Source organism: Mesoplodon bidens, assembly GCF_964165515.1.
Source record: "Mesoplodon bidens genome assembly, chromosome: 20".
NCBI classification, from domain to species: domain Eukaryota; kingdom Metazoa; phylum Chordata; class Mammalia; order Artiodactyla; family Ziphiidae; genus Mesoplodon; species Mesoplodon bidens.
This window is the reverse complement of record NC_138181.1, coordinates 27,436,599-27,508,687: the sequence shown is the minus strand read 5'-3', so window position 1 is coordinate 27,508,687 and position 72,089 is coordinate 27,436,599. Positions and strand designations below refer to the sequence as shown.

The 72,089-nt window shown below is 40.2% G+C and overlaps 1 protein-coding gene across 3 annotated transcripts; it reads left to right on the top strand.

The window, feature by feature from the left end:
• The first annotated feature begins 43,076 nt into the window (after positions 1-43,076).
• Positions 43,077-68,498, top strand: TLR3 (toll like receptor 3). 3 transcript variants are annotated; one of them, XM_081220846.1, is made up of 7 exons: positions 57,136-57,158; positions 58,377-58,468; positions 59,214-59,665; positions 61,171-61,362; positions 63,790-65,642; positions 65,879-66,047; positions 67,825-68,498. In XM_081220846.1, the coding sequence occupies exons 3-7, from the start codon at positions 59,222-59,224 to the stop codon at positions 67,837-67,839; spliced, it is 2,673 nt and encodes an 890-aa protein (XP_081076972.1). In that variant the 5' UTR covers positions 57,136-57,158; positions 58,377-58,468; positions 59,214-59,221; the 3' UTR covers positions 67,840-68,498. The 3 variants fall into 3 exon arrangements, with proteins under 3 accessions (XP_081076973.1, XP_081076972.1, XP_081076971.1); XM_081220847.1 differs by lacking the exons at positions 58,377-58,468; positions 67,825-68,498 and adding an exon at positions 43,077-43,159 and having other exon boundaries at positions 57,067-57,148; positions 65,879-67,003; XM_081220845.1 differs by lacking the exons at positions 57,136-57,158; positions 67,825-68,498 and having other exon boundaries at positions 65,879-67,003.
• Positions 68,499-72,089: the final 3,591 nt, after the last annotated feature.

Sequence of the window (72,089 nt, the reverse complement as noted above, 5' to 3'; positions counted from 1 at the left end):
AGACTCGAAAGATTGGTTAAGGCAACTGGGTATGATAAATTGGCAAATATTTTATATAGATAAAAGTGTTCGTGATGAAAAGGATGAAGATGTTTGAGAGGAAAATAATTTACATTAAAGGCTCTTGGAAATATTTCATGACACTAAAAGCACAAAGGATAAATGGTTGGAAGCTAACACAAACTTAGAAAAGAGTATGACAATTCACCAAGACGTGGAAAAAAATGCCCATTTAGTGTTGTAAGTTACACCATGAGAAGGAGGCAAGCACTGTTTTCAGAAAGAAAACACTTTGATGTTTAATCTTTTTAATGTTTTAAATTACAGTATACTAAGTAAATATTAGTTTTATCATTTTTAATTTTCTATACATTTAAAACTGTTAGCATGAGTTTTAATATTCTGAAAATATTGTTCCAGTTCACAGAACCATTGTTATTTTCCCCATAGATTATTAAGATGGCTTTGCATGGTTTCTGCCTGAATGCTCATGCTCATTTTTACAATTCTGTACTACCACGCAAAATGAAGACTGACTTTATTTTACCTGAGATCCAAGAACAGGCGGTTACAAGAAAGAAATACATGGAACATAAAAAAAGCTCTTGGGGGGGCTTCCCTGGTGGCGCAGTGGTTGAGAGTCTGCCTGCCGATGCAGGGGACACGGGTTCATGCCCTGGTCCGGGAGGATCCCACATGCCGTGGAGCAGCTGGGCCCGTGAGCCATGGATGCTGAGCCTGCGCGTCCGGAGCCTGTGCTCCACAACGGGAGAGGCCACAACAGTGAGAGGCCCGCATATCGCAAAAAAAAAAAGCTCTTGGGAAATCTCAAGAAAAAATATTGGAAGATAAAGTTGAAGAAATATTCTTGAAAGTTGAGTAAAAAGGTAAAAAAAAGGAAAATCATGAGAAAAAAGGTAAGAAAACTAGAGGTTATAGTTTAGGAATCCAACATCTGGAAAACAAAAGATCTAGCAAGAGAGAGTAAGGCAAACAAAAGGAAGAAAACCATCAAAAAATAATTCAAGAGAAATTCCCATGAGTTTCCAGATTGGAATTACACCATTAAAGCACATGATTGCCTCATGATTGTGGAATGTCAGAAAACTGAGGACAAAGAAGATCCTATAGACTTTTGAAAAGAAAACCATGCATTTCATGTAAAGGATCAAGAATTAGGATGGTATTATTCTCCTCATTAGCAACACTAGAAGCTGGAAGGCAATGGAAAAATGTCTTTAAAAGTCGGAGGGAAAATCATTTCCAACCTAGAATTCCATATCCAGCCGAATTATCTCTAAGAGTTCAAACAGAATAAGACATAATTTTTTGATATCTAAGGTCTTTAAAATTTCCATCTCAAAAATTTTTTTCTCAGGAGTTTAAGAGGATATGCCCCAGCAAACTAAGAGAATAAAACGAAAAAGAGGAGATGCAGAATCAAAAGAACTGGGATCTAACATGATAAAAAAGTCAAGGAGCCAGCCACCCATCCCCCAAGATGGTATAGGAGTAAGATTTTAAAATAAATGCTATGTAGCCAATCCAGGGAGCCCCCAGCCCAAATTGGAGCAGGCCAGAAATTTCCAGGAGAGATGCTGCTGGAAGATAAATCTGATAGGATGTATAACTGATATTTTCAGAAAGATGCACAAGAAAATAATCTGTTGATGATGGTTGCCTCTGGAGAGCCAAACTGGAGGGTCCAAAGTGGGGAGGGGAAAACATTTTTTCCTATACATTTTCTATACTGTTAAGTTTTCATCATAAAATTTTTAATGAAATTAAGTAATTTTCAAATGCTGTAACTTTTATCCAAGAAGAAAAAAAGTGCACTTTTGCCATTTAAGTGCTTGCACTTCTATAGTAACTTACTAATTTGATCTTCATCTTGAACTTGTTTTCTAGTTTACAAAAAATAGGACTTTGATCAATATAAAAATTAGAGTAATGTACCAGGCTAAATAAGCATGTATAGTGTTTGTTACACATCTCACAAACATAATGTATTTCAATAATAGACATAAATTACTCCTTAAGATTTCCTTGAACAGTGAATACTATATTTGTAAGATATTCCTTGAAAACCCTCCAAGGCACTTACTATGGGTAGAACTCCTTGGGGGAGGGGAGGTGATGTGGCTGTCAGTCTCTGGAGGTGGAACTAGAGATAAAGAATTCAGAGATGGCTGCCAGCGAGATGGCTAACATCCTCTCACTAAATCAGTAACATTACTAAATTTATGTAGTACTTCCTAGGAATAGAATTTTCATGAAGGGATTGAAGAGGTTGCGCTTCTGGTCATTATTATGGGACGAATAGAAGCAGGTCATATTGATACAGAATCTCGGAGGCAGAGAAAAGAAGTTACAGGGACTGAGAGAAATTGTGTGGAATGCTTTTGATGGTAATTGCAGCGGAATTGTAGTTATGGTCAGGGCTGTTCAGGGTCTTCGTTGCTGCGCGCGGGCTTTCTCTAGTTGTGGTGAGCGGGGGCTACTCTTCATTGCGGTGCGCGGGCTTATTGCGGTGGCTTCTCTTGTTGCTGAGCATGGGCTCTAGGCACACGGGCTTCAGTAGTTGTGGCACACGGGCTTAGTTGCTCCGCAGCATGTGGGATATTCCCGGACCAGGGCTCGAACCCATGTCCCCTGCATTGGCAGGCGGATTTTTAACCATTGCGCCACCAGGGAAGCCCAGAAAATACTTTTCAAATCAACCTTTTTGGTTAGAAAATAAAATAAGCATTCCTTTAGCATGTACCTTTACCTTCAGAATATAATCTGTAAAACTAACTTCTTATAAAAGATGGCTTTTCACAGCTGACATTTCTATCCAATCATATATTCATTTAGTTATTCATCAAACATCGTATACCTCCTTCATGTTGGTACCCGGATTTGTGTGGAACTGGATTTCAAGGTATAGAAAGGAAGACTGGAGGGAAGAGTATTAGAAAGAAGAGACTGATCCATCCTATAGTGTAATCCATCCGGTCCATCCTGTGCCCTCTGCTTCATATGATATACCCAAGGATATTACATACTCGGAGGTGCCCTTTAAGTTTGCCTCTTCCTATGCCTATGTAATCTATACAAGCAGATGCTAAGTGATCATGGACTTTTCCTTAAATCTTGGCTTTTAGAAAGTAATTGAAAAATAAAGTAACTTCTGCTGTTATGGAAGTGAAATAGCTAACTTAAAATGGCAGACTGCCGATTTAACTAATTGAATTTATACATTTCTAACAGAAACTTTAAAGTAAGGGGATCACTAAAGTTTTGAAATATACATGTTAAATGAAAGTTCCAAATCCAAAGACAAGGATACAGATGATTTTGATAATCAACCAATGGTATGAAAAGGCAGCCCCTTTCCTTCCTCAGCACACTCTGTTTACAGCAGTTGAGTTCTTTTGAGTCTGTCACTGCTTTTGTCTTCTCACTTCAAAGCCATATTCAGCTGCAGATCTCAAACACAATGCAGAAGGCTGGTGTCTGCTTACTAGAGCTGAAATGCTTTGTTTCAGAATTACCTTAACATCTAAACTTATTGGTCTAGATTTACCACCTTGACCTACTTCATTCATTTATTTTCATGAAAATTGAGACTTCTGGTGCTGATTCATTCACATGAAAGGCATCCTTTAGACCAGTGTGCAGATAAAACTAATTATTATTCTGGTAAATTGCTCCATTCATGTTAGCTCTTCTGGTCAATAACCAGAGGAAATAAAATACTTATATCTCTATAAGCTATTCTGGGGAGCACTGAGGTTTCTACTTTAAAACTTGTTTTAAAGCACCAATATAATCCCTGATAAAAAAAATAAATCATCCCTCAGCTAAACTTCCTATTGTCTCCATCTCCTTCAGATACATTTAAATCATAACCACCTGATGTTGACACTTGCCCCTACCCCCCCCCCAATAAAGCAAAGGAAGATAGGGAAACAGGTGGAAATTGAACTGAATGCATTTTATTCAAAGCATCTTCCTTTTTCTTCCTTCTACTCTGGCTCAAGAATAAGAGGGTAGAGAGAAGTTTAAGGAAGGCCAACTCAGATACTGAGAATCAGAGGAGAAATAACGAAAATTCATGGTATGTACTTTCTAGGAGAAAGCTGGTAAAGATCAAAACACAACAAAACTGCTATTGAGGGTCAACGCTTCCTTAATACCCAGAGAGGTCCCTTTTATGGTGTTATGGTTATGGTGTTATGATGAAAGCATTCAATATCATTGGTATTCAATACCAAATGAGTTGCATCTATTAGATAAAAATTCATTTGTCTTTAATAGATCAAATATAAATATAACTAACCAGTAAAGCATAAATCAGCATGAGGTAAATGGAAACACTTTGGTTAGTTGATATGATTCCAGTCAAAAGCTAGAACTTTGAAAATTTTATGTCAGCTTTTGCTGCTTGGTCACAGGAAAATGACGATATCCATTATATTTTTAACATATTGAACACTTTTGTAGATTCCCATTCTTAATTTATCAGATTAGAATCCCAGAATGGAAATCAATCCCTGATGTAAACAAAGGATCTGGTTATGACCTTTAGGTCAGTACTTGACAAACTAACTTTTTGCCAAAACTATTCAACTAGAATAGCTATGGTCGTATCTGTTTCATGAACAGGGGTTCCTGGTAAGATTTCATTTGAAGAAAGGAGTCTATTGCTAAAAAGAGGGTTGAAAATCACAACTCTAAAGTGGTAGCGTTGGAATCTAAGTGGCAAAGTACCAATATGATGTCAAGCATTATCTTTTCTTCCCTCTCAATGTACTCTTGTAGTTACCATATTTATCTATAAAATCAATTCATTTATACACTGTGCCACTCCAAAAAACATTTTGAGGCAGCTTACTTATTTCTACTTTGTAATTTAGTTGATGTGTATGCACCTTCTCCACTAAGTTATGAGCACATTAACAGTAGATACCTCCCATGCTGAATAAGTCAATGGAATGTAATCTCTGGAAGCCCAGTGAATAATTTCAGATTCACAGACTCAGATTTTAGACTTGGAAGCTTAGATCTGAGATCATTATACACAGTTTGATAGTACAACCTCATTTTTATTAAAAATAGTATGTTGATGCATGGAAATCTCTCTAAAGACATTTGAGTATATCCTTTTTTTAAACCTTAAGAATTTGAATGGTATTAGGTGGGTGTTCACTCATCTGTTGCCCAGTAGACAGTGAAAGTCTTCTGCTTTAAGGGTTCTTGTGTTCTCCTTGACCCTTTGCATGTTCCAATACATTCTTTATTATTTTACTTTTTAGAATACTTTTTTGAGATATATTTTATATACAGTAAAATGCTCAGCTCTCTGTACAATTTGACTAGTTTTGAAAAATATATACACCCTGTAACCAATCACCAGAATCAAGGTACTGAACATTTCCATCACCTGTCAAGCACTTTCATTCCTCTTTTCATTAAACTCTCCTTACCCCAAAGCAATCACTGTTCTATTTATATCACTAAGAACTAAAACTCATATAAATGGAACTGTATAGCATGCAGCTCGCGTAGGGTTTCTTTTACTCAACATAATATTTTGGAGGTTCATCCATGTCGTTGCATGTATCAGTAATCCATACCTTCTTTATTTCCATACAGAAATCCATACCTTCTTTATTTCCATTAAGAAATATCAAAACCGATGATCTATTTTCCTACTGATGTACATTTGCGTTGATTCCTGTTTGGGGAAATTATAAATAAAGCTGATAAGAACATTTTTGGTTAAGTCTTTTTATGACATATGTTTTCATTGCTCTTGGATTAATATCTAGGAGTGGAATTGTTAGGTCATAGGATGAGTGTATATTTAATAGGGATGTTTAGTTCTTCTCTTTTTTTTACTGATTTTTTGCCTACTCCTTGTAAGAATTTTTGATAGGTGGAAATTAAAATTTCCCACTATGGTTGTACGTTTTTCTATTTCTCCATTTCATTCTGTCAATTTTTGCTTACTGTATTTTGAAGTTCTACTTTTAGTTACAAATATATCTATAATTTTTATGTGGTAAATAGACTCTTTTATAATTATGAAATGTGCCTCTTTTTCTTTTTTAACATCCCTCATCGTGAGGTCTATTTTGTCTGATAGTATAGCCACACTAATGTCTTTGTGATGAATGTTTGCATGGCATATTCTTTTTCATTCTTTTATTTTCAACCTATCTGTGTCTTTATAGTTGAAGTATCTCCCTTGTAATTGGATCTTGTATTCAGTCTTGAGTAGAGCCTCAGCTTAATCCTAAAGGGAGTTCTGCATCTTGAATAGCATCACAGAGTTGTCCCACCTTGAGGCAAAGGTGCTGAGGTTCTTAGTCCCAGAGCAGCCCGTCACCTTTGGATGTGGGCTACCCTTAAGAGGGGAGGCATAACCTGTCAGACATTTCCCAGTGAGGTGTTTCCTGTCATCCAAGGACAATGGTCCAGAGGAGGTACATCTGGGAGCCCTCAAGAGCCGACAGTCACAATTAGAGGAGGAGTGCACTGCCAGCAAAGGCTGGTCTTCAAGAGCATCCACTGTAGAGGCGTGGGCAAGTCATGGAAGATGAAACAAGCAGAAACAAAGATATGGGAATTTATGGACGAGAAGTCATAACACAAGGTGGATAAAAGGAGACTATCCAGCTTATACCTAGTGGAAGTTCTAGAAATAAATAGGTTAGCCAGAATGAGGGTCTACAATAAGTAAACATATATGGTTATTCTAACAAATGATGAACTGGGCTGATGTGGATACCTATTATAAAATATAATAAGTGCTGGAAAGAGAGGATTTTTTAGAACTAGAGGAAGACATGATTATTTATATAGAAGGCACACTGAATTCTGAGCAGGATGAATATATCCATACCTACACTCATATTAAAACTACATAAAGTCAAAAATAAAGATAAAAGATAGGGAGAAAAGACAGTTTACCTATGCAGGCGAAATAATTGAGTAAACAGCACACTGCTCATTAGAAAAAGAAATGTGGAAAGATTATAGAACAACATCTTCAAACTGATGAGAGAGGAAAAAAAAACACCTCTCAACTTAAAATTATAAATACAGCTAAAATGTTAATTAAAATAGAGGAGAGTGAGCAGAAATGAGGATAAACCCCAAAAAAGACATCCAGAGCTCAAAGCAGAAATTCATAGCCATGGTGCTAATTGTTGAACACTTAGCAAATTCTATGATCTGTATCATGAAAGGCAGTTAAGCCTTTGAGAAGCTTTTAATTTAACAGTCTTTTAATTTATCTGTATGGCTCTATGTCCAGAAATAGCCTTTGAAAAATGTAGTATACTAATTATACTTCATGCTCATACCAACTATTTGTTATTTTAAGTACAATTTTATTGTAAAACCCTATAACGGAAGAGACCAGGGCTGTCTCATTGAGTCGCACAAACTCAGTAGTTGTGGCATGTGGGCTTAGTTGCCCCACGGCATGTGGGATCTTAGTTCCCTGACGAGGGATCAAACCCAGGTCCCCTGCATGGGAAGGCAGATTCTTTACCACTGTACCACTAGGGAAGTCCCTGAAAAAATATTTATATGGAGAATTCCAAACTAAATAAGCAGCTCTTGTCCATATTATTAGAAATCTTACCCTATTAAGAAGATGGGCAAAGTCTCAACTAAAGAATTAGCAACCAAATCAGCATTAAATTTTACTTGAAACATTTTATATAAGCAATCTGGTTCTCAATTCTGCAGAAAATGAAAACAAACATGTTTTGGAGGTTGTTTTGAATTGAACAGAATGGTGCTCACGCCTATATTTTCCGATCCTTGCCAAGCTGTGGAAACCACTCTAGTTAACGTGATTGAAACCCTCAGTGGTGGAGTTTCTTTTGCTTCAGTTTCACTAGAGCTTTACAGGCAGAAAATATTTCCAAATGGATGGAAATTTCAATTACCAGTGACTACTTTTGGCCCTGCATTCCTGGAAAAATCCATATCAAATTGTCTAAGGCATTTCTGGCACTATTATCAGGCAAACTGTGAGCAAGTCACTTATGCTCCCAAAATGAACTTTTAAGGTGAAGCTGGGCTGAAAGTAAATGAAAGGAACCAGAGACAATTTTAAAAAAATGAAAAACACACAAAGTTCAAATCATTTTAGAAATTCAGTTGCACAGATATAGCAATTGTTGCCATTTATTCTTGAAAAGACTAGAAGATAATTCTTCATTAATTGCTTTCAACTGGACAGGTCAATCGCTCCCTTGACTCATTTTTAAAAAAACACTGACAAAACATTTTTGCAATTCATTCCTGCTGGTCTGCTAAGGCATGCTGCTTTGCCACTTATGTCATTCTCTGAGCTCTTATAAGGTGGTGGAATGAAGTCAGGTCTAAAGCTTATTAGGGCCTTGGAAAGGGGAGTGAATGTTTAGGGCACCAAGAGAAAGAATCATTTCTTTCCACACTAATACAGTCCTCAGAGAAGGTTTGTTATGTTTAATCGAGTTGAATTGCGATGAATTGAATCAAATTGAATTCAATCTAAATGAACCAATTGTAGGTCATACTGTTGATTTTTAGAGTAAAATTATTTCTTTCTGAAAGAGTCCTTGAAGCCTGTCTTTCAACAAGGGCTAAGAACGTCTGTCTGTAATGTCTTCCTGGGAACAGTTAACAGATTTAATTTAGGAATGGTTCCTCAATATCTTTATTATGCAATATTAGTTATCTTTCATATCCATTTCTTTTTTTCAGTTTGAACCACGAACAAAATAATGTTTCTTGCTTTGCTTCTTGTTAGCATCTGACTCTACAACTCAACTATTAAGATCTGGGAAGACAGGGACTATTATCTGTTTTATTCACCCCTCTGTCCCAGGACTGGCCTAGTGCCTGGCATACAATAGCTGCTTAATAACTACTTAATAGTGGATTAATTAATGAATGAAAGTAACCAGAAAAATAAGCTATTCATAATTATGTAATTATCATGGCACCTGAAAAAAAATCTTAAAGGAAAATGTTAGTTTTTACATTTATTCTTAACAAAGTTGTGGTAGAAGTTGTTTCTCTCAATATTATCCTCTAGTTTTAGGTATGTAGAAGTAGTTGATGTCTTTGAAGTTCACTAGCCATTGTTGACATTGATATTTACAACAGGAACAAACTGGTTTGAGAATTTGCCAAGGAGTTAGGGCATCCAATATATATACTGGAAAAAATGGAATAGAATTGAATTGACTTAGCCTTGACAGTGGACATATCCATCTTATGGGTGAAGAAACTAAAGCCCAGAGATGTTAAGAATCTTGTCCAAGGTTAATGGCAAGGCTGACGCATCTGTTCAACACTTTGGCCAGCAACTGTTCTGCCCATATGCCATTGCTGTCATTGAGTTCTGGATGTTACCCTGATCATCAATAGAGTACAAACAAAACTAGGACTCCAAATGCCCTGTTCTTTCCAATATTCTCTTTTGCCTCCCACCATATTTTGAATTAGGAAACCTGAATATAATCCAAGATCTCCTGTATATTAGCCATATATTCCCTAAGGCATTTCTCTCCTCTAAGCTTCAGTTTCTTTATAAGTAAAAATGGAAACAACAAGTACTTACTTTATCAGATTATTGTGAGAGTTAAGCAAAAACTCTCTGCGAAAGGTGACACAATGCCTGGCTCTCAGGGGACATCATTCAAATCCAAGCCTGTTGTGAATTCCATATATTCGTTGTTTGATCCATATTTTCCAAACATCACCCTGAAATACATTGTCTAACCCTTTCTTCAACATCAAAACAGTTGGGATCTATTAAGTCAGTTTTACCTTATTCACTGTCTCCCGAAGTGCCCATGGGATTGAGCCTCAGTTGCCCACAGTGGTAACGGCTGGACGGCATCCACTTTATTGGCTTTTGACCCTTGCAATTCCCATTTCCCCACCTTCCTAGGCTGCGTCCCCAGATTCACCACATAAACTACTTGTATTTAAACTGCTTGTCTGGTTATGGTTAAGGGGAACCCAATTCAAACAGGGCATGTTGGGCTTCCCTGGTGGCGCAGTGGTTGAGAGTCCGCCTGCCGATGCAGGGGACACGGGTTCATGCCCCGGTCCGGGAAGATCCCACATGCCGCAGAGCGGCTGGGCCCGTGAGCCATGGCCGCTGAGCCTACGCATCCGGAGCCTGTGCTCCACAACAGTGAGAGGCCTGCGTACTGCAAAAAAAAAAATAAAAATAAAATAAGCATCTATAAATAGAAAGATAAGCAATTCTAGAATCAGATGGTTCTGGATTCCATTTCCAGTTCTACCATTATATATCTGTGTGATTTTCAGGCACTGGTATAGATGGGGAGACTGCAGGCTTGTCAAGAAGTCATGGATGCAGGGGAGGCCTCAGTGGTACTGTATCAGTGACTGGCTTGTGGTCCAGGCAAGTGGGTCTAGGAGTCAGCTGGGCATCGACACCTAATAGGTGGTCACTGCACACTGCTTTACCTGACAGACGGACCAACCTTTAAGTTTATTTCTCTTTCATATAACAGCACTTAGTGAACAGTGCAGCCCAGTGAGGAACAAGCTCTCTCCCATGTTGTCTTTAGCATCCTCTCTCCACGACCGGGGCTGAGGTTAGGTCACCCGCGGGCATCAGCGTGAGTGAAAGGAGAGAGAGAAGCACATGCTCCATGTTTTAAAGCCTGATCCAGAGGCAGATGTCACTTCCCCTCAAAGTCCACGGGGGAACTTAGTCACGAGGCCACCACTATCTGCGAGGGAGGCTCAGAAATGTCATCCGTATAAAGGGCAGCCACGAGCCAAGATGTTGCATAGTTTCTAAAGAAAATGTGGAATAAATCTTGGTGTATAACTAGCTGTGTCCCCCTCAGACTCTTCCAAGCATCACCCAAATATTTGGGTGTGCTTTTTCCATCCACAAGACACATCCCTCTGCTCTCCAAGGGGACTCCTAGAGTCCCACCTGTCCTGGACCCAGCTCGAGGTCTGGTTTCAGATCTAGGTCAGGGGCAGTCTTTTTGATATGGTCCAGAGGTTGTCCAATGACCTATAAACTAAAAGGCCAGTTCTCTGTGTCCCCTTCACATACACATGCCCACACAGGGGTGGGGCAGGAATAGCATTCCCACAATGAAGACTTCAGTTTGGAAAAGGGAGGAACAAAATGCGGATTCACTGATGGTCCTTAACTGGGCAGGAATTGCGTAGATTCTCTGCCCTGACCATCGACTGTGTCCTTGGCTAGTTCATCCTGTCACAGTGGGTTCTTCTCTCAGAGTAACTCTAGATCGTCATCTTCCTTAGCCCCTGGCTGTGCCATTTGAGGAGGGTCTTCTGGTCTTCCTTGTTCATTGTTTCCATGTTGAATCTGAAGTAGGTATGGAGTGGATGCTTGCTTGGAGTTTAAATAGTCACAGGCATTTTTGTAAGCCAGGTTTGTGATTTCAAAAATTCAGCAGGCTTCTAAGTCGTTTTATTTCTTCCCATCAGCCCCAGGTTCCAGTCACCATACACAAAGCCCTTTTCTGCACATAATTCTCAGGCCAGCCTTATTTCCTGGCTTTTGGACATTCGTCTCTTCCTTATTTTAGAGGGACCTATTTTGATGACATTTGAAACAGCAAGTTTATGTGTAAAGGCAACACTCCTAATCTGATCTTTTTTTGCTTTTGCTTAACAGTAAGTCTTTGAGAAAGGTTCTGAGAAACAACAGCTATGAATCTACTGTTGTTTGAAGTATAGACGCAGGAGGTATTTCCAACCCCATCTGTTCTATTTCATCTCTGCTTTTAAACTTGCCAATTCTTGCCTGTGTTTATTTCTTTCTTGTAATACCTTGCTAAATGCAGCAAGGACTAACCAACACAGATTAACATTCTAGCACTCTGGCTACAGATTTGATAGGTACACGTGGTCTGTCTTTCAAGTTATCACAAGGGTGTAATTTTACAAATATTTTACCAGAGTATATCCAGTCTCCTAACCTGGTATATACCTGCCCTCACCTCCCACCACGTGACTGCTAATCACACCTATTTTAGGTCCTGTTATGTTAGCATCCAATTCCAAGTGCCAATTTCTATATTGGTTGTAGAGAAGCTGGGCTACTAATATAAAGAAGTAGCATGAAACATTGAACTAAAACAGGGTTACCATGTAATTTATTTTGATACAGTGAAAGAGAACGCCATTTATAATTATGCCAAGGCAACAGGCATAAGACAGGACTGTCCTAAGCAAATTGGGACTATATTCACGCTATTTAAGGTTTAAATGTTTAAAGTTGGAAAGTTTGTTTCCCCCTCTTATGAGAGGATTGAGGTGCGTGGTCTGGATTGGTGGTGACTCCTCTCTAAAGCTCTAAGCAGGCCTTCAGGGAGCCAGGTTCCTTCCATTTTCTTTTACCTCCATTCCGTAGAATGCTTTCCTCATTAGTTCAGTGATTCCTCAGTGATTTAGCTCAAGAGAAGAAGTATGGAAGTGTCCTTGCCCAATATTTTAAGACAAAGATCAAGTGGCAAGCAAGATCACTTCATCCATATTGTATTGATGAGAACTGAGCTCCACGGTCACACCTATATGCCAGGAATACTTGGAAATGCGCTGATTGGGCAGTTATGGGTCCAGCAACAACTCTAGTGCTATGGAAAAATAGAGGAGAGACTTTGTGCTATGGAATAATGGGAGAGAGATTTTGGTGGATTTTTAGCGGGCTCTACCAAAACAGCAATCTTCTTTATAAGGAATTATTTCCTCATTTGCAATTTAAAGGTAAAATTCCCAGTGTTCCTAGGCTTTCATGAGTTCTCTCTGATGAAATCTACCTGTCTTTATAACCTCCAGTTCATTTACTAAATATCCTGATTTGAAAGCTCAGGGGCAGAAGACCTAAATAGACATTTCTCCAAAGAAGACATACAGATTGCCAACAAACACATGAAGGATGCTCAACATCACTAATCATTAGAGAAACGCAACTCAAAACTACAATGAGATATCCCCTCACACCAGTCAGAATGGCCATCATCAAAAAATCTACAAACAATAAATGCTGGAGAGGGTGTGGAGAAAAGGGAACCCTCTTGCACTGTTGGTGGGAATGTAAATTGATACAGCCACTATGGAGAACAGTATTGAGGTTCCTCAAAAAACTAAAAATAAAACTACCATACGACCCAGCAATCCCACTACTGGGCATATACCCTGAGAAAACCATAATTCAAAAACAGTCATGTACCACAATGTTCATTGCAGCTCTATTTACAATAGCCAGGACATGGAATCAACCTAAGTGTCCATTGACAGATGAATGGATAAAGAAGATGTGGCACATATATACAATGGAATATTACTCAGCCATAAAAAGAAACGAAATTGAGTTATTTGTAGTGAGGTGGATGGACCTAGAGACTGTCATACAGAGTGAAGTAAGTCAGAAAGAGAAAGACAAATACCGTATGCTAACACATATATATGGAATCTAAAAAAAAAAAAAAAAGTTCTGAAGAACCTAGGGGCAGGACAGGAATAAAGATGCAGACATAGAGAATGGACTTGAGGACACAGGGAGCGATAAGGGTAAGCTGGGACGAAGTGAGAGAGTGGCACGGACATATATACACTACCAAATGTAAAACAGATAGCTAGTGGGAAGCAGCCGCATAGCACAGGGAGATCAGCTCGGTGCTGTGTGACCACCTAGAGGGGTGGGATAGGGAGGGTGGGAGGGAGACGCAAGAGGGAGGAGATATGGGGATGTATGTATACGTATAACTGATTCACTTTGTTATACAGCAGCAACTAACACACCATTGTAAAGCAATTATACTCCAATAAAGATGTAAAAAAAAAAAAAAGAAAGCATCTCAGGGTGAAGCTTTAACCAAACTTATTGACATATGTGGTCTTCCACCATTATTTTTCATACTTATACTTAGTTTTGTGATAGTTTCATAGTGTACTATCTATCTTTTCTAGGTTATCTATCTTTGATAGGATATCTATCTTTGATCTCTTTTCTGGGGGAGTTGACATTACTTTCAATTATTAAATACCAAAATCTTCATTGTTACATTAGTAAAAGAATCCTGGCTTTTCCTACGGAAGGAAAATCATTTTTTTATCCTTCTCTTTTCCCTAATACCTTAAACATATTTTATATTTTTCCTTGTAGTGCATAAAAGTTGAGAGACTATTTTAAGAGGAATAAACATCCAGTGTCCTTTGCTGGCTTTTATTGCTTTCAAAAAGTTACTGAAACTTATCTAAGAGTAATAATCATTAAATGATCTTTATTCCATCTTAGTAGGAGCACAGACATTTCTTTCTGTGGTGGATTCTAATCCCTCTATGCACCCAGTAGGGCTAATGGCTGATCTGATTCTTCCTGTTCCCAGGAATGAGGACTTTCCAGCATTTTTCATTACCCTCATAATTAACTTTGGGGCTTAGGGATTTACTAATTGGAATCTTGACAATCTCCTACTGGTAGAGAGACTTGTTTTGGCAAAACCACTTAGAGGCAGTTTTCTCGGGATTGGGACGACTTAAAGATTTCACTGTATTCTGAGGGTGCTGAGACTCCGTTCTTAGGACTTGTTAATCCTTCAACATTCCCTATTTCACTTCTACTGTTAGGAACAAAAGAAGCTCCAACTGCCTCCTAAAATCTCCATGTCAGTGGAATAATAAGTGCAAAGTAATCAAGTACAGCAAGGTGCTTTTTCTCCTTTAGCTTCTCTGGGGCACATTATCCATTCTAGAACTCAGTTAACTCTTCAAGTGAGCCAGCCAGTGTAGCATTCAGACTAGGTTACTGCTGCAATAGCCTGAAAGAGCTGGTATACTTTGCAGAAGTTAGGACGTTTAGAAGTAGAAACAGCTGAGGGAGTCTGACTCTGTTGTGCTGAGATAAAATCACTTTGCATAAAAACAGCTTAAAGGTGAAAATGCCAGTTTATTAATGTATTGTACAAACATGAATTTATGAAATCACTAAGTGTGAAATGAATGATTAATGAATAAAGGCTGAAAGGCTCACACTTATACATAGATTATAGTCACAGTAAAGGTGACATCTGAGGGCACCCTTCTGATCCTGCTGTTTTATTTCCATAAAATATTATCTGAATTATCATGGTGCCTTTTTTTCCCTCTCTTTGGATTTCCCTAATACAGTATAGAAAAATAAAGCCTTTCATGGGAATTAAAATGAAAGAGTCCTTTCAGAGTTCCAAAAATATTACCCAAACTCTGCCAAGATTAATATGGTCAAAGTTTCCATGAAAAGCATAATTTCATGGAAGTTATTCCTGTTCAGATGTGTACAAAAAATACCAACTGAGTACTCCTTTCTGATAGATATGCACCTGAAGAAAAGATTAATTTGGTTCATCCTACTATTCATATTTCCATGGGTGCTGTTACTGCAGGTTTTGTCATTAGAAGGTTGAAGTTTAACATTTTTTGATTTAACATTACACATAAGAGTAACTTGCATTTTATAAGTCTTTATTGTTTATATGTTTACATAGTACTCACACGTTGGAGGCAACTCTGGCAGGTAGGATTATTATTTCTTTTCCAGTTTTTAACAACTAAGAAAGCAAAGTACAGAGGACTTCAGAGACTTAAGCAAAATCGTACAGCACGTAAATGGTAAATTAAAATTCAGGTCTCCAAGTTCAGTTATTCAGCAGACAGAAAATTTCTGTCTACCATATGCCAAAACTGTAATAAACTGAATAATATGAAACAACGGGTTGCATTTAACATAGTTGGAGTTAGGGACCTCCACCTTTTTCTAATGTCGCACCTTAATTTCCAGAACCTGCACTGGCCACGTCAAATGGTAAAGAAAAAAAAAACCTCTTGAAAAACAAGGTCAAATCTAGACTTGGAGTCTCTGGGTCTGCCCGGGAGAGCTTGAAGAGGAGGAGAAGATGATTGGAGCATTTACGGTAACTATGCTGCCTTTGAGAGATACCATCGTTGTAACCAACACCGCGGTCTCATTAGCGCAAAGTCTCATCTGGCTTTGTGTGAGATTTTCCATCCAGTCCTTGGTTATTGTCCTTTGGTGGAGAGATCTGGCAAATGATATTTGAGTGACCTCATTCCCCTGAAACATGGGCTTAAGCCAGAAATTGAGTTCTGCAAAATGGACATGGCTTGGAGGGAAAGGAAAATATGGAGACGGTGCTATAAATGAGAGGTTGTCGAGTGAACAAATAAAAAATATCGCAACCTTAAATATGGCATCCCTTTTTAGGATCAATTAACAGGTGATGCAGTTCCAGGTGGACTGGTTAGAAAAAGAATTTGCCAAATATAGAAGTGTTACATTTGGTCAGCTGTAAACCAGATTTGTTTCCGAACCCAGGTCCGGCCGCTCGCCGCTCGAAAGCCAATCCTTGAGAGACAAGTGTTGGTAGGAAAGGACAGGTCTCTTTATTTCGGAGGCTGGCAACTGCGGTGAGGGGGAGGGCGGACGCCTGTCCAAAGGCCAACTCCCCCCACCCCCCGACAATCGGGGCAAGAGCTTTTATAGACGGAGGGAGGGGCTACATGCAGAAACAGCACAGTCAGCTCTGACAGTCATCTTGAAATTGGTCATTGGTGGTCCGGCCAGCATCATGTCCATTGTTTTAAGTACAGTTAATCTTTAGTTCCAGGGTCGGTTTGTTTCAGTTTCTTTGAGGCCGATTCTTGGAATTGTGGCAGCTTAGGTCATGGCTACAGTCTGGTCATCATGTAGTTAACTTCTTCCACCTGGTGTGGGTTTCAGTATCTACAAAACAGCTCACAGGATACGGCCCAGAATATTATCTATAGCCCTTGAGGAGGAACTAAAGGTCCTTGACTTTGCTTAATGACTGAACTATTATTATTTGGTCTCCTTTGATGGTTTTCCTTTGTTTCTGCATTTTCTCACTTCTCTGATTAAACTTATTCTTTGGCTAAAGTTTTCCCACAGACAAAAGGCAGGCTGAGGACCTGTTGTGGGGGGCGGAGGGAGGGCAAGGACTGTAGGGTCCTGCTCCGTTTCAAATTAACTCTAATGACAAATGTCCCATAAAATGGTCATTTAAATGTGGCAGAACATACATAAGACTTGCATCATACTCTACTTGAATATATTTACAATAAACTATCAATAATACCTGTAGGTAAATCAACTATACTCCAATAGAAATTAATTTTAAAAAGAACTGTAGGTAAAAGAAACTTCAAAAGCATCACCAGTATATTGACTTAAGTAAAAAGCAAGAGTAAATTGTCTCTTGGAATATCCTACCAATGGAACTATAATGTCTCAATTGTGATAGGGCTTACCATATGATGTCTTCTATAGAATTAGATCAGAATGGTAAAGACAGACACATACATACATACTCATACAAAAAGGTGTAACAAATGAGTCTAAAGTATTTATGGAAATATATATATGGAAAAAGTAATACATCTGGAGTAAATTTAGGCAGTAATGAGTATCAGCATACAGAAACCAGGTTTTCTCTTTGTAGAGAACAACAAAAAAGTGGTGCTCAGTGCACCTTGGTGTGACATGGTATGGCAAGAAGGACAATCCAGCTAGACCTCTGTTCACATTTCAGGTAAGTAAATTTTTATATGACTTCAGACAATTTTCTTCATCTTCCTGATCCTCAGTTTCCTCATCTGTGTAATGGGGTTGGTCATAAAATAAGAAGTGCTTGACATTCAGCAGGTATGTTCCCATTCTTAGTCTTGGTATAGTTGTTGCATATGGTGGAATAAGTTTTGGCACCTAATACCTGATTTACTAGCAGGGTAGAACTTTCTAAGTTCAATGCCATAAATGAGTGTCCTGTAATATTTTTAACAACCATAGTTTTTGCAATTTAAAAATTTTTATGGAATGTAAATTTACAGGTTAAGTGTATAGCACTTTCTACCATATGTTCACAGATTGACTCATCTCAAACTACTGAATTTTCAAGAGTCAGAAATTTAACATAGCTCTGCAAATGATATAGAAAAAAATACTATTCACAAACGGTATTGCTTGTCCCCTAAATTTTCAATACTTTCAACTAGCTCTCTTCTGTGTTCAGGTCATAAACCAACCCCCTATTCATGTATCAAAGATGGATAGGAGGAATGAATGTACACTGGATTATACCTCAGCAGAGTAACTAACATGCTCTTGTTTGGTTAGAATGAGACCGTGACTATTGCTGATTTTAGGATGTTAGGAGCCACATTCTCTGAGTTGACAACATAATTGCTTAAAGTCTGAAAAACAAGGATTCGGATAAAACCGATCACTCACAAACACAACATTTCATGCTCTGGACTTTTTCCTCAGTCATAATAATGCTGTGGGAGCTGCCAGGTTTCTGATATGGGTCACTGGAAACTTTAGGGCTGAATTCCATTTAGCATCTTTTCATCAGCCCAGTCAAGCCCTGGAGGCATGTCCTAGTGTCTAAGGTTCCTTGGAATGGCTTGTGTTTAAAATTTACAAAGCTGTTTTATTTGCACTGATGTGTAAAACTCTAGGAGCTATTCCTTAACCACTTGTCTTCATGCCCATAAAAAATCCTAAATATTTTTCCTTTATTCTTTAGGTCAGTTAATATGTGCATATTTTCAATTAAATATATTGACTTTCAAGCTTCATTATTTTCAGCATTATACTATTGCCTTTGGCCTATAAAAATCTGCTTTATGTATAACTGTAGAAAACAAAATATTATTCCGTAATTTATAAGACGTTTGGGTTTTCCTTTAAGTTTACAGTAGCAAATTAGCATGATTATTTGTGGGTGAAGTGAGCCCAAATCCAAACACCCTAAACGGAATAACTTTTCAATGATTGGAAAGAAGATTCAAGTTAGCTTGAAAAGATCTTCTCTTTTTGCTGCTCATTCAATCCCCTGCCTTTGATAACAGCATCCTGATTTTCTTTTGGCAAGCCATGACTTTCCTCTTTACTCTCAGCCTTGTGGACTGGGGGTTCCTGATGCCATCCCCAAGCTCCAGGTTTGGGGGTTAATCCTGCTCTGGACCATGGGCATCTCCCATACTTCTGGCTACAGTGATTGCATTAAGGATGGTCACATGACTTAAGCTGTTCTAAGGGGAGTTGATCTCAGGATTGTTATTGAACTATTAGGGGAAAAGTGTCTTTCTTTCCTATGGGGCTGCTGAGCTGCTATCATAAGTCTGGGGAAATGAGAGACATCTTGCCATCACGTTGAGAGAATCTGCCCCAGCATGAAGCCTGCATCTTAAAAACCAGAGCTGACATATAAAGACAGGCTCCTTGCAACAGGATTTATTCTGGGTTTGCCTGAAATAATAAGACAGAATTTCTCCTGAGCCTCCCTATTCTGTCTATTTATTTTTGAAACGTTAAAACGATTCCGTAATAAAGAGATACAAGTATAAAATTTAGAAACTTTGAACCATCCTGAGTGTAGTCTCATTTTAACAATGTGATCATGTAAGCACTGCCATCTCTTCAATTTCCCAGTCTATAAAAAGAGGGAAGCCATATTGAGATTTATGCGTAATAACAAGCCTATTTATCTATGCTGAATGATAGAGGTAAGTGGTGGCTTTCATACCTCCAGTGTAGATGAGCCCACAGACCTTCCTGACAAATTATTGTGTGCCTAAATCATTCCAATACTTACCTATATACTTTCTTTTTAAAAAAAAAATTTTATTTATTTATTTTTGGCTGTGTTGGGTCTTCGTTGCTGCGCGCAAGTTGCGGTGAGCAGGGGCTACTCTTCATTGCGGTGAGCAGGCTTCTCATTACGGTGGCTTCTCTTGCAGAGCATGGGCTCTAGAGCTCAGGCTCAGTAGTTGTGGCGCATGGGCTTAGTTGCTCCATGGCATGTGGGATCTTCCTGGACCAGGGCTCGAACCCATGTCCCCTGCATTGGCAGGTGGATTCTTAACCACTGCACAACCAGGGAAGTCCCCCCTATATACTTTCTTTACTCTTTGTCATCCCTTCCCTTCCTCACAATGTAGTTCTCCTGACACTTGTAAGACACCTGTGACATAAGAACCTGTTCTGAGCATCTCTTGCAAAGTCCTCATAAAGATGGCAGCTACTTTGAGGATGACATCCCCACTTAATTCTTCTCCAAATGTTCTGAAGGGGTTTCTTCAAATAATTTAAAACCATCTATATTTAGGAATAAAAACTCTGAAGATGACTTCTGAAGATTTTCTTCCTTCTGTTAAGAGCAACTTTAAGAGGTATATTTTCATTCTCATACTGGATGCTCCCCTACTTCTGGTACCACTTCTGGGTGTGGGTGTGGGTGATCATGATTGACAGTTGACCTGCTATTGCATAGATGTTCATGTTTGTGACTAAAGAAATAATCAGAGACTAAGGTGGCCACACAGGTGGCAGTGATATGATCTGTAACATTCACCTAGGGGTGTTTTTTAGAGCTTTTAAAAAATACATCAAGTGAATAATAAGTTAGGTAGGGCCTCACTTGGAAAAAACCTAATGGGAGCATAATCAAAGTAAATAAAACTGACCAAGAAAATTTCTGGAAGAGAAGCTGATTTCATGGATCATCACACTGCATCTACCAGAGTAGTAACTAATGGTCGTGAGGAAACTACCTGGTCCTGATGTATCACCTTAACAATATCTGGAAGAATCTTTAACCTTATTGCTTTATGAAGCTAATAGAAATACTTGAGAAGATGTTCAAAACCACGCCAAGGAGTAAGAACGACCTTCAGTATGCTGTAGAGTTTACTTCAGTGTGAGTCAGCAAAAGCGACAAAAGCCAATACTGTAAGGTTTTTGAATTTCCAATTTCTCCATATTGAGAAACTAGAAACAGTCTTTAGTCGAGTTTGATATTTTACTCTACATTCTGATTGTGTCAGGATTCCTCATTGTTTTTCCTTGCTCAAATTCTGTTCATCATCAATTTATAGTCCAAGTTTGGCCCCATGTCAGTATACGGCAGGACGTGTCTTTGTTGATGTCATTTCCAGAAGATCCTCATCCTCTACATTGGCCAGACCTTAACCCTATTTTAAGTACCGTGTCTGCCACTCCTGAAGAGGCTTGCTCTTTCTAAAACTGTCTTCAGAATGTCTCCTGCTAGTTGGTGGATTGACAGGGAATGGAATTTTCCTGTGTTTTCAATCTTATAGCTCATTGTTTTCTGTAAGCAGCATTCTACCCTCCTATTTTCCTTGCACCTGTTTGACATTAAATACCCCTCCAATAATTTTTATTCATTAGGAAATATATTACAAGCATTCCTTCTGTGTTTTATTTATCGTATTATCTGGTCTTCGAATAGGACACTCTACTTTTTCTTTCTTTTTACATTCTTCCTCGCTGCCAACTAGCCTTGAACATATTCTCTGCGGTATGTGGAAGATAATGTTTACACTCCCAATCTTGAAAGAACTTCCCCCTAATCATTTAATGAACTATAATTAACCAAATGCATCAGTGTTGCAAGTGTAACATGTGACACTCACATAGAATGAAGACAGTAGAACTAAAAATATTCACAGATATCCAGACTTTGCCATATACTTTTGCAATTGGTAACTTGGGTTGCAGGGCCAGCTTTACAAATGATTTTGATATAGCTGGAGATGAGAACCACTAAAGGGAGTTTCGTTGAGGAGCACTTCTTCAAAAAGTTCAGCACAGCTTAGCCTTCCATCATGGGCCCCGGACTGACTGCAGCGCCCTGGGTGCCCCGGTTCAGGAGTAGCTTGGGCCTGTGGGTCCAACACTGGTCTCATACTGAATCCCCCAAGCGCTCTCAGAGAGCACGGCCCAGCCCAGAACCACACGCACATACCAACGTTTCTGGGCTTTACTGTGCATCAGAATTGTCTGTGGATAGTTTAGAAACCATCTCACCTCCTCAGAGAGCCTATTTCAAGTGGTCATGGGTGGGGTCAGGTGACTAAATATTTTAGAACTGGGTAGGTGGTCCTAGCAAGCAGCCAGCATTCAGTAGCACTGGTGTGTGTTTGCCTGTGCACACGTGCACATGTACCATATACGTGTGTGTATCTACTGGAGCCTCAACTGAGAGTGAGTATGGTTGTGTGGCTCCCTGTTGAGGCCTCCAGAGGTCTGTTTATCTGAGGAGCCAGTTTTAAGGGAAGAGGGACCCACGTAAGTTAAGCCTTCGTCCCAGGGACGGATGGAGCGAGTCTGTGTGCGGCATCATGTCCACTCTTCAGCTCTGGCCCTGCCCCGGTCCCACAGGCTGAGTCCCGGGACAGGGAGAGCTTTAAGGGAAAAACAAACAAAAAGGAACAGCTATTTCAGGTTGCACCAGGCAACAGAACGAAACACAGGGCCATCTCCCACCTCACAGATGACCTTTTGCTTGGCTTTTGCGCAAGGAGGCCGCCCGTGCACTGCAGCAGTGTCTGAGGTGCGGAATACGGGCATAGCTCGTGGCGCACAGCAGGATGTGCCTGGCAGAGGTCTCCAGGCATCCGATGGACAAGGAGACCCACTACCCCACCAGTGACCTGTACATACACACCTAGTGCGTTTTACAGGTACCTTCAAAGAACTTGGCAGGATGTTCCATGTGATCAGGTGTAACTAAGGAAGGGCTAGTGACACTGCTATTATTATTATTATTATTATTATTATTAATACTTAGCGTGACCCTATTTATTCAGGCTAGAAAGAACCGGATCACACGCGCGCGCACACACACACACATACATATACATGCATATATGTATACACGCTTGTGTATACATATAATACACATATACATAAATGCACGTGTTGCATGCATGTAACACGTGTGTGCACACATGTTTGTGCGTGTAGCACATGTGTGCATGCATAACACGTATGTGTGTGCACGCATGTGACACGTATATTGTGCTGTGTGCAACGTGCCTTGCATGTGTTGTGCGTGTAGCACATATATGTACACGTGCATGTGTGTACATGTATATATGTACACACACACACACACGGGCCACCATTACATGGGAAGATGACTGCAGGTTCACACTCCTAGGGAAGCAAGAGGCAGAAAGTCAATATGGAAGCTGCCCTCCAAGCAGAAGATGATGAGGACCCTAAGACCTAGTGGACTTGGCCCTTCTACAACCATAAGAAGTCTTATGACATGAAAATGGACCAAATCTGCAACACCAACACTGGAGTCATATCTTGTATGGTGTGTAAAGACATACACACACACACACACACACACACAACTATAGGTTATATGAGTTTGTTCTGGTATTGACCGAAATCCCTTCTCTCTTGGAACTGTTGAAAATTATAACCAAGAATATATTTCTGACCAGGTATATATATATATATTTTTTTCATTTTTAAATTCTTTGTCATTTCTAATCTGTCTACAATGGACTAGCTATTTTCTCATTAAAGGGCATTTCCTACAGCTATTGAAAAATCTAGTAATTGTCTACAGCAAATAAGTCACACCTCAAGCATTGAACACCTACTTAGGAATTTGCCTCTGCCCACTTTCATGTAATGCTGAGGCCAAAGAAGATCTGCCACCTTCCAGAGCATTCTACAAAATAAATGTCTCTCAAAGCTTCACATTAGCCAGAAATGTCTTCTCTCCATGTGAACTGTGACAGAGCATGATTGTATATAGATGGTCCTAAATTGGGGTGAGAAGGAAGTCACTTCACCATTAAATACTTTCTGAAAATGTCTCTCCCACATTGCAGACAATGTTGATTATATGTTACTTCCTAAACATCACTATCAGATACCCTGGTCGTTTCATCCAGGTTTTACTACTTAACTCTTCAGAGTTATACACGCAGAGAAAGGATTCAGAGTGCAATGAACATCTCCTTTGAGACGTTTTTAGGAGAATTAAATTCCATAAGAAGTTTTGAAATTTTGTAATTTAAAACATCAAGTCTATAAATTAATGACACATCCGGGATTAGCCACTCCGGATATGTGGGTCTGATGTTGAGCTTGTTTTCCAAGCTCTCTGAGGAGGACATTCCACACACTCACGTATTTTGTCATGAGATTTTCTTTATTAAGGAAAGAAGCTCAAGCATTTTCAAAAAATCATTTCAAACAACACAGAAATTGGATTTACTTTCTGTTTCCTTATTAACTGACAACTCCCCCCTTTCAGGTTCCCACCAAAGAAATTGGTATCAATTGCACGCTGTGCTAAAAGAGATGAAAGATGTGGGCTTCCCTGGTGGTCCAGTGGTTAAGAATCCACCTTTCGATGCAGGGGACACAGGTTCGATCCCTGGTCGGGGAACTAAGATCTCACGTGCCGCGGGGCAGCTAAGCCTGTGCGCCACAACTACTGAGCCCGTACGCCTCAGCTAGAGAGAAGCCTGTGTGCCACCACGAAGAGCCTGCGCACTGCAGCTAAGACCCCATGTGGCCAATAAATAAATAAATAAATAAATAAATCTGGGCTTCCCTGGTGGCGCAGTGGTTGAGAGTCCGCCTGCCGATGTAGGGGACACGGGTTCGTGCCCCGGTCTGGGAAGCTCCCACATGCCACGGAGCGGCTGAGCCCGTGAGCCATAGCCGCTGAGCCTGCACGTCCGGAGCCTGTGCTCCGATGGGAGAGGCCACAACAGTGAGAGGCCCGCGTACCGCAAAAAAAAAAAAAAAAAAAAAAAAGCGATAAAAGTTGTTTTTATCAGGAAATTCCCTGGCAATCCAATGGTTAGGATTCCATGCTTTCACAGTCAAGGGCGTGGGTTCAATCCCTGGTCGGGGAACTAAGATCCCCCAAGCCGTGCAGCCAGAAAAAAAAAAAAGATGTTTTTATTAGAGTTCATGAAAATGACTTAGATGTTCAAGTTTTGAGGCCCAATAATATTTTCACCATCCACAAAATTTTTATGGATTCCACACAGACTTGTCAACACCTTCATTACTCTTCCTTTCAAAGGTTACATGTGAATATTCCATGTGACTCCAACAGACTGGTAAAATACAAGAACTTGATGTTCTTGGATTTTTATTTTGTTTTCCACAGATTCATTCTTTTGAGAATCTAGGGACATAGAATATACAGGTTTGGATGGCTGTGGGTTAGATTAATTTAGAGTGGGGAAAAATCATCTTTTACCCTCTCTTTTATACTCACACACCTAAACACACACATACACAATTTTAACTCCATTTTTTTCTTGTACATAAAGGTATCAGAAGTAGACCAAGTGATATCTAGACTCCTGGGACTGAGGGTCTATAATTTTATTAAATGTATCACTCATCACTGATCATGATCCGATGTACAATTCCGCCTTAATTGGGAATATAGAAGGTAGCACTCTATAATCAATAAAACATAATTTAACTGAGAGCACATTATTAAATTTACCAAATAGCTAGAATTTTTGCTCTTCATTTATTTAAAAAAATCACGACAGTCAAATGATCAGCGGGATTTTTAAATGCATATTTTAAATCCACGATTTCCTGACTGTTTGATTTGATCAGCGTGTAACAGTCCTTTCCTCTCACCTATTCTGTATCTAAACTATTGCAAGATAATAGCCTGTTACAATCTGATGGCTGGCAGATCACTTAGTCCTGTACCCTTATTCAGAGGCAAACTAGTAAAGACTAAAATGAAGGGACTCAGTAAAGGTCACCTTCAGCTGGATCAGGTCAAATGGGGACTTGAACACAGGCCTTCAGGACAGAGGTATTTCTTCAGCATTGGCTCACCCCAGCACAGTTAACCTTCAGGTTAATGCTAATGAAATACTACCACAGTATCCGAATACAAATTAATCATACTCAGCATATTGTGCTATTAAGGAAAGAAGTCTATTTAAATACTTTAAAACTGTTTTTAACAAGGGAGTCATTAAAAAGGATTTTCTGGCAAGCTTATCTTAAGTAGAGAAATCTATTAATCTGAACGTTTGCCTCCAAAGTATTCTTATTATTCACAATTTGATTCATCGCAGACAAGACCACAGGTATTAACCTAGTACATCTAATCCATGCGTGTTTCAGATAAACAAACAGCTGGAAGCAGATTGCTTTTTGTCTGCTTCTGTGATTTTCCTCTCTCTAGCTCTTCAGCTTACCTGCATGCAATAAATATCACACACCCTTGCTAAATGTTACCACCATTCCTCCTCCTGAGACTCACGCTAACTACTTTGGGTCCATGGAGCCATACAATGGGCAACACAGGGAACCATGCGACTCACTGTCTTCTCTTCCCTATCTCCTGTGTCCTCTGGGGAGATCACACATATTTCTACCATTGATTGGTAACAGCTCTGTTAATTCCACACCAGGATGTTCTTTCTCATAGATACTCATTCATTCAGTAGGGTTTATAGAGCCTCTCCTTGGTGCTGGGCACTCTCCTGTTCTGGTGTTACAGCAGCGAATCGATAGACAGGTATCCCTGCCCCTGTGCACTTGTATTCCAGAGAGAGGGACAGAAAAATACATCACTGGATATATAAAAGTGATTAGTACCATGGAGATAAAGAGAACATAGATAGATTATAGGTAACTCCTAGCAAAAGGAACACTTTCCAAAAAAAGAAATGTAATCTCACTACATGATTATTTTCTGCAGTAAATCAAAGCTACAGAGTCACGATCATGTAAATAAGTGTTAATACAATTAATAATCGATACATATTGCAATGGTGGAATTGGGGATGCAAAGAGCATAGTAGTAGGGCATTAGATAGCTAATCTAGCAGCTGAATCCTCATCTTCCGTAACAGTGAGGTAATAGATATTGTCTAAAACATATTGCCTAATTGATTAATCAAAAATAACAGCATAGGGCTTCCCTGGTGGCGCAGTGGTTGAGAGTCCGCCTGCCGATGCAGGGGACACGGGTTCGTGACCCGGTCCAGGAGGATCCCACATGCCGCAGAGCGGCTGGGCCCGTGAGCCATGGCCACTGAGCCTGCGCGTCCGGAGCCTGTGCTCCGCAGCGGGAGAGGCCACAACAGTGAGAGGCCCGCATACCGAAAAAAAAAAAAAACCAGCATAAATATATTAGTTTCTATTTGGGAGTATTAGTTAAGAAAGTAAAAAGTGGCTGCCCCTGGAGAGTACATTGATGAGAGGTGAAGAGTAGGCTGGGGTCTGCTGTTTGCGTTATAAGCCTTTAGGACTTTTGACTTTTTTCACAAACTCTGTGCATCTATTGCTTTAAAATTTTTTAAAGATAAAAAGTAAAAAAATGAATAGAAAGAAAAAATAGACCTTGATGAAACTGACTTATGACCTACAGAAGGACGAACTGTTTTACTACTGACTAGCAGAATCAGAATTAGAGGCCAGGCTACATGAATGCAGAGTCCACGTGCTTCATTTGTGTGATGCACCGTTCTATGTGGTTGAATGAATACAATAAAATAGCATCATTGCACTATAGGAATCAACCAATAAATGACAACTCTTAGTATTATAATTCAATGCCACTGATTTGATAATTGTGTGGTCTTAATCTCTCTCAATCACATTTTTCTCATCTGTAAATTAATCACACCAACCTTAAAGAATTTTTGTGGGAATTAGGGAGTTGTCTGAAGATCACCAAGTCCTAGAACTCCAGAGAGGAAGGAGGATAAAGATTTGCCTTCGTGTTGCTTCCCCAAACCTGTCCATTACACACCTCACTCAGCTGAGCCCCAGGCAGGGGCAGGTGGGCAAGTGGAAAGTAGACTTCAGGAGATTCCTTCTGAGTCCGACATCTTTCCTCTCATCGATGGCTCTGCTCTTTTCTTCTTATATGAATTACAGATTTTTCATTCTTCCAAACCCCATTTGTTATTAATGTAGTAGTTGGGGGGGTTTTGGGGGGTCTTTTTTTTTTGGTTTTTTGTGTGTGTGTGTGGTACGCGGGCCTCTCACTGTTGTGGCCTCTCCCGTTGTGGAGCACAGGCTCCGGACGCGCAGGCTCAGCGACCATGGCTCACGGGCCCAGCCACTCCGCGGCATGTGGGATCTTCCTGGACCGGGGCACGAACCCGTGTCCCCTGCATCGGCAGGCGGACTCTCAACCACTGCACCACCAGGGAAGCCCTAGGGAGACTTTTAATATCGAAAAGTATTATCCCACTAAACACTCTCCACATTTTGCAACACGGAGCCTTGCTAATCAAGACCATCAAGTTATTGATGGATATTTTGTTGTAGTTGTTATGGAGTTTCCCTTATATGTGTCTCTGCATTTGTAAAGTATGAATGCTTTATATTTTATAAATGGTTTGAATGCTTGACTCTGTTGAAAGAGTCCTGCTGTGCAAATTGTTTTGAAATCCCTGAACTGATCAGCCTAGAAGCTTAGCTAGTTCCAGGGCCTTCCATGATTCCAATCCCAAAGTCTTCATATCAAAGCATCCTTTGCTTCTTTTGCTACCAAAGAAAATTGCATTTAAACCATTTCTGGAAATTTTTAACAGGTGGTAAGTTTCTGCAGGCTCTTCTGGCACCATGTATAACTGACCCTTGACCCTCCATTTTCTTAAACTGATGAAAACATAGCTGTGTTAATACAGATAAACAAGTATTTCTTAACTGCCCACTCTGGGAAAATTCTGTGTTAAAAGCTTGATTTACTAATTTATTCAACACATATTTAACGTGTCAGACACTTTTGCAGGCATTGAGGCTACAGTAGTGAACAAAATAGACAAAAGCTCCTTTATGGAGCTTATTTCTTATTTGGGGGGGGGCTGGCCATAAACAAAGTAAAAATTGACGGGGTGTCACAGGGTGCTAAGTGCCACGGGGTAAATGAAGCAGTGGGGAGGAGGCTTGGGGAGAAAAGGTCTGTGTAGAGGTGACATTTTAGCAAAGACTTGAAGGAGGCATTGGAGAGGATTGTTGGAGATGGGAAAGGAGATGGAGGGAGCTGGACATATAAGAGGTGACAGTTAGAACTTGGGGTGCTTGAAATGGAGGTTATGCAGAGAGTATATAACAGCGATCAAATCCATCCCCTGACCTGCAGAACTTTATGGTCTCATTGGAGAGATAAGGTTGATTCACATGAAATCACTGGAAATCGGTAATTAAAGATGGAGTCTGCGGTATGGTTCACACAAGTAAGTGAATTCTGTGTTAAAACACTAAAGGATACTTATCTTAACATTTGCCAGAATAATCATTAACCAGATGACAGGCTTGGTAACCCCTCAAGTTAGGGCACTTTCCCACACTCATCATCACGTCTCTCTTCAAACATTTTCTCAGTGTTCACTACGTACAGTTTATTCTGCCAAGTATCGGGAACTGGCAAAGCCATGCGTGTGAATTTCCTGAGGGAGGGTATCTTTTGTGATCCGTCCCTTGTGGGGGAATGTCCGGCATAGGCTGCGATGGAATTTAGAGGTGTCTGAGACGACAGCTCAGGGGAGGTCTGTGGCTGAAGGAGAATGAGTCAGGAGTTGTCACAGACACGTGGTGATAAAGAGAGAGGAGGAGGAAAGTTTAGCTTTGATCGGTTGGTCCCTCAACCTGGATGTATGGGGAGAGATTGTATATAGGGAGAGATTGTGGGAAAGGACAACTCCTGGTCTATTGAAGACCCCAAGGAGAGTCAACAGCTCGGGCTCCTGGGGACACAGCTCCCTTGTCACTGTCCTCTTCTGTAACACGGGCAGCAGCCGTAGAAGGAAGCCTGGCTCTCACGGGGCTTTGAGGATACAGACGTGAACAAGGGTGGGTGTGCAAGGCAGAACCTAGGAGGGTGTTGCTGAAACAGCTCCAGGATTCCCAGCAGTAGCTGAGGGAAGCATTGGACGTCGTAAGCAGGGGGCTGCCTGGAAAGTGTGTGTCTTCCGGAAGCTGGATGGACCAGCAAAACAGATCATTGCTGTCAATGGGCTGTCGGAAGAACTCACAGCCTGGTTAGCTCTGTAGAAGCCAGCGTCTTATATCAATATATTTCAGTTCATAGCTCAGCACTGTGTAAGTCATTTGAAGTCAATTTTTATTGAATGGAAACAAATTATCAATCTAGTCTCTCTGGAAATTGCCTTAATGCACAAGGTAGCAGAAGGGATACAGCCAGAGGGATACAGATACTCAGTTCCGAGGAAGGTGAAACCTTGAAACTCCAAATATGAGTGAAGACTTCACCTGTGAGATAGAAAGTATGGCCATGCATGGCTTCGTCTTGCTGCAGAAGCTTCGTAGACCAGTAGTTCTTATCTGCTGTCAGCATCGTAACCACAGCACCGGCCATGCTGGCAGCAAAGCCAGGCAAAGTTAGGGATCATTACTTTCCACAGTAAAAACTTTTACAGGCTACTTTTATAACCTCCTGGAAACACTCAACTGTTGTGCAATCATCAGAAGCATCTTTCCACCTACACACCCGTAGAAGCATTTTGAACATCAGTTAAAATACATGATACTTGAGGTAGTACGATATGTATTTTTACGTGGTAGTTTTTAAAATAGTATGTTTTATGCAGTAGTTAATCACAGGAGCAAAGTTTTTTCTCTCCTTTTTTTTTTTTAACATTTAGAATTTTTTTCTTTACATCTTTATTGGATCTCTCTCTTCTTTTCCTACCCTTTATAATTTTTTTGATGCCTAATAGTGATCACAGCAATCCATTCACATTTTCTTTTCTCTAGGAAATGAATCAGGCTGAAAATCTATGAGCCTGTGATAACAATTACTCATTGATAGATTAACGCTTAGGAAGGAAACTAGGTTTTAAAGACTTAGTTGGAACCCAAAGTAGAGACTGGTTAACGAAAGAGAGTGTCCTCCCTCACCCAAACCGTACCACCTGGTGTAGGTGTGCTAGTGCTTGGGGCTGGCAAATGAGACACTGTCTAGAACTGGGGATTCCTGACATTTACCTCTTAGGTGCACCCTGTGAAGGGGTGGGATAATTTGATTGCCAGGTTCCAATCTTTCCTCTTAAAACGAGAGACTGGCAAGACGTGCAGAGAACAATACTGCACTCTTGTGGTCAGAGGGAGAATTGGACATGAAGACACGTTTTTATTTTCCTGACTGATGCTGTCAGTAACTCCCAGAGCAATCTACTGCTACCAAAGTGAAGGAAACAAGTGATACAATTTACAGGATAAAATCCAGGCCCAAATAATCCTGGTTTTGTCTGACTTGTCTGGGTCATGTCTACTGCCTGGTCTGATTCAGCCTTTGGGACCGTGAGTCGTGTATCCATTTTATTCAGAATTCAGATTTTCTAATGGCAAATTCAAGATGTTTCTATCTCCATTAAGTATGTATGTAGCTTTTCATCAGTTAAGTGAGGAAACAGTGTCTCCTGTCCACCTGATGGGCTTACGATGAGGATCAAGTAAAAGTATATGAAAACAGTTTAAAAGTATAAAGCTCTGAACAAACGTTATTATGGAGGAAAATGCATGTTTATCTGTTATTATTGAAAACAATTCTCTAATTCAGTCCTGTGTTTTAGAATTTTCACCTATAATTACAACATAATAATGAAAAAACATATGTATATGTACACACACAAGTAATAAAAAAAAATTTATATTCTATGCAATTACTTCCCTTCTAGACCTACTAATGAAAGTTTCTCCAGGAAGAAAATTCTTTATTGGTGATTTTTTTTTAATTTAAAAATTTTTTTTAATTTATTTATTTTTGGCTGGTTGGGTCCTCTTTGCTGCGCACAGGGTTTCTCTAGTTCCGGCAAGTGGGGGCTACTCTTCGCTGCAGTGCGCAGGCTTCTCATTGCAGTGGCTTCTCTTGTTGCGGAGCACAGGCTCTAGGCACATGGGCTTCAGTAGTTGTAGCTCGTGGGCTCTAGAGCACAGGCTCAGTAGTTGTGGTGCACGGGCTCAGTTGCTCCGTGGCACGTGGGATCTTCCAGGCCAGGGGTCGAACCCGTGTCCCCTGCATTGGCAGGTGGATTCTTAACCACTGCTCCACCAGGGAAGCCCCTTTATTGGTGATTTTAAACTTTGAAAGATATACGTCCTTACTCTTTTATGATTCACCCAAAGGGATTTTCTTTAAGGACTGTATAACCCACATTTTCAGAGCATCCTCACAGTATGGTGCAACCATTATTAGAAGCACCCACATACTCAGTATGGAAGGAAATGGACAGTGGAGAGAGTTAGCCCTAAGACAGTGACATAGTTTCCTTCTAAGTATCACCACCAGCTGATCTTTTAAAATCACTTCCAGGTTATTAAAACACAAGGAAGGGAATGATCATAAATAACAGCTTGAATTGCTGAATTTTTCACTACATTAGGGTTAAAAATTGGGTGGTGACACTTAGGTTAAAATTATTTAATGTGGTAATTTTTTTTTTTTTTTTTTTTGCCTTCACTGGAAAAATATTCTCAGTAAAATCTCAGATTCAGAAACAAAACAAGAGGAAACATATTCTCATATGCTGTACTGGGAAGATGGAATATGAAGGAACATTTCCAACCAGGAAAACAATTACTTAAGGAAACTTGGGATGGTTTCTTTTATAATGATCCTCAAGATATTGAAGAGCATGTCAGGCAAATGTTGACAACTATTTTACTTCCTGCTTATTTGAAAGTTCAAAATAACAGCAAAAGAGGTCAAAGCAATGCTGAGACAACCAAGAATGAACCAGCTGTTAATTTTCACGTGGGATTAATTTTCAGTGTGCAGGGCTCAGCCCACCCAGCCCTGCCCAGGTGGAACCTTAAATACCAAGGAATGAGGACAGTGGTGTGTTTACAGTGCCAAACTGGGGGATTTTCTACGGCATCATTTTTTCATTCCCTTCTATAGTCTGATACTCTCTCTCTTCACCAGCTTGATTCTTTAGTCAGTAAAGAAAAGGGAAATTTTTCAGACACTGAAATATTTTTCTCTATTTTTAGAATAAAACGTTTGTCCCTTTACTATACATTTTATACAGTTCAAAAGTTTCTCTTCAGTGTGTATTGCCATCAAGTTGAATATTTTAAAGTACATCCTACAGCTTCCCGAGCACACAGACTCACGCACATTGGCTGTGCTTTTCTTGCTCTGTATTGTTCTGCTTTGGAACTTGTGGCCTGTGTGTTTTTGTGTGTATACTGTGCACGGCTTTCAGAAACGCTATGCAGATGCCAGTGGAGACCGAGCAACGGGGCTGAGTCTGGTGGCCTCCAGACAGGCTCTGCCGATGGCTCACCCACTTCATGAGACCCCCCTGGGCAGCCTAGCTTCCTGGCCGACCTCCTGTTCCTGTCCTTGTCTGTGTCACCAGCTTCTGATCTTGGGTTTGTCCACAGACTGATCGATCACTGTGCTCACACGCCTGGGAGTTGACGTCTTCTGCTCTGCTAATATTCTGACTACTGGCGCCCTAGGTCCCATGCTGTCACTCGGGCTTCTGACTCTGGCCAGCCCCTGTTTGGCTCCACTAGTCCTGTCATGGCACTGACATATCATACTGGGCTGAAAGGGGCCCCAGAAGGAGAGCTTTGGCAACTGCATAGCATCACTTTTCTTTTCAGAGCAATACTGCCATCTCCTCCCAGTGGCCTGAGAAACCGGTAGCCAGACACCCAACCACTTGGGGTACAACACATCTAGAGGTTCAGAAGAATATAAAGAGGGCAAGTGTGAATGATAGCATCCTAGATATTGGTTTCAAACTTCTGTTGTTTTAGAAAAAAATACTGATTTTAATCATATACAATCTACTAGATTCCCTTTTCCTAGTCTGGTCGACCTAGAACCTGCCGACCTTGCAGAAGTGCTGAGATCAGTCAGAGCTGAGCGTGACTAAGATGGGTTTGACCCACTAGACCTCAAGAAGAGAATTCTGATCCGGGCTAACCCTGGAATAAGAGGAAGAATTCCATTTCCTTATTTGTGAATGAGGAATGGAAGGAACACTGTTCTGTGTCTGTCTCCTCACCTTTTCTGTCTGGAAAACTCTTGCTCAAAATTTCAGAAATAACTCAAATAATTACACTTCCTCGGGGCCCATAAGTCCTATTTACTCAGGTCCGTATTCCCACCGGGTTTGGTTCCACTCCTATTACGGTCTTCTCCACTTGGCTTCATAACGCTTGTTTATGTGCCTTTGCTCCCTCTGGATTGTGAGTAACTGCAGGGCAAAGACTGTGCCTTCTTCCTTTTGTAGCCTCAGCTCTTTACATGGTGATGTGCAAATAGTAGACGCTTAATAAATGCTCGGTGAATTAACAGATGTTTCACATCGGAAGCTTTTAGCAGTGCAGGTGCTTTGATCTCTTGCCAGGGAGAGAAGCACACTCCAGACCCCAGGGCTGGATCTCTAAACAGAAACAGAGAATTCTGCTTCCACTTAGCATGTGGAGAGCTTCAAGAAGTTGTCTCCCCCCAGGTCAGCCGTGAGAAGAGGGCAGCTAATCTACAAAATCATTCACATTTGGGGGCACATCAGAAAGCAACCAAATGAGCTCAATTCTGAAGAGTGACAAAGCCCATGGAGGGGAAATGGGTGGCAAGACTCACCTTGACCGAGCGCGGGCGGAGGATGGAGCCGCCATAAAAGCAGGTTGGAAGAAAAGAGCTAAAATGTTCACAAATTCTTAAAGACCAAAGGACAGGCTAGTGAGGTAATTTGGAATGTCTGGGAGCCGGAGCCACAGGGAGCACGTGCCCTCACATCTCTTCTCCACGTGTCCTCCCTGTGGGCGTGTGAGAAGGATGGGGGCGCAGAGCAGGAAGCAGGCCCTGACACCATGGTCCGCTTCTGAGGGAGCAGCAGAGGCAGACCTGCTGCCCTTGGGGAGGGGCCAGAAGATGCTCAGGAGTAGGGCCTGCCCTGGGCACAAAAGCAAGGAATGTACTTTTTTTTTTTTTTTTTTTTTTTGTGGTATGCGGGCCTCTCACCATTGTGGCCTCTCCCGTTGCGGAGCACAGGCTCCGGACGCGCAGGCTCAGTGGCCATGGCTCACGGGCCCAGCCGCTTCACGGCATGTGGGATCTTCCTGGACCGGGGCATGAATCCGTGTCCCCTGCATCGGCAGGCGGACTCTCAACCACTGCGTCACCAGGGAAGCCCCAAGGAGTGTACTTTTTATGGCTGAATGATATTCCACGTTTCCTTTATCCATTCATCTGTTGATGGGCTCTTGGGTTTCTTCCTATCTTGGTTACTGTGAATAATGCTGCAGTGAACATTGGGGTGCAGGCATCTTTTCGAACTAGTGTTTTTGTTTTCTTCGAATAAATACCCAGGAGTGGAATCGCTGGATCATATGGTAGTTCTATTTTTAGTTTTTAAACTTTATTTATTTATTTATTTATTTTTGGCTGTGTTGGGTCTTCGTTTCTGTGTGAGGGCTTTCTCCAGTTGTGGCGAGCGGGGGCCACTCTTCATCGCGGCGCGCGGGCCTCTCACTATCGCGGCCTCTCTTGTTGCGGAGCACAGGCTCCAGACGTGCAGGCTCAGCGGCCATGGCTCACGGGGCCACTTGCTCCGCGGCATGTAGGATCCTCCCAGACCAGGGCTCAAACCCGTGTCCCCTGCATTAGCAGGCAGGCAGACCCTCAACCACTGCGCCACCAGGGAAGCCCTATTTTTAGTTTTTTGAGGAACCTCCATACTGTTTTCCATAGTGGCTGTATCAGTTTACATTCCTACCAAGAGTGCACGAAGGTTCCCTTTTCTCCACATCCTTGCCAACACTTGATACTACCTTTCTGATGATATCCATTCTAACAAGTGTGAGGGGGTATCTCATTGTAGCTTTGATTTGCGTTTCCCTGGTGATGAGTGACTTTGAGCCCCTTCTCATGCACCTGTTGGCCATCTGTATCTCATCTTTGGAAAAAAGTCTCTTCAGGTCCTCTGCCCATTTTTTATTTGGGTTTTTTGGGGGGTTTTTTTGACATTGAGTTGTGAATCTTACCATTTGCAGCAACATGAATGGACCCGGAGATACGCTAAGTGAAATAAGTCACACAGAGAAAAACAAATGCTGTATGATTTCACTCACACGTGGGATCAAAAAGAAAAGACAAACGCACAGGCCTATAGATCCAGAGAACAATTGGGTGGTTGCCAGATGGGAGGATATGGCTGGGGGGACGGACGAAATAGGTGAAGGGGATTAACAGGCTCAAACTTTCAACTGTAACATAATTAAGTCATGAGGATGTAATGTACAGCACAGAGAAAATAGTCTATAATATTGGAACAACTTTGCGTGGTGACAGATGGTAACTAGAATTATTGTGGTCAGCACTACATAATGTTATAAAACTCAAATCACTATGTTGTATACCTGAAACTAATATAGTCTTGTGTGTTAATTATAACTCAATTTAAGAAAGGAAAGGAATTGCCTTGGGGTCATTACCTTGGGGTAGTTTACATGGGGAAAGGGGCAGGGGTGTCTCTCGTGCCAAGGCTGTCAGAAGCTTTGCCATCAGGAGCAGCAGCTGGGAGAAACAACACAGCACAGATGTGTCCCTGTGTTCATCTTACTGCCACCGCCTGCCTCTCAGTATCCACAATGTGGAGATGGGACAAAGAGCTTCTGGTCAAGCGATCTGGATGCATCTAATGCTTCTGCCCCCAGACTGGCTGCAGAGCCCCTCTCCTCACTGCCTGGCGCTGCTCATTGCCCCTGTGGGACCACAGTCAGACCTTAGGTACGAGGGAGTCTGGGGAGTGTCATTTGAATTTTTTATTTTTTGGCTTTTCTGCTCCTGCAGTTCAAAGAGGCATTGTAGCTAGAGTTCAGGAAGGGATTCTGTAAGTGGGTTGGAATAGGAGTCAGAAAAGCCAGTCCATAATATGTACTGCCCCTACCATCCAACTAGATAGATTTCCATCACGCTGTTTATTTCCTTCTAGTGCCAGAGCCCTCAAAACGAAATAAAACACTCACGGTGGTTTGTTGATTTTTATCTGCCCCATGCCTCCCTCTACCTCATTCCTTTACAATTTTCACTCATGCAGGGACCCTGTCCCCCTTGCCCTTCAGTGGATGCTCAACTATAAACCACAGTGCCCACCATATAGCCGGCCCTCAGTAAATACTGGAGAAAAATCAGCAGACCCTTTGAGAATTAAATAAAAGCACGCGATGACCCTTTCCATGGAAAAATACTTATAGGCACGACATTTACATTCCACTTTCTGAGATTCCCCAGGAAGAAAGTATAGTGAGGAGATGAAGATGAGGTGTGCCCTTATTACTTTGCTATAAATGTAGCGATTTTGCTCTTAGAATGATTACACTGAATGTGACACCAAGAGTAGAAAGGCCAGAGTAGAAATGTTTCAGGCCTCGGTGCAGGTGGGAGAGGCCCACGTGTCACTGGCAGGTCACTGCCCTAAAAGTGCAGGCCAGCAGCTAGCACCATGTTTGGAAAAGCCTGAGGGCCGGCAGAAACTGCAGCGTATCTCCATCTGGCATTGACACAAATTCCTGGAACCCGGGCCAGCTCGTTTTTCAGACTGATTGGCTGGCAACAGAAAAGGAAGAAAAAGAAGTCTTAGGTCTTAGGGTGCATTCTTTTCCTTCTCTTTCTACAGCTTAAAGGAGGCTCAAAGCCTAAGAAGGGATTCGCAGTCCTTGAATAATAGCCAGAAAAGGAGATTAATAAGAAATGAAGGTATGTGAGTTTCAGAGCACTGGGGGATTTTTCTGAGTTTTAGTATTAGAAGAATTTAGAGCTCTGCCTGGCATTCAACTTCCTAGTTCTATTGGTATCGCCCACCGCGTAGCTCAGGAGCCCCCATTTGCCTTCCCTTTTCTTTCACCAGAAAGGAGCTGAAGTCAAGGTCAGTCACAATGTCACAGTGAGGTGGTCTCCCAGCCCCACCCGGGAGGGGTTAGGGCAGGGACCCTGTCCCAGGCTCTCACCTCAGGCTGCTGGTGGGAGAATAAAGAGGAGGGGTGCTTTGCTCGATCTGGCTACCCAGGGGCAGGGGGGAAAGTTCTGGTGCCTTTGAGAAACCTGAACTTGGCCCGGAGACATACTCCTTTCAAGTGATGAATTTGTCAGACTTCCATATTTCAAAGGAGAGTCAGCAGTGAACAAGCAAACAAGTGTTCAGCAAGTTATTCAAATGGTTCCAAACTCCTTGATACCAAGTGGCTTTCTGCATTAGTTCTCTTTTTCCAATGGGGATTCTTCCTTATGATCTTCCCTCCTAAAGCTGTGTCATTTGGCCAATTTAACAACCCTTATAGATTCATTTTTCTCCATATGAAATATGGCAATATTCTTGAAAAGAAAATTCCTTGTACTCATCTCCCTTCATATGAGGGATGGTTCAAAATGAGTATGATGTTTTTTGAAATGTATTTTCTGAGCTATTTCCTTTCAGACATCATTTCCATTTCTGGTAAATCTCAATGGCTGGGCACCGCAGCCTTTGAGGTGGTAGGTTTCAGTGCTGCAAGGGTAAAGTGGATTCCTGCTTGCAGCAATATGCTTTAACAGTGGAATTGGAATTTTGTTGCTGTGGGCTGCAAGACAATAAGAGCAAAGGCTAGACTTTGGAGAGAAGAGAATGAGAAAGAAAGAAGAGTGAGCCATAGAGAGTGAGAGAGACAAGGAGATGGAGACAGATGAAGAAAGCTGGGAAAAGAGAGGGAATGAATTTCATGAATCTCTTAAGTATGTAAAGATGCTGGGCTCACAGAGCTTCTGCCCTGATGGTAGAGATGTTACCTTGTGCCGAGCAAGGCATGGTCAGGAGACCTCTCCCGCTTTACTAGGAGGATGTGGTGGACATGGGGAGCTTTGAGGGGAGGGAGCGAACAGCTGTGTCTCTCCCCTTGGTGTTGGGAGAGGGTGGTAAGAAGGAGAAAGAGGCAATCTGGGAAACTGAGCATCGACTGAAGGGGGATTTTAAATTAAAAAGTCAGGTTGAACTAAATCTGGATTCACCATCCTGTCCCATCATCACCAGCCCCAGCAGACTGACACTCCTGAGTGAGATGTATCAGTTATGGAGAAATTGAGAAGCCACATTTTCTTTACCCACCTGAGTGCAATGTGGATAATTTTGCTGCCCAGTCGCACAGTTCAGCTTAGCCAGTGACTGCATGTCTACTTTGTTGATGAAGAGTCCTGTGAGAGGCAAAAGGAGACCATGAAATGATATCTGAAATCATCTTGATGATCAAGTCCTTTCTTTTTACTACAAGGCACTGAGGCAGAAAACTTAAAAAAAAAAAAAAAGGAAATTGGGCACATCAGTTTCTCCCTAACCCATAATCCCCCACAGAGGGGCAAAGTTTTCATCCATCTGAACTCCAGTCAAGCCCAGGTCAGGTCAGTTCAACATCTTGAGTTAATTTCAGCCATGATGGGTGTTGAAATTAATTTCCAGGCCCAAGATGCAGCCACTCCTGCCCGGGTGACACATGAGTAAACCAAGACATAGATCACTTTTGTGTCCCTGTAGATGCTCCTCTTGACCAGAAACGCAGTCTATGCAGGCAGCCAACTCCCAAATGCCAAGGTGACTCTGGGCTCTCTACTTACTTCCTATTCCTTAACTCATTTTCTGTTTTCTCTTCCATGTTCCTTATTCTTTAACCTATAAAAGCGTCCTGCCTTCCGCCACATTTTACAGTTCTGTGGACGCTTGGGAACAGAGACTTCCCGTTTCTTGAAGTGTTAAAGTTTGTTTCTATTACCTAAATTGTCTTCCTTAATCATTTTTAGCATCTGAAAGGACTTTGCTTTGGAAGAGCAGCTCATCAACTTTTGTTTCTATTTTTTGAGAATCCCCAGATTTATATTAACCAGTAGAACAATCAGCCTTCATCTCATAACTGACTTCTTTGCTGTGACTTGCAGACTACTATAAAGACTAGAAGATACTCAAGAAAACAAGAGCAGGAAACCCAAAAAGGCGACTAACACACTCTGAGGGGAATTAAACCAACTACCTAAAGCAGATTCTAGTACCCTCTAAAGAACATAAATATGTGGTGAAGAAAGCAGAGGAAATTGTCTGTACTTGAAACAGGGAAAAGCCAACCAACCAACCAACCAAACAAACAAACCCCAAACCTATCATTTATTTTAAATAAATGTTAGTTCATTCATTGAAACAGTACCTATATGCATGAAGATTGCTACGTGCATATGTTGGGCTGCACCCTGCAGGCCTGCAAACTCTGTACTTGCCCAGCTCAAGACCAAAGAAAGAGTGCAGAGTCACTGACAGAGGCATGAATGGTTCGCTAGATGCGGGGGTAGGGATGGGGTTAGGGAGGTTACCAGTGATAGAGGGAATTGACAACTGAAACCAGCAGAGGAGCATGGCCCTCACTGCCCCTTGGATAAACTATCATAGTGGGGATAGCTCTGATCCAAAGATTAGAGCAGTCGCTAGCTGGGGTCGGGGGCAAGTATGTAGGCAGCTACTGATTAGGCTCTATGAGTAAGAGGGAAGATCAGTCAAGTGAATAGGCTGTAGGGTGAGGCAGGGACTGGTCGGGCAGGGGATGTACAGGGAGCAAGAGGGCAGCCATCTTGAGTGGCCTGACCATACAACCTACAAGTGTTACTATTTATTCAGTGTACACATTATTCTTTTCTTTTTTAAGAGTCTGGGGGGTTTTTTAAGATTTTTTTTTTTTGATGTGGACCTTTTTTTTCTTTTAAGTCTTTATTGAATTTGTTACAATATTGCTTCTGTTTTATGTTTTGGTTTTTTGGCCACGAGGCATGTGTGATCTTAGCTCCCCGACCAGGGTTCAAACCCGCACCCTCTGCCTTGGAAGATGAAGTCTTAACCGCTGGACCACCAGGGAAGTTCCCATAATTCTTGATTCACATATGGATTCCCAGTCCCCTGCTGTAGCATTGTGGTTTATCCCATTCTCACTTCCCACCCCGCCCCACAGAGGTAGGGAAATACTTCTAAAGATTTATGATGATTCTTAAAAAAAAAAAAAAAAAAAAACATTTCCGACTATTTTCCTAATTAACATCTAAACGTATACCCATTTACATTATTACAAGTGGAATTAAACTGTTATGAAACACTTTACGGTGTGAAAAAAAAACGTTATTTTTACACATATCAACTTTTTGATAAATAATTCTTAAATATACAATTACCTATCAAGAACTTGGTCATTCTTAGTTTTAAATATAAAGAGGTAAATATGGGGACTTTCCTGGTGGCGCAGTGGTTAAGAATCCACCTGCCAATGCAGGGGACATGGGTTCGATCCCTGGTCCAGAAAGATCCCACAGGCCATGGAGCAACTAAGCCCGTGCGCCACAACTACTGAGCCTGTGCTCTAGAGCCCAGGAGCCACGACTACTGAGCCCACGTGCCACAACTACTGAAGCCTGCGTGCCTAGAGCCCGTGCTCCACAACTAGAGAAGCCACCACAATGAGAAGCCTGCTCACCACAACGAAGAGTAGCCCCTGCTCGGCGCAACTAGAGAAAGCCGACGCGTAGCAACAAAGACCCAATGCAGCCAAAATGAAATACATAAATAAATAAATTTATAAAATAAAAAAAGAAGTAAATATGCTTTTGTACATACTCGATGCCTATTTTAATGGACTGGCACATGATGGGAGAAACTTTTCTCCCAACATTTAATATAAATAGTGGGAAACAGGTAGAGAAATTATTTCTCTACATTGCAGAACATCAGTTATCTGTTGGTAAAGGCTGGGTGGAGGTGACCAGCAGGCTCAACTCTGTAATGTTTTTATTTGCATCTAAGACTGTTGACCCATGGAGTATCCTCTGAAGAATTAAAGCCATTTCATTTCCTATGTTTCCCTGATACTCCCCAACGATCCAAGTTACCAGTTCAGTTTTATTTTTACAAACTTACTACTCAGATTCAAATTTCCTTTGCAAGCTGAGATGAATCCAAATCTGCCATTTCAATAAGTATCGCAGTTAATCTATTTTAGTGAGCAGAAATGTAAGGCATGTAAGCCAGAGATAAATGTGGAAAACAAAATACAGAAACACTAGCAATTAAAATGACACAGCAGGGGAGCAATGGGAGAGCAACAGGAAAGATTACACGAATGAATTAATTTGAAAGGGAGGAATTTGAATGAGGGCCCTACATTCAATTACTGGCAAAGGATGATTAAATGATCAGGACAAGCAAATAGAATGGGAGGTAGGGGGTCGGGTGGGGCAAGAACAGGAAAGTAAGTATTAGAGGTGGAAGAGGTCAAGGGAGCTAGTCCTTCATCCAGTTAGCAATTCCTTCATTGACTGAACAAGTGCTTATTTAGAATAAACTTTGTAGAAGGTTATGTGAGAGATGAAATACAGGAAACAGAAGGAAGAAGAACAAAGGGATAAACTGGTCTTGACCAAGGATTATGGGCTCTTTAAATTGGGAAAGTGAGGGTAGAATAATCTGATTCAATTCCTCTGTCACAGGAGGGAACTAATGAAAAGTTGTGTTCTTCTAGGCAAGGATGTAGATAAGAGAGTTGAAGTTGTAGAAAAAGGGAGCAATGTACATGGAAGGCTGGGGGAAAATGGGAGGGAGCAACACCTGTGCTACGGACAGGCAGGCTTACTGTTGAACTTGACCCAGTGAAGGGGAAGGGAAGGATGCTGAAGACAGAGGTTGGCCACAAACACAACATACCAGCCTTCCAGAATTTAGAAGAGAAGCAGCCCAGCATATGGATGTAAAGCAAATGTAGACATCAGTCCCTGGAGTTTCCAGAGACATGGGAATATTGGCCCTGTGCACGCTGCACTTACACCTGGACAACCAGTGGGAAAACCCTCTCTTTTTTCTACCACTGCAAGGGAGCCCAAATCTCTACGCTGCTGCAGGTCCAAACAAGGAAAACAGAGAAAAGGAAAGAGGGCAACAAAGAGCAAACTCAAGGGTCTAAGTACTCTAATCTCTGAGTAGCCTATTCAGTCACTGAATCTTAAAAAGAAATTTAATTTTGCCAGTGTTTAGAATTTTCACGTAAATGAAAAAAAAATTGATCTCTTCGCTCCATCTAGCGGTGCATCTTGAAATGACATGCTCCTCGACGCCTCTCACAACCCGAAGGAACTGCAGTGATTCACAACCACAGAACCGGAAGTTGAATGAGGGACACGGTCGGATGAGCCTCTTCTGCTGCATAACCCTGAGAAGTGCTCCAAAGCAGATCGTGCATTCCACGCACCAGGTGAGTTTTCTCCATGGTATCCAAGGATATCCCCAAATCTGAGGCAAGGCAGTAACTGTGATCCAATTACTGACTTGGAAGTTCAGATACAGGACACGACTCTAGATCCCAGTGCAATGAGAATAAACATAGCCTACGGGTTAACTTGAGCATCAGCAACTATGTCGTAGATTATAGAGAATTATGTGTAATTCTAGAAGGAAGGACGAAAGGGAGGAGATAGAGCATATCATACCTATGTATATAACCGTATCTGGTAAAAACAAACGAATACATTGAGTAAAATATAGAGTCATAAGGCTATTTAATTGTAATAAGCATATTGCTAAAAAGTATTAAATAGGAAAGTAAAATTATCACCAAGAGATGTTAATAATAATGACCATTCATTGAATATTTACTATATGCCAGACATGAACATACACTATTTTATTTAATCCTTACAATAGTCCTCTAAAGTAGGCATCACTATAACTGTTATTCAGATGCAGAAACTAAGGCCACCCAAGGTCACACATAGTCATTAACTGACAGAGCCATGATGCAAACCTCAATCTTTCTGACTGAGGTTAAAAAACTCTGGTTCTCACTGCTGCGCTATGCTGCCTCTTTCTGTCAGAAATGCTTTGCATTCATGACTTAAGTATAAATCTAAAAACTCAACTTCCTCTTTATCTGTTTCCTATTTCCTTAATCTGTTACCTATCATTTTCATTAGACTAGTGTAAAACTATATCCAGAAGTGATCATTTGATGTCGTGAAGAGTGCAATGCAGCTGAAATGATCATTGAAAACCTGGACCGCACCTAAATTGTGAGGCAAAGGAAGAATATTTTCATAACTTCATATCTCATTTGCACATGCCGAGGTGCAGATCTCTGCATCTGATTGGCTGGTAGTACCGGGAACTAACATTATCAACACATCAATCGTGTGAGAAGCAGGTACCTTACAAATGAGTCTTTTCTCCAGAAACCTTGACTCACTGACCCCATGAAGCAACAGCGGATCTGCAGTCTCAACACAAAAGAGAAGATTGTCAAATTCTCTCCTTGCTTAGCAAATTAGCCAATTCCTAAGGATCTTGTCCCTTTTGCTATGCCTCATCAAGAACTTTCCAAAAACGTAAACCAAAAAATGGGAGAAATGTTCTCTCAAGTTTCATTTGATTGGTTCACAAACACTCTTTAAATGGTCTTAAGTTAATTACATTCCTGCTGAGAAGAATTTTGTTCTGTACATGGACCAACCATTCCATAATGCTCTGAGTCATTAAACCCCTCAAATTTTGGGGAAAAAAAGAAACATTTTCTCTGTGAGTGGATGTAAAAGAGCGTTGGGCCAAAGTAGCATTTTTTTAGGTCTCCAGAGCATCCTAGAATAGTTTTATTTAGGATGAAAGTATGTTTATTGCTAAAGTAGTCAAGCTTGATAGTAGACCTTTTATGGCAGCGAAATGTTAAAAGATCTCATCTACCTCTTCTAAAACTTTATAGTTGATTTTTCTCATACTTTAACGGTAAAGACATTGGTAAATTCAAGTCAGTAAGAAAACAAAGAAAGGGTTATTTCTTTAATATTCCTGGGTTTATATGAGGGGGAATTTTAGGGCTCTGGCTGAATGTAAACTTCCACATCCATAAGCTGAAAGTTGACTTAGGTTTGTCAAATGCCACATCCCTCTAATTTCTTCTGCGTGGATGCTTATATGATGCTGGTCTTATGGATGTTGATAGCTTATCTTCACCCTCTGATACTTTGCCAACTAGTTTTATTTTTGATGCGGTCCATGGATTGGGGGTTTTGCTATCTAATTGCTCTATCTGCTTTTAATGTGATGACTCAGGGAGGATCAAATACTGTCTGCTGCCACTGCCGTATCTTCAAGGGCTGTGCATCTTAATAGTCATTCTTTATTACAAAAACAGAGCATGGGCATGATAAAAGTTTAAACAACATGGAAGAGTTTACTATGAAAATTAAATCCTTTTTCCTTTCCATACATACCTGGAGTTTTCCCACCCCAGCTCTCTGGAAGTAACTACTATTCACAGAATCTTATGTAACTTCCTAGACCTTTTCTAAGAATATAAAAGAATATAGTTTAGAGATATAGGTATTTTTTCTCTTTTTACACAAATGGGGTCACACTATACATTATTTTGCAATTTGGCTATATCACTTAACAACATAACTTGAAAATCTTTCTAAAATGGTAAATGTATATATACCTACCTCATTTTTTTTTTATACCTACTTCTTTTTTTTTTTTCTTTGCGGTACGCGGGCCTCTCACTGTTGTGGCCTCTCCCGTTGCGGAGCACAGGCTCCGGACGCGCAGGCTCAGTGGCCATGGCTCACGGGCCTAGCCGCTCTGCGGCATGTGGGATCTTCCCGGACCGGGGCATGAACCCATGTCCCCTGCATCGGCAGGCGGACTCTCAATCACTGTGCCACCAGGGAAGCCCCCTACCTCATTTTTAACTGCTCTGCAAGTATTCTGTTTATTGAGTTAGCAAATAGTATTGGTCAATACCATATTGGTACAGTGAAAGTTTTTTTAACATAATGTTTTCATCGTTTTGGAGAATGTATTAGGGGCCAAATTCCCTGAATGAAATTAAAGAGTATGGAGTGGAAAAGCCTTTCTAAGCAAGAAACAAAATTTAGACGCTGTGAGCAGATGGATAAATATGATTTTACTAAACTTTTTTATGGCCTAAAACAACACTAAAAAAAAAAATTAAGACAGATAACAAACCAGGTAAAAATGACAGGGTGTATAACAAAAAGTTAATTTTCTTAATATTAAAAAACTTACAAGGGAGTTCCCTGGCAGTCCAGTAGTTAGGACTCAGCGCTTTCACTGCTGCGGGCCCAGGTTCAGTCCCTGGTGGGGAAACTAAATCCCACAAGCCACACAGCACAGCCCAAAACAACAAAAAGCAAAAAACCCAAAAAAAACAAAAACGAAAACAAACAAAACCTTACAAGTAATAAGAACAATATGTAAAAACAGTAGGAAAACTGGAAAAAGACAATCAGATACTTTAGTGAAAAACAAATAGAAATAAACAAAGATGAAAAAATGCTCAGCTTCACTCATAACATTTAAAATACGCCATCAAACAGCAAGATGCTATTTTCCATTTATCAAATTGTCAAAGTTTAAGTATCCTTGAGACTATCTGAAAGCAGGAACGCTCAAGATCTATTTGGCAGGAATATAATATGGTGATTGATATGACATTTTGGATGAAGATTGAACAATAACTATCAATGTTAACAGCATACCCTTACTTTAAAACATACACTTTCAAGTCTCTTCATATCTTCAAGTAGAGTCTTTATCATTGATATCTCCTTAATCAGTCTCGCCTTTGATGTGCTGGTGGTGTGCCCTGGGACATATGGGCACTGGCTATAACAGTATCTGAGTGCCACCAGATGGTGATTTTACAGATAAAATCAGGTACTATTTTCCTAGACTGTATCTAAGCCTACTCCTTGAGAAACACGACAGTGTTAATCTGATGCAATTCTTCTTACATGCTAACAAGCTGTTGTACACAATTAATTTGTTTTGAGTGTTCAAAACTCAGAGGTACAGCCTATCTAGTTTTCTTATAAGAATTACTTGATTTATCTTGGGCTTCCCTGGTGGCGCAGTGGTTGAGAGTCCGCCTGCCGATGCAGGGGACACAGGTTCGTGCCCCGGTCTGGGAAGATCCCACATGCCGCGGAGCGGCTGGGCCCGTGAGCCATGGCCACTGAGCCTGCGCGTCCGGAGCCTGTGCTCCGCAACGAGAGAGGCCACAACAGGGAGAGGCCCACGTACCACAAAAAAAAAAAAAGAATTACTTGATTTATCTTAATAGTAAAAACAATAGCTATAATTTATTGAGTACACTCTATGTGCCAAACTGTTAGTTTAATTATCCCTAATCTTCACAATAATTCTGTTAGTTGGTTATATTATCTCTAATTGACAGAGGAGGAAATTCGTGCACAGATGAAAAAAATTGTCAGAGATCATAAAGCTAGTAAATGTCTGAGTCATGATTTGAATTTAGGTTTGATTAGCTCCAAAGTATAGCCATATTTGCCTTTCTCAATAGTTGGGAATCATATTTTGGAACTTACATGTGGTAAGATACCTACTTTTGTTATTGGTTAGACTTACTAAGTTTTTTATTCTTTTTGATGCTATTGTGAATGAATTTTTTTTCTTTTTTTTTTTTGCCTCGCGGCTCACGGGATCTTAGTTCCCCAACCAGGGATTGACCCATCACCAACCAGACTGACAATGGAGGCAGAGGGCACCTAGTCTTTGGCTAAATTAGAGCACCTGCCAACAGACTAATGCTGAAGCTCCAGCATCAGACAAGGATATTTCAGTTGCCTAACCACCTGACACCCTGTTAACCACATGCATCCAAATCAGGCCATTGGATTTAAATCCTATTTGCAGTAAAGTCTCTCATCATCTATCTGGGCAAAACCTTGGATTATTGGGGGCTTTTAGATTCAGCCACCCTTAATTAGGATAGTAATTGTGCAATTGCCAGTTGGGTTCCAAAGCTTTGGTCCAATTACAAAAGATCACCAATACTGGCATCACTTTTGCTAGCTGTGATGCACCCAGAGAGCCCCTTGATTTAAAAGATATTTACAAGCTCCCAAGCCCAACATAGCCTTCAACTTCTATGAGGGGCTCAACCTTGTTATGACACCATATGGTCACAAAAACATGACCTACATCAACCCAAGTGGGTGTCCATGTGGGAAGGATATCCTGGTCCCACATCCAAAACAGCATTGCCCTGGCCCAGGAGCTTGCTGCTAAAAATAACATTGCCCTCCACAACAGATATAACTTCATCCCGGACTCTCAGATCATTGCCATGGCTAATCTCTCGAAGGTGCCCACAAATTGGACATGGGACATTGATTGCTTTCTTCCTCTGATACTAGAGATGCTATTACAGTTCCTGACCTCACTGTCTGCTCACTCCATGATCCTCGTATACACCTTGCTCGCTGCCAAAACCCCTACACTCCCGTGCCTCAAGGGAAAACTTATCAAGGTTACTACTAACTGTGCCATTCTAAATATAAATGAAAATTATTAGTCCAATGCTCGACTCCCCGGGGAGAGGCCTCCCACTTTCCAGTGCCTTCTCTTACTCTCTCTCCCAGCTTTCCACCACGACTTCCCACTCTGCATTCTGACCACCCCTTCCCTTTGGTTATAAACAAATACCATTAACATATACCATTTACATATACCTTCCTAAATGATTAATTTATACCCTCCAACAATGTAACTGCCAGACCCCCCACCTTGACCCAAGAAATACACCAAGATATTATTGTCACAAAAATTACAACTCATATTTTAACACACTCTTTAACTCCACCAAGATATTTTTACAGACTCCAGAAATTTCAATTCTGTTTTCTTGGCTGATACCATATAAATGAGGAACTTGGTGATAGTCTGGCCACCAAGACTCCCTTGTACTTCTTTTCTTTTTTTCTTTTCTTTTTTTAACATCTTTATTGGAGTATAATTGCTTTACAATATTGTGTTAGTTGCTGCTGTATAACAAAGTGAATCAGCTATATATACATACATGTATCCCCATATCTCTTCCCTCTTGCTTCTCCCTCCCACCCTCCCTATCCCACCCCTCCAGGTGGTCACAAAGCACCGAGCTGATCTCCCCGTGCTATGCAGCTGCCTCCCACTAGCTATCTATTTGGGTAGTGTAAGTCCATGCCATTCTATCTCTTCATCCCAGCTTACCCTTCCCCCTCCCCGTGTCCTCAAGTCCATTCTCTACATCTACATCTTTATTCCTGTCCTGCCCCTAGGTTCTTCATAACCATTTTTTTCCTTTAGATTCCATATATATGTGTTAACATACAGTATTTGTTTTTCTCTTTCTGTCTTACTTCACTCTGTATGACGGACTCTAGGTCCATCCACCTCACTACAAGTAACTCAATTTCGTTTCTTTTTACGGCTGAGTAATATTCCATTGTATATATGTGCCACATCTTCCTTATCCATTCATCTGTTGATAAACACTTAGGTTGCTTCCATGTCCTGGCTATTGTAAATAGAGCTGCAATGAACATTGTGATACATGACTCTTTTTGAATGATGATTTTCTCAGGGTATATGCCCGGTAGTGGGATTGCTGGGTCATATGGTAGTTCTATTTTTAGTTTTTGAAGGAACCTCCATACTGTTCTCCATAGTGGCTGTATCAGTTTACATTCCCACCAACAGTGCGAGAGAGTCCCCTTTTCTCCACACCCTCTCCAGCATTTATTGTTTGTAGATTTTTTTTTTTTTCTTTTTTGCGGTACGTGGGCCTCTCACTGTTGTGGCCTCTCCCGCTGTGGAGCACAGGCTCCGGACACGCAGGCTCAGCGGCCATGGCTCACAGGCCCAGCCACTCCACGGCATGTGGGATCTTCCCGGACCGGGGCACGAACCCGTGTCCCCTCATCGGCAGGCAGACTCTCAACCACTGCGCCACCAGGGAAGCCCTGTTTGTAGATTTTTTGATGATGGCCATTCTGACTGGTGTGAGATGATATCTCATTGTAGTTTTGAGTTGCATTTCTCTAATGATTAGTTATGTTGAACATCCTTTTGTGTGTTTGTTGGCAATCTGTATATCTTCTTTGGAGGAATGTCTATTTAGGTCTTCTGCCCATTTTTGGATTGGGTTGTTTGTTTTTTTGATATTGAGCTGCATGAGCTGCTTGTAAATTTTGGAGATTAGTCCTTTGCCAGTTGCTCCATTTGCAAATATTTTCTCCCATTCTGAGGGTTGTCTTTTCATCTTGTTTATGGTTTCCTTTGCTATGCAAAAGCTTTTAAGTTTCATTAGGTCCCATTTGTTTATTTTTGTTTCTATTTCCATTTCTCTAGCAAGTGGGTCAAAAAGGATCTTGCTGTGATTTATGCCATGGAGTGTTCTGCCTATGTTTTCCTCTAAGAGTTTTTTTTGTTTTTTGTTTTTTGATTTTTTTGTGTGGTACGCGGGCCTCTCACTGTTGTGGCCTCTCCCATTGTGGAGCACAGGCTCCGGACGCGCAGGCTCAGCGGCCATGGCTCGCAGGCCCAGCCGCTCCGCGGCATGTGGGATCTTCCTAGACTGGGGCACGAACCCGTGTCCCCTGCATCGGCAGGTGGACTCTCAACCACTCGCCACCAGGGAAGCCCTCCTCTAAAAGTTTTATAGTGTCTGGCCTTACATTTAGATCTTTAATCCATTTGGAGTTTATTTTTGTGTATGGTGTTAGGGAGTGCTCTAATTTCATTCTTTTGCATGTGGCTGTCCAGTTTTCCCAGCACCACTTACTGAAGAGGCTGTCTTTTCTCCATTGTATATTCTTGCCTCCTTTATCAAAAATAAGGTGACCATATGTGTGTGGGTTCAGCTCTGGGCTTTCTATCCTGTTCCATTGATCTATATTTCTGTTTTTGTGCCAGTACCATACTGTCTTGATTACTGTAGCGTTGTAGTATAATCTGAAGTCCAGGAGCCTGATTCCTCCAGCTCTGTTTTTCTTTCTCAAGATTGCTTTGGCTATTCGGGTTCTTTTGTGTTTCCATACAATTTGTGAAATTTTTTTGTTCTAGTTCTGTGAAAGATGCCATTGGTAATTTGATAGGGATTGCATTGAATCTGTAGATTGCTTTGGCTAGTATAGTCATTTTCACAATGTTGATTCTTCCAATCCAAGAACATGATATATCTCTCCATCTGTTTGTATCACCTTTAATTTCTTTCATCAGTGTATTATAGCTTTATGCATACAGGTATTTTGTCTCCTTAGGTAGGTTTATTCCTAGGTATTTTGTTCTTTTTGTTGCAATGGTGAATGGGAATGTTTCCTTAATTTATCTTTCAGATTTTTCATTATCAGTGTATAGGAATGCAAGAGATTTCTGTGCATTAATTTTGTATCCTGCTACTTTACCAAATTCATTGATTAGCTCTAGTAGTTTTCTGGTAGAGTCTTTAGGATTCTCTATGTATAGTATCATGTCATCTGCAAACAGTGACAGCTTTTCTTCTTCTTTTCTGATTTGCATTACTTTTACTTCTTTTTCTTCTCTGATTGCTGTGGGTAAAATTTCCCACACTATGTTAAATAATAATGGTGAGAGTGGGCAACCTTGTCTTGTTCCTGATCTTAGTGGAAATGGTTTCAGTTGTTCACCATTGAGAACGATGTTTGCTGTGGGTTTGTCATATATGGCCTTTATTATGTTGAGGTTAAGTTCCCTCTATGATTACTTTCTGGAGGGTTTTTATTATAAATGGGTATTGAATTTTGTCTAAAGCTTTTTCTGCATCTATTGAGATGATCATATGGTTTTTCTCCTTCAATTTGTTAATATGGTGTATCACATTGATTGATTTGCATATATTGAAGAATCCTTGCATTCCTGGGATAAACCCCACTTGATCATGGTGTATGATCCTTTTAATGTGTTGTAGGATTCTGTTTGCTAGTATTTTTTTGAGGATTTTTGCATCTATGTTCGTCAGTGATATTGGCCTGTAGTTTTCTTTCTTTGTGACATCTTTGTCTGGTTTTGGTATCAGGGTGTTGGTGGCCTCGTAGAATGAGTTGAGGAGTGTTCCTCCTTCTGCTATATTTTGGAAGAGTTTGAGAAGGATAGGTGTTAGTTCTTCTCTCAATGTTTGATAGAATTTGCCTGTGAAGCCATCTGGTCCTGGGCTTTTGTTTGTTGGAAGATTTTTAATCACAGTTTCAATTTCAGTGCTTGTGATTGGTCTATTTATATTTTCTATTTCTTTCTGGTTCAGTCTCAGAAGGTTGTGCTTTTCTAAGAATTTGTCCATTTCTTCCAGGTTGTCCATTTCATTGGCGTATAGTTGCTTGTAGTAATCTCTCATGATCCTTTGTATTTCTGGAATGTCATTGTTACTTCTCCTTTTTCATTTCTAATTCTATTGATTTGAGTCTTCTTCCTTTTTTTCTTGATGGGTCTGACTAATGGTTTATCAATTTTGTTTATCTTCTCAAAGAACCAGCTTTTTGTTTTATTGATCTTTGCTATTGTTTCCTTCATTTCTTTTTCCTTTTTTTCTGATCTGATCTTTATGATCTCTTTCCTTCTGCTAACTTTTGGGTGTTTTTGTTCTTCTTTCTCTAATTGCTTTAGGTGTAAGTTTAGGTTGTTTATTTGAGATGTTTCTTGCTTCTTGAGGTAAGATTGTATTGCTATAAACTTCCCTCTTAGAACTGCTTTTGCTACATCCCATAGGTTTTGGGTTGTTGTGTTTTCATTGTCATTTGTTTCTAGGTATTTTTTTATTTCCTCTTTGATTTCTCCCTTGTACTTCTTTTCTTCCTTTCTACTCTCATGATAAATTGTTTTCTATTCAGTTTAGGGCAAATTATGCCCAGTGTCTAGAAGCCCTCAAATATCCCCCAAAAACTGAACTCAAAACTAATGTCAAGACATCAAGGGGTCAATTGTAATATAGCTTTAAAAAATGCTCTCTTGACCCAGTTTTGAGGTCCTGGCCAGGGGTCGGTCAGCTTCTCTTCTTAAAGAACTTACTCATTTCCCTTGTGGGCCTTTCACACTCCAGGCCATAGGTAATTTAAACAGAAAGAAATGTTACCATTTCTTTTGAAATGGTATTGATGTTAAAGTGTACTTTCAACTCTTATATAGGCCTATTTCTAGGTAAAGTAAAGAATAAGATTAACATTTTATACAGGCTGTAAACTCTGGCTTACAGCTTTCTGAATTTCCCTAGGTTTATGTACTTTTTCTCCAAATCTTTAGGCTAGTAAACCTCCCCCTCCCCACCTTCCTTCCACTTTTACTTCTCATTTTTTAAGGACCAGTTCTCATATTCTTATTATAAATCCTCCCAGATACAGATACAGCTTCCTGTTAGGAGAAAAGCAAGAAGCATGTTCAAAAGCAACTGCCTATCCTTTTCAACACTGGACACTCTCTTTAATTTTCTGTGTTGATTCAAAATTTGCATTATAAAATGGAGATCGACCTGCATGAGCATTAAACTGTCACCAATGACCAGTTTAATCTGATTACAGTAAATTATTAGCTGCTTTTGATACTTTGAACTTCTTTGTGTTAAGTGTGATTGTTAATGGCTTTGTTTGACTTTTATGACTCCATTCACTGGATGCCCAGTAGGCATCAGTTCATTCAAATTTAATTAGGATATTTAAAGTGTAGGATGATATCATATTGTATATCAACTATACTCCAATTTAAAAGAAAGGGAAAAAAGTAAGAATAGCAAGGGCAAATGCTCTTAACAGCAGGTTTTGATTTGAAATCAAGCTGCTCCTCACATAGACAGGGGTAGTACTATGGGGTTATTTATTTAATCATGACTCTGTAGAACAATTCCAGGAGGCCAATGTACTCATAATAAATACCGGGAAAATGTCCAAGTTGAAAGTAAATAAATAAATAGAAAGAAAGTAGGATGATAGTGAAGTTTGGTCTGGAATTTTATTTTATTCTATTTTGTTTATTTTTTGCTGTGCCACGCGACATGCGGGATCTTAGTTCCCTGACCGGGGATCAAACCCATGCTTCCTGCAGTGGAAGTGTGGAGTGTTAACCACTGGACCTGGAATTTTATTTTTCATATTAATAAATGAATATCAAATTTAAGGCACAGAGTTTGAAGAGACCTTCACCATATCCTGAGACTGTCAGTGAAGGAGAGTGAGACCCACTCACACGAACCTACCTCCCAGATTTACAAGAGAGAGGAAGATATCACCACTTTTCATCTACCACATAAAAGTACGAAAAAATAGAAAATAAGGAAAAGCTCAAGTTAAGCTAGAAGCTCTGTGTGTCAAATGTTGGTTTCTTTTTCAGAGGGGAAGTTCAAGTTCAGTCCTGCTCAGTGGACATGAGTGAGAGTAACAGGAGGGGCACAGTGTTTTTCTTCTCATTAAAGTTCTTGCTGAGTTTGTTGTCTGGCTGACAACAAACTTAATTTAAACCAGCTGAAGCTCAGTGAGCAGAAATGGAAATGACACTGGCAAGAGGAATTGCACCTTTACTTTAGAGAAAGAGTTCACAAAGAAAAAAGAAAAAGAGATGCCTTCTGGAATTTCAGACAGTTCAGAGCAGGACCATGTCCTTTCTGAATGGTGGCTGTGAAGGGAGACGGGTCAGCACAGTTCAAAATGATGGTCTATCTGATGTAACTGTTTATCTAGGTCCATACTATACTCATGACATTGTAAACCCATGAGAAGTTTTTGTTTGTCCATTTTGGAATCATAGTTAACATACAGTATTATATTAGTTTCAGGTGTACAACATAGTGATTCGATATTTTTATACATTATGATCACCACAATAAGTCTAGTTACCATCTGTCACCATGCAAACTTGTTCCAAGATTATTGACTGTATTCTTTATGCTGTACATTACACACCTGTGACTTATTTATTTTGTAGCTGGAAGTTTGTACTTCTTTATCCGCTTCACCTACTTCATCTGTTCTCCCGCCTTCCCCCGTCTGGCAACTACCAGTTTGTTCTCTGTATCTATGAGTCTGTTTCTGTTTGGCTTGTTTGTTTGTTTCTTTCTTTGTTCTTGTTGTTTCGAGTCCACATATGGACATATATCATAGTTTTGATTTAATTGTCTTAAAAAAGGAAAAATAAACTTTTTCACTGTAGCACCTACCACCATAATAGCTAAATAAGTTAATGCATAATTAAGAAATGTACACTGGAGAGAAACTGACCTGTGTTGTATTTAGAAGCCAACATGAATTGAGGACTATTAATATCTGGATGAGAACTGGTATTATGCCTAAACTGATTATTGCATTATGAGACTACCAATAAAAATTATTTTTTGGAAGCCATTCTTTAGTTCAACCAACATTATGGAAAACCTGATATTTACAAGAAGTCCTAAGACATAAGAGATGGGTGTGTAGGGTTGTGGGGGGGAATGAATTTCATTTATCTGATGATACCTAATACATCACTCCAAAATTTTTGGTTTAAAACATGAGTCATTTATTTGTTCACTCCTCTGGAATTTTGGCAGGACTTGTGGGGACAGCTCATCTCTGCTGCATGGGGCATCAGCAGGGGTGACTCAACTGGGATTGGAAAATCCACTCCCAATATGGCTTACTCAATGGCTGTCTTCTGGGTGCTCAGTTGGAGCTATTGGCTAGACCCTCGGTTCTCCTCCGTTTTGCCTTGCACAAGGCTAGGCTGGGCATCTCACCACACAGCGACTGGGTTCTGAGAGGAAGAGGGACAGTCCTAATATGCAAATACTTATCCATCCTTGGCTTGCTGCATGCTTACTAATATCCCGTTGGCCAAAGCTAGTCACGTGGTCAAGTCCAGGGTCAATGTGGAGACCACACAAGGGTCTGAATACTGAAGAGCAGCCTGGTTCATTGGAGCCCAAAGTGACAGCCTACCGTGGAAGACTGGCCGGAGAGTCACACACAAAGAGCGCACCCTGTCCTGCCTTCAGGGGCTCACAGAGAAGAAACCTTTTGAATAGTAGTAACGTTTTACTGCACATCCCAGTGGGTAGATGTGGGGGACAGTCGTTTGCCTGCTTATGCCATTATATCATAGATGTGATGGCAGAATCAGAAAAGTGTAACCACAAGGTGGTCCAGCTAAGGCTGGAGCCCAGGAGAGGGCATTTTGCACCCTGATACCAGCGAACTTCTTGCTCTCAGTTCTGCAGTCACGTCAAGCTAATGACATGTTTGAACTGTTCCAGGCTGTTTTCTTACTTTACTTGTATAACGCATTAAGGCAACTTGCGGTATGTCCTCAGGCAAATCCCTCACCTAGCTCTGTTTCGTTTTCCTCACTTCTCAAACAGGGAGCTGGATTCAGTGATCTCTACAGTTCCTGCCAATTGTTATATTTTACTGTATAACATTATATGTTTTCCTGTGATGTTATATCAACAATGAAAACGTGTTACTTTTTTTTTTTTTTTTTGCGGTACACGGGCCTCTCACCGCTGTGGCCTCTCCCGTTGCGGAGCACAGGCTCCGGATGCGCAGGCTCAGCGGCCATGGCTCGCGGGCCCAGCCGCTCCGAGGCATGTGGGATCTTCCCGGACCAGGGCACGAACCCGTGTCCCCTGCATCAGCAGGCGGACTCTCAACCGCTGCGCCACCAGGGAAGCCCAAAATGTGTTACTTTTTTGACAAGCATGTTCCTTACACTAGTTGAAGGCAGTAAAGCTAATTGATAACTAAATAGTGAATCTGAACTCTCTCCAGGCTAATCAATTTTTTCCCTTACAGATTCCGACCATGTAAAGTGGAACAGCATGTGTTAGGACCGGCTCCTGGCTTTGCCAAGGCCAGCTCTTCCTCTGCTGTGAAACCTGGTGTCTTTGATCAAAAGGTTAATTTCTGCATTTTTTGTCTTACAAAGTTGCTAAGAAGATAAAGTGAGATAAGAGAAGTGAAAGTGCTTAGCTTTGATTAGGGACTGAGTTTTTTTTCTGTCCCTCTAACTGATTCTGACAGCCATGAATCAGGCTTTGGTTGAAAAAAAAAAATAGAGGAATTCGCTTTCAGTTAGATATTCATTAACCACTAGAGCCCTGCCCACATCGGCGGACGAGGTCTTAATTCTTTCAACTTTTCTCTGTTGCTAAATCTGTGACCCTCTTAAAACCCAAGGGACTGTACAGAAGAAGAAAAAACAAGACATTTTTAAGAAACAATTTAAAATACCTCTTGCTGAGATTGTGATTTTTTTCCTTTGCCCTTCTTAGAATGTACCAAGGAGAAAAGGTGTTTTTTTTTTTTTTTTAACTTTAGTTTCACTTTCCAGATTGCAGCAAACTTCCTCACTTCCCAGATGAAAACGACTGGATATGGACTAATGAAAAAAGGAACGGTCAGCTGCCGTCAGAGTAAGTGAAGGTGTGTATTTTAAATTCTTCCTGGGATAGGATGTCTCATGTTGGGTACAGCTAGAATGCTTGTTGGCTTTAGCATTCTTTGATCTTTCTTGGATCTGGTGCTTGAGATGGAGTCAGAATCATTCCACATGGAGAGTAGAAAAAGGGGAGAGAATATAGGTGTGAGGAGACTTGTATCACAACTCAGAGGACAAGGAACAGCAACAGTTTCTCATTAACATGATAAAACATTTTATGCAGTATTTTTTTTTTCCTTTGTAGTGTTCTCTAACTGGGAAAGCACATTAGGGAAGCGATGGAAATGATTCGGCAACAGCCTTTTTTAAAAAATCACATCTTTGTCTCAAAGATGCAGAGGCCTGTGAGCTTTAAAGAGTTTATCTCCTTTTCTCAGTTTTCTTGGCTGGAGAGGAGACAGGGGCTGGCATTTTTTAATGGGCTTGACAAGGAGAAAACACTTCAGGTATTCCTAGGAGTAAGAAAATGGCTTTCTCTGGCCTCGTAAAGGAAAACAGAAGACGATGAGACATGGAAAGATCTTCAGATGTGTAGGAAGGTCAGAAATGAGCAAATATGGGCTGGGTGGCCTCGGGCGGTACTGGTTTCAGGAAGTTGGCTCCCAACTTTACAGTAGGATTATGTGTTAGTGTGTGTCTGCAGACAGATGTGCCTGCATAAATTTAGGGGAAAACATATTGTGAATTTACAAACCAAACTGTACAAGCCAAACTGCAAATAACGATTAAGCACCCTGGCAGCAGATGCCAGGTCCCAAACATGATGCAATATTGTCTTTTATTTGGACAAAGAAATGTGTAATCCTAGGTTTTCCAAAATTGCAAGGCCCAGTGAATCTACTTTTCATCTCTTTTTAACTTCCTTTGTTTCTGTTACGTCTCATGAAACATCAACTCTTCACTCCAATTTCATTCTCTCACTTTTTTTTGTTTGTTTTACTGTAGCACATTCTAGAATAACTTTTTCATGCAGATTGCCTACTTATAAACTTACTGAGTCTGTGCATATCTCAAAACGCTTCTTCCCCTTATCTTTAATTGTTCAGCCTCATATGAAATTTGGGGTTCAAAATTATTCCCCCTGCATGTTTTGAAAGCTTAGCACTGTTGTTTTCTAGTGGCTTATGTTGCTGATGAAAAGTTTTGTGGCAATCAGGATCTCTTTCCTCTGGAAGTAATTGATCATATGTTCTCCTTAAAAGGTTTTAGGATTTTTTTGGTGGATGGTCACAATTCTGACGTTTCAGAAGAGTCTGTGTCTTTTTCCTTTTTCACTCATCCTACCTGGCATTTGGTGAGTCTCTTCCATCAGGTGAAGTGTATCTTCATATCTGGGAATGTCTTTCAGTCCTTACATGTTTTGTAAATGGCTTAATCCTTCTCAGTAATTCTTATCTCTAGCTACAGCCCTTCCAGAAGAGTTAAATGTCACCTAGGCAAGGAGGAGAATATATTTCGGGGACTATGCCTGTGAGTTGGTACATAGAGGTAGTACCGTTATGGTACTGGAAAGAGAGTTTTCAGAATAGTCTTTAGAACTATAAAGAACAATAGATTAACAATAGATTGTAACAATAGATTAAATGAAATTTAAAAATAACTAAGGAAAAATGTGAAGAGGATGAGGAAACAGTATAATTAAGTTCCTCATCTTTCTGGTAGGAAGAAACTACTTAAAGTCCAGAAATGAAGAAGTAGAAACATAAGCATATTATTTAGGTTTGTGGAAGTGACCATGAGAATTAAAAGTAGAAACAGTCAAGAGGTTTACCTTGGAACGTTGCAGCTGGGGTGGAGGTGAAAAGCGAGGAGCGAGTTTGTTTTTTGATCCTTTTTTGTGCTGATTGAATGATTTCCATTTGATGTATTACTTGTATAATACGTACTTGTATAAATGTTACAAGTAATGAGATCACATTTGTTACAAATATTACATATATAGTCACATTTGTTACATATATTACAAGTAATAAACCAATGCATATGGAAGCACATGTTATTAATGCTGCCCATTACTTTGTATGTTTTTCTTTTATAAGGCAAAATCATGAGCAGGTATTTGCTTTATCATATCTACTCCGTTTTGGGACTGTTGCCCTTTTGGATACTGTGTACATCTTCTACCAACAAATGTACCGTTAGACATGAAACAGCTGACTGCAGTCATCTGAAGTTGACTCAAATACCTGATGACCTCCCAACAAACATAACAGTGTTGAATCTTACCCATAATCAACTCAGAAGATTACCACCTGCCAATTTTACAAGATACAGCAAACTTACTATCTTGGATGGAGGATTTAACTCCATCTCAAAGCTGGAGCCAGAATTGTGCCGAAGTCTCCCTTTGTTGGAAATTTTGAACCTCCAACACAATGAGCTCTCTCAGCTTTCTGATAAAACCTTTATCTTCTGCGTGAATTTGACTGAACTCCATCTAATGTCCAACTCAATCCAGAAAATTAAAAGTAATCCCTTTAAAAACCTGAAGGTAAGATGGAAATGAATATTTCCAGGTAAGAAATGAAAAATATGTTATCGAATATTGTTTTCAAGTCATTTATGCATCTTTAGACTTCATATCTAAATATCAAGGTGAAGAATAAGAAATCTGATCTACCCAAATGGGAAGGGGGGCTCCACACACAAATATGGCCATTATGATTGGAAATATTTTCAAGAGAGCAAATACCATAATTTTAAAGAACTCTCCTCTCTTGCATCCTTCCACTAGAAATAGAACTTAGATTCAAGAGGTAGAGACCAGAGAGGAATCAGAATATCCCATGAAGAATGGCAAATAAACTCTCCACACTGCTGATTTAGTACCTGCAATAATGAAAAAATATGTCGAGTCCAAATTCTAATTTAAATAAAATTAACAGATTGATGCATGATAAAGCCAGCTGTTCAGCTAAAAACTACATACTTTTGATTTAAGAAATCTTCTACAGTATTGCTTTTCAGTAGCTACCACCTTTATCTTGTCAGTACTTTGCTTGCATTTAAATCTGTGAAAAAATATGCTGGTGTCTTTAAATCTGAGGCAATTATTAAGTGCTTTTCTTATATCAAAGCTATTTTCAGAACTCTGTTTTCTTCATTTTGTGGGCTTATAAAAAACTGAGCATTCCTCGACCTCAAATACCAAGAATAATATACAAATTTAAATATTCTTAGAAACATTTATAAAATGATTTGCTTGCTAGCTAGGGATTTGAAATTCTTTCCTGTGCCTTCTTAGATTCTGATGTAGATGAAATGATGTCTTTGGGCACAAAGACCTCAAAATCTGGTTAATTGCTGGCAAAATGTTATTCTTATTTTTAAAACATAAATAGAAGTCTTAAGCTCTTTAATAGACATTACATAAGATATTGCCCTAACATATATCAGTTTTTCCTTACATTTTACCAGAGTGGAAGTTTACATGTTCAAAGGTAGCACAAAGTGACAAAACATCCTACAGCACAGACAAAACAAAAAAATAATATTCTGTACTAGTCATGATGCAAAATTTACATAACTAAAAATCTTTCTCAATATGAAAATCTTTTAAAAATTTCATGAACAGCAACATTCTCCTCATGCTTCTTAAGAAAATATTTCTTCATCATTTTTTTTGTTGTTTCAAGGTTGATGCATGACACTATGTTTGATAAGCCACATGAATATTTCTTACATCATAAATAAATGCTTATTATAAATAAATAAAAATTGCTTATATGAATATTCCTTACATCACGAATAAATAAGCTGAAGTCATTTTATTTTGGTAAGAGACATAAAGTGATTCTTTGAATTAAGAAACTAGTCTTTGTAGCAGTGGTATTTTTGATCACAACCAAGATTTTTTATTACTCCTACCGTCAGTTTTCTATAGAATAATAAAGATGTGACATTTTGCTGTCCAGTTATTTCTAAGATTCATGTACATTTAAAAGAACTATTTTTCATGGCAAGACTGTAACCTATATACATATTTTTTCCCCTCAGAATTTAATCAAATTAGACCTAGCTCATAATGGTTTATCATCTACTAAATTAGGAACTCAGCTGCAACTGGAAAATCTCCAAGAGCTTCTACTATCAAATAATAAAATTTCTGCACTAAGATGTGAAGAACTTGATTTCCTTGGCAACTCTTCTTTAAAAAGATTAGAGTTGTCATCAAATCAAATAAAAGAGGTAAGATAAAAAATCTTGTGTTGTACTTTTAAGTGCGGGCAGTCCCTAATTGTGTCACGTGGGTAAGAATCTAAAGGTAGAGTTAGAGAAAGAGGTGATAACCTTTGTCACGTCTTCTAGAAATCCTTCACACTTACTGCTTAGGGCCATTGATGTCATCCTCACAAGAAAGGGAGTTTGGTAGCAATTTGGAGCTGGAGCTCTGCTGTCAAACAGAAGTGGGTTAAAATCCTTGATCCATTACAGACCAGGACTTTGGCCTTGGGGAACTTAACCTCTCTGGGTCTAGTTTCCTTGCCTGTAAAGCGGAAATAATACTATATATTACACAAAATCCCTGGAAGAATTTAAATAGTATGATGGTTAAGAGCACAGGCTTTAGAGTTGGGTTAGCTGACTCCCTATCTGGCCTTTGTCTGTTAATAATTGTGCAATCGGGCAAATTATTCAAGTTCTCTCTGCTCCAGTTCCCTAGTTTTAAAATTGGTATAATAATAACACTTCCCCATAGGCTTCTGTGGCAAAGAATTTAGCACAGTGCCTGGCATTATAGGTAAGTGCTCGATAAACAATAACTAGCATTATATTTTTACAAACACCTTCCTATATAATGGAGTAAACCTAACCTTCTCTTTTTGGGTCCATGATCTTCAATTTGTTAATTAGTTTTGCATACAGGTGTGTCTGTATTTTATTCCTTTACAAGCCAAGAATAAGAATATTGAGAATTCTAAACAAAATCAGATTTTTAAAGCTATATTAATTTTCAGATTAAAAAATAGACTGTGAATGAAATTATCCTGAAATAATAATTAAATATTTTATGCAAGCTACTCAGGTTCATTTTTGAACAGCATTTGTTTTGTTGTTTAGAACATTTATTGTAGAAATATATAAATAAATGTAAAGTATATAAGTAATGAGGAGAAAAACAAAAATTATCCAAAAGCTCATAGTCCCAGGACAACCCATGTTAACATTTGGGTATGTTTGTCTCCAGCTTCTCTCCGTGTAATAAAAGAAAAAACAACAGCAACTGAAATTCATAGAGTACTTAACTGTGTAGCCAACAGTGTGACAAGTTCTTTTTTAATACAATTTTGTCTAGTCCTGTAACCAACTTATGCTTATCATCGTTTTACACAAGAGTAAATTGAGATGAAGAAAGAGTAAGGAACCTGTCCATAGCCTCCCAGGTGATGGACTGGTGACAGAGCTGGGTTTCTGGCAGTGTTAGGCCAGGGCCCCACTCTCTTAGCAGCTGTGCTGTGTTGCCTCTCTGAGGATGATGGTATATCCTGCCTTTTAAAAGTAATATCATAACACAGGCTTCCCTGGTGGCACAGTGGTTGAGAGTCCACCTGCCGATGCAGGGGACACGGGTTTGTACCCCGGTCTGGGAAGATCCCACGTGCCGCGGAGCGGCTGGGCCTGTGAGCCATGGCCGCTGAGCCTGTGCATCCGGAGCCTGTGCTCCGCAACAGGAGAGGCCACACCAGTGAGAGGCCCGCGTACCGCAAAAAAATAAAAAAAATTTTTTAAATAAAATAAAAGTAATATCATAACATGAATATCCTCCATGTCATTAAGAATTATTCACAAGCTTAATTTTAGTGACTGCAAAATAATCCTATCCTATAGATTTACCATAATTAATCTAATCATTTCCTGCTTTGTATTTTGACTCACTTTCTTCCACATTTCTCTCATGTCATCCATTGGCCCTAACATCTCACAAGTGACACAGTAGAAATCAGAGCCTCTTTGCTCTCCCAGGAGACTTGACCTCTACCCTCTCTGGATCCCTCCTGCCTCTGCTGTCTTGCTCCAGCGCTGAGTCTCATAGCAGCCAAGGCTTCTAGTGAGGGACTGGGGGGCGGAGCGGAAGGGAGCTGGAAACACGGTAATGAAATAGTCAGGAGAAAACCTTGGTGGGAAGACAGAGAGGATCGCTGGAGCTCAGAGTCATAGAAAGGAAAGTGCATGTCAATGTTTCATAGTAAAATCCACCCATTCATTCCAGAATGTTCACTGACAGCAGTGGTCACGAAAAGAGAAAAAGGATCTGCCCCAGAGGTGACTTTACAAATAGTTTATTAATTACAATAATACTCAGTGTGATGAAGTAAAAGTACCAGGAGACTTAACCTAGCCTGGGAGATCAGGGAAGACCCTCTGAAGAAGTGGCATCTAAGCTGATAGATGGATGCAGAGTAGTAGCCAGTGACCAGGGGAGTCAAGGGCTGGAGCAGGAGGTGGGTGATACAGGTACAGAGGAAGGAGCTGGGAGACAGAGGGATGGAGAGAAAACCTGGAGAAGGTGGTGAAAGAGGAAAGGGGATTGAGGAAAGAATATGCCTGTCTTTCAAGGGTCATACAGACTCGTTGTGTTTTGGTTATTAACCTCTTTTCCCGTCCCACTCTTAGTTCTCTCCAGGCTGTTTTCATGCAATTGGAAAGTTATTTGGCTTCTCTCTGAACAATGCCAAACTGAGCCCCAGTCTCATAGAAGAGCTCTGCTTGGAATTATCAAACACAAGCATTCAGAACCTGTCCCTGAGCAACAACCAGCTGTGCACAACCAGCAACACGACTTTTGTTGGGCTGAAGCAGACAAATCTCACAATGCTCGATCTTTCCTATAACAGCTTAAGTGTGATTGGTAATGATTCCTTTGCTTGGCTTCCACATCTAGAATATCTCTTTCTGGAGTATAATAATATAGAACATCTATCTGCTCGCTCTTTTTATGGGCTTTCCAATGTGAGATACCTGAATTTGAGACGATCTTTTACTAAACAAAGCATTTCCCTGGCTTCACTTCCCAAGATTGATGATTTTTCCTTTCAGTGGCTAAAATTTTTGGAGTATCTCAATCTGGAAGATAACAACTTTCCAGGCATAAAAAGCAATACTTTCACGGGATTGACAAGGCTGAGATACTTAAGTCTCTCCAACTCCTTCTCAAGTTTGCGAACTTTAACAAATGAAACGTTCTTATCACTTGCTGGTTCTCCGCTGCTCCTACTCAACCTAACAAAAAATAAAATCTCAAAAATAGAGAGCGGTGCTTTTTCTTGGTTGGGCCACCTAAATGTACTTGACCTTGGCCTTAATGAAATTGGGCAAGAACTCACAGGCCAGGAATGGAGAGGTCTAGAAAATATTGTTGAAATCTACCTTTCCTACAACAAATACCTAGAGCTGACTAGCAACTCGTTTGCCTTGGTTCCAAGCCTTCAACGACTGATGCTCCGAAGGGTGGCCCTTAAAAATGTGGAGAGCTCCCCTTCCCCTTTTCACCCTCTTTCTAACCTGACCATTCTGGATCTGAGCAACAATAACATAGCCAACATAAACGAGGAACTGTTGAAGGGTCTTGAGAAACTAGAAATTCTGGATTTGCAGCATAACAACTTAGCTCGCCTCTGGAAGCATGCAAACCCTGGCGGTCCTGTTCATTTTCTGCAGGGTCTTTCTCACCTCTGCATCCTTAACTTAGAGTCTAATGGCTTTGATGAGATTCCAGCAGAAATCTTCAAGGACTTACGCCAATTGAAGAGCATCGATTTAGGACTGAATAATTTAAATATCCTTCCACCATCTGTCTTTGATAATCAAGTGTTGCTAAAGTCATTAAGCCTTCAGAAGAATCTCATAACATCTGTTGAAAAGAATGTTTTTGGGCCAGCATTCAAGAACCTGAGTAATTTAGATATGAGCTTTAATCCATTTGACTGTACATGTGAAAGCATTGCCTGGTTTGTTAATTGGATGAATAATACCCATACCAACATCTCTGAACTATCAAGCCATTACCTCTGCAACACTCCACCTCAATATCGTGGTTTCCCAGTGATGCTTTTTGATATATCACCCTGCAAAGACAGCGCCCCATTTGAACTCCTTTTCATGATAAATACCAGTATCCTCTTGATTTTTATCTTTATTACACTCCTCATCCATTTTGAAGGCTGGAAGATATCTTTTTATTGGAATGTTTCAGTGCATCGAGTTCTTGGTTTCAAAGAAATAGACAGACAGCCAGAAGAGTTTGAATATGCGGCATATATAATTCATGCCTATAAAGATAGGGATTGGGTCTGGGAACATTTCTCCCCAATGGAAGAAGAAGATCATACACTCAGATTTTGTCTGGAAGAAAGGGATTTTGAGGCAGGTGTCCTTGAACTTGAAGCAATTGTTAATAGCATCAGAAGGAGCAGAAAAATTATTTTTGTTATAACACAGAATCTACTGAAAGATCCATTATGCAAAAGGTAGGTGAACACTCAAATCTGAAGTGTATTCTCGTTTTTAAATTGAGCTTTTAAATATGACTAGCATTATTACTCACAACTCAAAGTACTTTAAAAATAAAATTAAGAAGAAACGTAACCTGATTTTTAGTGACAGATTAAAGTTAATTACAAGGGAAAAGTTAATTTTAGAGCTTTGGGCTGTTAAAAACTGTATACTGATATATACCTTAATTCCATTATTTTTTTTAACTTAGATTCAAGGTGCACCACGCAGTTCAGCAAGCCATTGAACAAAATCTGGATTCCATTATATTGATCTTTCTTGAGGATATTCCAGATTATAAACTGAATCATGCGCTCTGTTTGCGAAGAGGGATGTTTAAATCTCACTGCATCTTGAACTGGCCAGTTCAGAAAGAACGGGTAAATGCCTTTCATCATAAATTGCAAGTAGCACTTGGTTCCAGAAATTCAGTACATTAAATTTATTTAAAGACTAAATTAAAGGAGTAACTTTCCTAATTTGAAAAAGGCCCATGGTAAATTTACATTTTACTTGACAATAATGTAAATCTGTTCATTCATATTTATAAATAAGAATACCACAAGTATCTCTCTTCTATGGAGATATATCTCCCTATTTCAGACCTTTCGTTACCAATCGAGTTAATTTGACCCAAAATGAACAGGTAAGAATATCCTTTACGAGTGAATACACAATTGGGTTACTGAGGCCTATCAAAACAAAGTTTTAAAGTATTCCTCATTTAAAGAAAAGTTAGAGGTATATGAGTGTTTGTGATAATTATATTTGGGTTTTTCTTCTGGATGCACTCAGAATAAAATATAACTTTTATGGGTACAATGCTACTTCAGTTGTGAAAGAGTAAAATATACAGCCATATTTTTAAAAGTTGAATTACAGCAATTTTTCAACTGAAAAGCTTTGTATTTTAGTGGTGCCTGTCACAGTGTTGATTTTGTTAAATGTTAAATACCATTTTAATATACATACTCAGGACAGAAAACGTTTTCACTTCATTTTGATTACTTAATAAATAAATATTTTAATAAATACTTATGTTTCCTGATATTTGGAATTCTGCTATATGAGGCATTAGAAGACACTATTCTTTTACTTAGAAGTATTGCAGGAAGGCTTAATTCCTAAAGGTTAATTAGTAGATTGGCTTTGTGGAAACAAAATACTGTCTTCCCCCGGTCACAGACTCAGGAGACGGCCCTGGCCAAATCACGTGGTTCTACTGGGATTTTTTTTTGACTGCTGATATTGAAAATTACAGTGATAAACAAAATCTTAACTATTTCCAAATCATTACTGATGATGATCCTGGTGTAATACATTCCCACAGTATATATTATTGTACCATAAAAAAGTAGGCTGTGTGTAAATCAGTCCTTATGATTATTTTAAGTTTTATTTTCATTTTACAATAAAAAGAGTCTGATTATTGGAAATAGACATGAATAGCTTTTTAAAACCTTTATACTTCTGGTATTCAAATATAAAGGAGAGTTGAAATGATCATGTTGAGATAATTTCTATACTTGAAGCATTCATTTGTCTGCTGAATTTAGGGAGCATTTGAGATGTCACACTTTGGAACTTTGATTTAAATAGTTCCGTATTCTCAGGGCTAAGTTCACATAATCCTAAAAAAACGTAATACCTGCTGTACAGCTGGTTCTGAAGGACTCTGCAACAACATGAATATACGGAGAACTCATTTTCAATCTCTCATTATACACCACCCTCACACTTGAGACGTGTGTTTTAGAGGTTTTTTTGTTAAGATTTGTTTTCTAACTGTGGAATAATCCTGTTTTATTTTGGCATCATAAAAATCACAACTAGTTTTTTCTTGATGCACTGTGTATATTATCTATCAATATTCTCAACCTCACTGAAATATTTCTAAATCTATTATTATTATTATGAATTTATCAATATATTGTCAGTTTGTGGAAAGCAGAGCAGGAAATAATTTTGCTTTCTTTCTCTTGTTTATTTGTTTATGAGGTAGTTGATTACATGGGCACAATTTAAATTGAGCTCAAATGTCATTTTTTTAGAACTTAATATTTATGAGGTTAGGCTACACAAGGGGTGGCCTGTTTAACTGAATATAACTAAAACTAGTAAAAGGCATAAGCCTTGACTTGTGTTTGACCCACACAGGAAGCAGCATCCTGAACTCTGCAGGCTATCCTCTCTAACTGTTCTCAGGAGGAGTCCATCTCCCTTGGGTTCAAGACAAAGGGAGTGCAGAAAACGATGTTTGTCTGACCTATTGGGTTTACACACGTGAACTGACTTGTCTGAATTCTCTCAGGATGTCATCAAGTAATCGGTTCACCCCAACTCCTTCCCGTTTTCACCTTTAAAACAAAATCCGGCTGAATCAACAACATGGAGTTTGAAATAAATCTAGGAATTTAGATTTTACCTAAAAATGCCACCTTTTAGGCTGTCATAAGAAGTAGATGCAATCAATTTGTTAGTGAGTTTTCAATGCCATTTATTTAACAATGTTTACTTTTCCCAATGTCTACCTTAGATTATTTGTAGAAAGGTCTCAGTAGTAAGTGATGGTGATCATGAGAAAATGTAAAGATGTTCCAACTCAAGAGCTCAAAATACATTTCTTGCGATCTGTAGAGACAGTGGGCATCAGAGATCTTTGGGGGGGTGATGAAAATGTTATAAAATTGGATTGTGGTAATGATTTCACAACTATGTAAATTTACTAAAAATCATTGAATCATACACTTAAAACAGGTGAATTTTTGGTACAAAATTATATATTAATTATATATTAATAAAGCTATCAAAAATTGTATTCATTGGGGAGCTAGCTACATGTGCCTAGCCTTGTGCTAACTAAGCACTACTGAGTATGATTGGATATGAAATGTATTGTAGGAAATGGGGCAGTAGGAGTTAGGGTGGGAAGGGATTCTTGGAGATAGACCTGGACAAGGAAGGCTCCATGGAAGAAGATCAGACCTTTCAAAGGCGGATAGGATTTTGGTGAGTGAGGAGGAAGATGGGAAGGAGGGAGGGAGACATGAGTCGGTGTTGGGAGACAGTGGAGATACCGTGGAGGATGGAACCATGTTGCAGAGGGCGTGGCAGAGGAGTTTAGATTTAAGGGGTGAGGTAGTTTGAAATTGTAACGTTATAGGTTTCTATTGGCAAAACCAGAAATTGTAATAAAACTCCCTCTTGGGTTCTGTTACTTAGATTTATGTGACACCTAGTTGAATAGAGGAGCATAACTTATCATTTCACAGTCCAAACAGCCAGGCTTACTTTCACATAATAGAAGGGGATTTGAAGTGTTTTTTTCCCAATAAATATATAAATCTGTATTAAAATAGCAAAGCATGTGGGCCTCCCTGGTGGCGCAGTGGTTGAGAGTCCGCCTGCCGATGCAGGGGATACGGGTTCGTGCCCCGGTCTGGGAGGATCCCATATGCCGCGGAGCGGCTGGGCCCGTGAGCCATGGCCGCTGGGCCTGCGCATCCGGAGCCTGTGCTCCGCAACGGGAGAGGCCACAAGAGTGAGAGGCCCGCATACCGCAAAAAGAAAAAAAAAAAAAAAAAAAAATAGCAAAGCATGACAATCGATTGATCATTAGTTACTAATTACACCAGGTGATATGTTAGCCATTCTTAGCTCTTGCAACTGAACTTTGATCCATCTTCCTGTCCAAGGAAGAAACTGGTTCTGTTATGTGACTTCTCCCCCGCCCAGTTTACCAAACAATCATGTGGGAGGAGTCGTGGCACGTTTCAATAGTGGAACTTTTCCAGTTCTGTGTGAGAATTTCTGGGAAACCTGTTTTGAATTCTTAGCTTGCTTTTATCTTAAGTCAGTTCCCCGGGAAACAGACTCCAAGATGGAGATTAACTGAAGCAGCTTAGGGGAGGGCTCTGATTTACAAGGGAGTGAAATAAGCTGTGTTGGGAAGAGAGAGACTGATGAGCTTTGAGTCAATTGCAATTGCAGCTGAGGCCTTAGTGGACCCCATGAGGAGCTCTGGAGTGGGAATGGCCCTACAGAGTTGACGCAAATCTAGGCGTAGGGGCTAGACTGCTATACCCTCACGTCAACCAGTCATTGGGTGTAGACAGCCCCAGGAAGGAACTATGACTTGAGCAAAAAGCTTTGCTTTAGCTTTATTTTTTATTTATTTATTTTTTTGCTTTGCTAAAGCAATTCCAAAGTAGGGGCTCAGTTGTGAAACATCAGAAGGCAACACTCTGGGCACCTGGAAGAATAGATGCCCGAGCCCTTGACGGGGAGAGCTTGGTGGTTCACTACAGCATCCATTACACCTTCTAAGGTATTTATCATTCCACTGGTTTCTTTAAGCACTTCTGCAAGGTTGCAGCCATTTTTTCTTTTTTTTTCTTTTTTTTTTTTTGCGGTACGCGGGCCTCTCACTGTTGTGGCCTCTCCCGTTGTGGAGCACAGGCTCCAGACGCGCAGGCTCAGCGGCCATGGCTCACGGGCCCAGCCGCTCCGCGGCATGTGGGATCTTCCCGGACCGGGGCACGAACCCGCGTCCCCTGCAGCGGCAGGCGGACTCTCAACCACTGTGCCACCAGGGAAGCCCCCATTACTCTTATCACTAAGAAAATTTCAAGGACTTTAGCTCTGTGCCAGAAATGAACAAAGGCCAAATATATATTTCTTATTATACATCACAATATCACAACCCGTTATCAGATATATGGTTTTCAAATGTTTTCTCCCATTCTGTAGGTTACTTTTTACTCTAGTGATTGTATTCTTTCCTGTGCAGAAGGTTTTTAGTTTGATGTAGCTCCACTTGTCTATTTTTGCTTGTGTTGCTTGCGCTTTTGGTGTCAGATCTGTGCAATCATTGCCAATACCAAAGTCATGAATTTTTTCCCCTGTATTTTCTTCTAGTAGGCTTACAGTTTCAGGTCTTAAAAGTTTTTCATCCATTTGAGTTGACTTCTGTGTATGGTGTAAGATAAGTTCGACGGGTATATGAAAAGATTCTCAACATCAGGGAAATGCAAATCAAAGCCACAATGAGATATCACCTCACATCTGTTGAAATGGATATTGTTGAAAAACCAAAAGACAGCACGTGTTGGTGAGGCTGTGGAGAAACTGGAACGCTTGCACACTGTCGGTGGGAATGCAAAATGGTGCCGTTGCTATGGGAAATAATATGGAGGTTCCTCAAAAAATTACAAATAGAAATACCAAATGATCCAGCAGCCACTCTTCTGGGTATTTATCCTGTAAAAAAATTAATAAACAAAGACCAGAAGAGGGAGCTCGCATACCCAGTGAGGATAGCTGAGCGCAGCAGGAAGAAGAAAGACTCTCTTCTTTCCTGGCAAGGACTCAGCCAATGAAAAGCCATGGACTGTCTTTACTACAGCACTCCCGACTTCCTTTTCCACCCTAGAAAGACGGTCTCCTTTCCTTGCTGTTTGTGGACTTGCACGCAGCTCACCATGGTTACAGACCCCAACTGCGATCCTATGCTGATCCCCAATAAGCTCATTTTTGCTGGAGAAATATCTGGCAGTCTATTTGTTTCAGGTCAACAATCCAAAAGCCTTAAAATCAGGATCTCAAAAAGATATTAGCACTCCCAGGTTCATTACAGCACAATAGCCAAAATGTGTAACTGATCTAATTAGATATTATAATAATCTAATATATATGTGTATATATATCTATATATCTATATATATTTATGAGCCTCTTAAAGGTAAATTTATTTACATGCACCCTGGACAGTAATTAACACACTATGACATTTTGTCCATGCTATATAAGAAATTACTTTTTAAAAAGGAGATATTCAAAACTGTCCTTGAACTCACATTTCTGTGACTCCCTTCTTAATCCTCCTCTTTTCCAAGGCTTTAAGCAGCTAGGGAATGTTTCTTGCCAATTACCATAACAACAAAGAAATGACTGCTAGAGGAATACAAAGAAAGAAGGTCCTTGACTGGATTCCTGGCAAACTGATGAGTCATTCCCCAACAGTGCTGTAATTTAAAGAAACTGTTTAAATTTATCATATTATCACTGTGCTTTTTAAAACTTGTTTTCCTCACAGTGACCTTTTCTTGCTACACCTTAAAAGTCAGGACTCTAAGCATCATATCATCTATAATCTATTGATACACTGAACTTTAAACAATCAAAGTGTTATAAGTCAGTATAAGGTAAGAATATTTTATGCCCATGATGCATTGTATACCACTCCAAAATGTGTGACTCTGGTATAAGGGTTATTTTGAGCTGAAGAAAATTGAGAAAAAGCAGACCCAGGATGAGCAATCTGCACCCCACTCCCCATCTGTATGAAAGCAGAACAGAAATTCCCCTTGTGAAGGCCAGCTTCGTACCTCCCACACCAGGAGTGGGGAGAGGGGAGATGGCAT

Coding starts and splice junctions, on each gene's coding strand:
- TLR3 (XM_081220847.1), top strand. CDS start 43,094: ATGAGCCTCTTCTGCTGCATAACCCTGAGAAGTGCTCCAAAGCAGATC. Junction 57,149..59,213: donor AACGGTCAGCTGCCGTCAGA/GTAAGTGAAGGT, acceptor TTCTTTTATAAG/GCAAAATCATGAGCAGGTAT. Junction 61,363..63,789: donor CATCAAATCAAATAAAAGAG/GTAAGATAAAAA, acceptor TCCCACTCTTAG/TTCTCTCCAGGCTGTTTTCA.